The 72,089-nt window shown below is 47.2% G+C and overlaps 1 protein-coding gene across 1 annotated transcript; it reads left to right on the forward strand.

Annotated features, from left to right (window-relative positions):
• Nucleotides 1-17,633: 17,633 nt before the first annotated feature.
• On the forward strand, nt 17,634-51,159 carry LOC143766967 (uncharacterized). Its single transcript, XM_077254992.1, has 7 exons — nt 17,634-17,670; nt 35,338-35,487; nt 35,617-35,796; nt 35,880-36,003; nt 36,087-36,184; nt 36,383-36,473; nt 49,458-51,159. Exons 2-7 carry the CDS (start codon nt 35,410-35,412, stop codon nt 50,747-50,749), a joined length of 1,863 nt encoding a protein of 620 aa, XP_077111107.1. The 5' UTR covers nt 17,634-17,670; nt 35,338-35,409; the 3' UTR covers nt 50,750-51,159.
• The last annotated feature ends 20,930 nt before the right edge of the window (nt 51,160-72,089 follow it).

The following is a 72,089-nucleotide window of genomic DNA, read 5'->3' on the forward strand; positions in this document are numbered from 1 at the left end:
GGAAATTTGCCCTCCTGAAGTTTAGTGTCCTTGTCACCCCCCTACTACCCATCTTATTAAAGGTTACATGAAAACTTATTATTTTATGATCACTAGTCCCCAAGTGACCCCCAACCCTTATATTTGATATGCGGTCTGGCCTGTTGGTTAATATTAGGTCTAGCAGTGCCCCCCTCCTTGTTGGGTCCTGAACCAGTTGTGAAAGGTAATTGTCTCTCATAGTTGTCAGACACCGATCACCTTTGCTGGAACTGCAGGTTTCTGTTCCCCAATCTATTTCAGGGTAGTTGAAGTCCCCCATAATAATGACGTCTCCTTGAGTCGCAGCTTCATCTATTTGCTTTACGAGGATATTCTCCATTGCTTCCATTATTTTTGGAGATTTATAACAAACCCCTATCAGTAATTTATTATTTTTTCCCCCTCCTCTTATCTCCACCCACAGGGACTCCACATTTTCATTAAATTCACCTATATTATCACGCAGGATGGGTTTTAAGGAAGATTTTACATATAGACACACCCCTCCCCCTCGCTTATCTGTACGGTCATTTCTGAACAGGCTATAGCCCTGCAAGTTAACAGCCCAGTCATGGCTCTCATCCAGCCACGTCTCAGATATCCCCACCATGTCATAATTATGCTCCAACAACATTAGTTCTAATTCGTCCATTTTGTTGGCGAGGCTTCTGGCATTAGTATACATGCACTTGATGTTACTCTCTGTACCTCTATTCTTTCTTAAATTATTAACTGTTCTAACCCCACCCCCCATGCCACCGCCACCCCCAACTTCCTTATTTGTGCCCAGGTCTCTATCTGCACTATCTTCCCCTCCTATAAAATGAATACCCTCCCCCCCAATCCCTAGTTTAAACACTCCTCCAACCTTCTAACCATTTTCTCCCCCAGCACAGCTGCCCCTTCCCCATTGAGGTGCAGCCCGTCCCTAGCGTAGAGCCTGTAGCCCACTGAGAAGTCGGCCCAGTTCTGCAGGAACCCAAACCCCTCCTTCCTACACCAATTCTTGAGCCACTTATTAACCTCCCTAATCTCCCGTTGCCTCTCTGGCGTGGCACGTGGTACAGGCAGTATTTCGGAAAATACCACGTTGGAGGTCCTTGCTTTCAGCTTGCAGCCTAATTCCCTGAAATCATCTTTAAGGACCTTCCACCTACCTCTAACTTTGTCATTTGTGCCAATGTGCACCATGACTGCTGGGTCCTCACCAGCCCCTCCCAGTAATCTGTCCACCAAAATGTCCAAATACATTTTTTGAATTTTATTATTTGTCCCTAAGGGGGTGATGAAGGGGGGTTTCCCAAAATAATGAAGGTCCCACGACGAGTCCAGCTCTGCTACATCTTAATGACTGACATCCAGATGTAGCAGAGCTTCTAGATGACCGCCGGAGATAACTCTCCAGAGATCAACTACATTCTAGCACTCACGGTCAGCTGACTGTGAGAACCAGCCTAGTGTGACCGGAGATAACCCTCGGTCACGTGCATGGCAGTTCTCGCGGTAAGCTAAGTTATCGTGAGACGCGGACTTCCGGCGGTGGGACAGGTAAGCCGGCATGTGAATTAGTAGACATGTGTGGTAAACTGCGTTAACGCAGTTACTACAAATGTGACTAATCAGATGCGATTTTACTGCATCTAATGATAGTCTATGGTCAATTTATGGCGTGGCGACGGAGCTGCATTGTAAACAGACATGCGAGTTCTGAAAAGACACGCCGCATGTCCGTTTACGTGGGTCTGCCGCCTACGTGTTTTAACGCATAGTGGAGATGGTATTTCCCCTTAAACTATGCTGTAACATCTGGATGCTGCGTGTTTGACGCTGCGGCTCTACGCAGCGTCAAACAGGCAGCGTTTCCTGACCGTGGTAACACACCCAAAGAGACTCCATCTTCCTCTGGCATGGAGGATTGCACCCCAGAAAAGTTCCCAAACAGTGGATGAAAAACCCTGCAACAAAAAAAGGCGAGGTCCCAGTAGCTGTAAAGGAACGGTCACTAAGAACAAACTCGGCAAGGCGCAGAAATTCCACCCAATCTTCCTATTTAGAAGAAACAAAACGTGTTAAACACTGCTATACCTCCTGGTTCATCCTTTCTGTTTCTACATTAATCTCTGGATGATAGCTTGAGGAAAAAGACAGCTTGATACTCAATCTGGAGTAAAAACTAAGCCAAGCGCTACGAAATTGGACCCCTTTATCAGAAATAACGTTTTTAGGAACACATTGCTCAGGTTATATGCCCCTCTCCAGTCAAGTTTGGAAAACCATTTAGCTTCAGATAGTTGGTTAAACAGGTCAGGTATCAGGGGTAAAGGACAGGGAAGGTGAGCTGTGATTTTATCAATCTCTCGCATGTATGCAACTCTCCATTCTTTTGTTTAAGAAAAAACCCACGGTCACTGGGAAGGTGCATGGCCGTATATGACTCTTAGGGCTCCTTTCCACTTGCGAGGAAAACGGTCGAGTGCAATCCGATAAAAAATCGGATTGCACTCGGACCAATGTGATTTAATAGGTGTCTTTTCATTTGCGATTTTTTTCTCAGCCGAAACTGGACTGAGAAAAAACTGGCTCGGCTGAGAAAAAAATCGCAGCATGCTGCGTATTGCTGCGATTCTCGGACGAGACTCGCCAAAGAAGTCAATGGGTGCGAGAAAAAAAATCGCACAGCACTTCCATCATGCAAGTTCTGTCCGATTTTTACGCACCGGTGTCCTTTGAAAAGCCGGCAAATCAGTGCAGTGTACAGTAAAATCACACTGACAGGTTAGAATAGAGTAGATACATACACATAGAATAGGTATATATACATATATATATGTCAGTGAGACACCTATATATGTATATTTATATTTAGTGCAGCGCTAGATAGCATAAAAGCCGCTAATTCAATTGCCGGCTTCTCATTTCTCCTTCCCAAACCCGACAGGATATGAGACATGATTACATACAGTAAACCATCTCATATCCCCCTTTTTTTGCATATTCCACACTACTAATGTTAGTAGTGTGTATGTGCAAAATTTTGGCGCTGTAGCTGCTGAAATAAAGGGTTAAATAGCGGAAAAAATTGGCGTGGGCTCCCGCGCAATTTTCTCCGCCAGAGTGGTAAAGCCAGTGACTGAGGGCAGATATTAATAATTGACGCCTCTCCATTATTAATCTGGCTTAATGTCACCTTACAATAGCAAGGTGGCATTAACCCTTCATTACCCCATATCCCACCGCTACACAGGAGTGGGAAGAGAGTGGCCAAGTGCCAGAATAGGCGCATCTTCCAGATGTGCCTTTTCTGGGGTGTCTGGGGGCAGATGTTTGTAGCCAGGGGGGGACAATAACCATGGACCCTCTCTAGGCTATTAAAGGGCCACTGTCACCCCTCCAGCCGTTATAAACTAAAAGAGCCACCTTGTGCAGCAGTAATGCTGCAGTCTAACAAGGTGGCTCTTTTAGTTTTTGATTCATTTATTACCTCAATAAAGCGTTTTAAAAATTGGCCACAAATACCAGATATTGTACCAGGAGGCGGTCCGAAGCGTCCTCTATGAATCTCCCAACTGCCGTCACTCTTCTCTTCAGGGGCGCTGGTCGGCGCCCCCTGCGCGCTGTTGCTTCTTAAATCCGGCGCCTGCGCTGTGCGTGCCTGCCTGCGGCAGGCGCAGTCTTCATTGTCAGTCACACTCAGACGCAGGGTGCCTGACTGCGCCTGTGCGGGCAGTGCGGCACCCTGTTGCTGAATCCCCGCCCCGCACTGTGTTATTCACTATGCACAGTGCGGGGCTGGCATTCCTGGGCATGCGCACTGCGCTTGTCAGGCGCTCCCCCCGGTCCCCCGCCTTCCAGCGTTGTTCTTTGTGGCTGTTCCAAACGTCGGCAATGAAACCTGTATATTCGGGCAATGCTGGAAGGCGGGGGACCGGGGGAGCGTCTGACAAGCGCAGTGCGCATGCCCAGGAATGCCAGCCCTGCACTGTGCATAATGAATAACACAGTGCGGGGCGGGGATTCAGCAACAGGGTGCCGCACTGCCCGCACGGGTGCAGTCAGGCACCCTGCGTCTGAGTGTGACTGACAATGAAGACTGCGCAGGCCCCAGGCAGGCACGCAAAGCGCAGGCGCCGGATTTAAGAAGCAACAGCACGCAGGGGGCGGCGACCAGCGCCCCTGAAGAGAAGAGTGACGGCAGTTGGGAGATTCATAGAGGACGCTTCGGACCGCCTCCTGGTACAATATCTGGTATTTGTGGCCAATTTTTAAAACGCTTTATTGAGGTAATAAATGAATCAAAAACTAAAAGAGCCACCTTGTTAGACTGCAGCATTACTGCTGCACAAGGTGGCTCTTTTAGTTTAGAATGGCTGGAGGGGGTGACAGTGGCCCTTTAATATCTGCCCTCAGTCACTGGCTTTACCACTCTGGCGGAGAAAATTGCGTGGGAGCCCACGCCAATTTTTTCCGCGATTTAACCCTTTAATTTAATAGCTAGAGCCCCCAAATTTGACACACAGACACTTGTTACATTAGTAAAGAGGAATATGTAATAAATGACGGGATATGAGATGGTTTACTGTATGTAACCATGTGTCATATCCTGTCGGGTTTGTGAAGGAGAGAGCAAAAGCTGACAATTGAATTAGCGGCTTTTCTGCTATCTAACGCTGCATTAAATATAAATATACATATATAGGTCTGTATAGGTCAGTCTGCAGTGTGATTTCTAGAAGTGTGTTCTAAAAGTGTGGATTACATTAGAATTAAAACCTGAAAGATGTATACAGACTGTGCCCTGCTACCTACCACCATCGCACTCTAACAAGCATCTCTATTCTTCCAACAGGTATGTTCATTCACCCAGCTCTCCTGCTGTCTGTCTGTGAAGTGCACATAGTACATCACCCAGCTTTGCACATAGACTTTCCTCTGCTCCTAGCATTGTGATGGTATGTTCATCCACCCAGCTCTCCTGCTATGAAGTGCACATAGTACATCACCCAGCTTTGCACACAGACTTTCCTCTGCTCCTAGCATTGTGATGGTATGTTCATTCACCCAGCTCTCCTGCTATGGAGTGCACATAGTACATCACCCAGCTTTGCACATAGACTTTCCTCTGCTCCTAGCATTGTGATGGTATGTTCATCCACCCAGCTCTCCTGCTGTCTGTCTGTGAAGTGCACATAGTACATCACCCAGCTTTGCACATAGACTTCCCTGCTCTTTGCTTTCATATGGTATGCCTTTCAGCTAACCCCAGCTTGCCCTGTGTTATTTATGACATTGTTTACTTAGGCCTGATTGTATGCATCTGGTCCACTCTCAATTCTCTGACCAAGATGAACAGAGACCACTCCTCTCTGCTCCACACCTGAACGCACTTAGTTTTCCATATATTGCATAGCACAAGTCTGCTAGACTTTAGTCTGCAGTGTGATTTCTAGAAGTGTGTTCTAAAAGTGTGGATTACATTAGAATTAAAACCTGAATTGAAAAAGAAGGGAACTGAAGGTAACTGGCCAGTCACTGTAAACAATGTTTCAGTTTGTTGTCACTTTTACCCCTATAATCTTTCCCTTTCTGCTACCTCCCCCAATCCCCACACCAAGTAAGGAACTGTTCATATCCTCTTCAATCCTCCCCATCCATCTCACCTCCTCCTCAGAACTGTTCCTTAACATACAATCCTCTGTCTCAAAGCACAGGCAGCCCCCTCACGCTCTCTCCTGCTCCCACCTGCTAACACTTTCTCTGCTCCTTCTCACTGCTGGTGATATCTCTCCAAATCCTGGTCCTCCTCACCACATTCCCACAGTCATTTCTACCTCCCATCCACGCTCCATCACAAACTTCCGTAACCTCTCTAACCTTATACCCATTCGCCCAGCCCCCGCTTCCCCAGTCCCACTAACAGGAGCTCTGTGGAACGCTCGCTCTGTCTGTAACAAGCTTTCCTACATCCATGATCTTTTTGTTACTACCAAACTTTCCTTCCTCGCCATCACCGAAACCTGGCTCACCCCTTCTGACACAGCCTCCCCTGCTGCACTCTCTTACGGTGGCTTCCACCTTTCTCACACACCCCGCCCCAGCAACAAGCATGGTGGAGGAGTTGGTTTTCTCCTGTCAGATAACTGCTCCTTCACCCCAATCACACTGCCACCCTCCGTTACCCTCCCTTCCTTTGAGGTGCACTCTGTGCGCATCTACTCCCCCTCCAACTTCCAACTGGCTATCATTTACCGCCCCCCAGGGTCAGCCACCACCTTCTTTGACCACTTCACCACCTGGCTACTTCATTTCCTCTCTGCGGACATCCCCACTATCATCATGGGCGATTTCAACATCCCCATTGACACTTCCCTCTCAGCTGCCACTAAACTTCTATCTCTCACTTCCTCCTTCGGCCTCACCCAATGGTCTTCTGCAGCCACTCACAAAGATGGTCACACACTGGACCTCATCTTCACCCGCCTCTGCTCCCTATCTAACCTCTCTATCTCACCTCTTCCTCTCTCTAACCACAACCTTCTCACATTCTCATCTCTCTCTACTCCATGTCTACAATCCCCACCCCACAAACTTTCACACCCTCGCAGAAATCTTAAACATCTTGACCTACATTCTTTCTCTGAATCCCTCCTCCCTCTCACAGACATAAGTTCCATACACAATGCGGATGACGCTGACGCTCTATATAACACCACAATAGCTGTAGCTTTGGAATCTGCTGCCCCACTTACACATACCAAAGCTCGCAAAATTAACAGACAGCCCTGGCACACCAGCCTGACCAAAGAACTGAGGCGAGCTTCCAGGGCAGCTGAGCGCAGATGGAAAAGATCCCACTCCAACGAGCACTTCATCGCATTCAAACAGTCCCTCACTACTTTCAAGACCACACTCGCCACAGCTAAACAAACCTACTTCTCATCTCTCATATCCTCCCTGTCTCACAACCCTAAACAGTTATTCAACACCTTCAATTCTCTCCTCCGTCCCCCAGCACCTCCTCCCTCCCCACTTATCTCCGCTGAAGACTTTGCCTCATTTTTCAAGCAGAAGATTGATAGCATCAGAGACAGTTTTGGTCAACAAGCCCCAGAGCCCTTCCTCCTGACTTCCCAGCCCTCCACCTTCAAAACCAACTTCTCCACCATTACAGAAGATCAACTCTCCACTCTACTCTCAAGATCGCATCTCACCACCTGTGCACTTGACCCGATCCCATCCCACCTCATCCCAAACCTCATCACAGTCTTCATCCCAACCCTAACCCATCTCTTCAACCTATCACTAACAGCTGATGTTTCCCCTCAAGCTTTAAACATGCCTCCATCACACCTATCCTCAAAAAGCCCTCTCTTGACCCATCCTCTGTATCTAGCTATCGCCCTATATCACTTCTCCCTTATGCCTCCAAACTACTGGAACAACACGTCTACCTTGAACTGTCCTCCCATCTCTCTTCTTGCTCCCTCTTTGACCGCTTACAATCTGGCTTCCGGTCACACCATTGCACTGAAACTGCCCTAACTAAGGTCACCAATGACCTCTTAACCGCCAAGAGCAAGCGACACTACTCTGTTCTCCTCCTCCTCGACCTGTCGGCTGCCTTTGACACAGTGGACCATTCCCTATTATTACAGACCCTCTCATCCCTTGGCATCACAGACTTGGCCCTATCCTGGATCTCATCATACCTAACAGACCGGACATTCGGTGTCTCCCACTCACACACCACCTCCTCACCTCGCCCCCTATCTGTCGGAGTCCCACAAGGTTCAGTCCTTGGGCCCCTGCTCTTCTCCATTTACACCTTTGGCCTGGGACAGCTCATAGAATCTCATGGCTTTCAGTATCACCTCTATGCTGATGACACACAGATCTACATCTCTGGACCAGATATCACCTCCCTACTAACCAGAATCCCTCAATGTCTGTCCACTATCTCATCCTTCTTCTCCGCTAGACTTCTGAAACTTAACATGGACAAAACAGAATTCATCATCCTTCCCCCATCTCACGCGACCCCCCCAACGAACCTAACCATTACAGTAAATGGCTGCCCACTCTCCCCAGTCCCACAAGCTCGCTGCCTCGGGGTAATCCTTGACGCTGATCTCTCCTTCAAACCACATATCCAAGCCCTTTCCACTTCCTGCCGACTTCAACTCAAAAATATTTCACGAATCCGTTCATTCCTCAACCAAGAATCTGCAAAAACCCTAGTCCATGCCCTCATCATCTCTCGCCTTGACTACTGCAACCTCCTGCTCTGTGGCCTCCCCTCTAACACTCTCGCACCCCTCCAATCTATTCTAAACTCTGCTGCCCGACTAATCCACCTGTCACCCCGCTATTCCCCTGCCTCTCCCCTCTGTCAATCCCTTCACTGGCTCCCCATTGCCCAGAGACTACAGTACAAAACCCTAACCATGACATACAAAGCCATCCACAACCTGTCTCCTCCATACATCTGTGACCTCGTCTCCCCGGTACTGCGGCAAATTTTAGGCCACGCCTCTGACCACACCCATTCATAACTAGTCACACCCATATCCACGTCCCAACCACACCCATTTAGCACTGCTGATCACACTGTTTCATATACAATAATTATAAACAAAAAATATGGCCACACAGTGCCCCATACTGTATAATGGCCACACATGATGCCCCATACTGTATAATGGCCACACATGATGCTCCATACTGTATAATGGCCACACATGATGCTCCATACTGTATAATGGCCATTGGCCACAAATGATGCTCTATACTGTATAATGGCCACACGTGATCCTCCATACTGTATAATGACCGCACATGATGCTCCATACTGTATAATGACCCCACATGATGCTCCATACTGTATAATGACCGCACATGATGCTCCATACTGTATGACCGCACATGATGCTCCATACTATATAATGACCGCACATGATGCTTCATACTGTATAATGACCACACATGATGCTCCATACTGTACAATGACCACACATGATGCTCCATACTGTATAATGACCGCACATGATGCTCCATACTGTATATTGGCCACACATGATCCTCCATACTGTATAATGACCGCACATGATGCTCCATACTGTATATTGGCCGCACATGATGCTCCATACTGTATAATGACCACACATGGTGCTCCATACTGTATAATGACCGCACATGATGCTCCATACGGTATAATGACCGCACATGATGCTCCATACTGTATATTGGCCGCACATGATACTTTGTACCATATAATGGCCACACATAGCTACTCCTACACACGCGGCTGCGCTCCTTACACTTTGCACACACGGCTCTGCGACATACACCTCATACACATTTAGCTCCGCTCCATACACCTAGCACACACACGGCTCCGCTCCGTACACCTCGTACACACACAGCTCCACTCCGTACACCTCGCACACACACGGCTCCACTCCGTACACCTTGCACACACGGCTCCGCTCCGTACACCTCGCACACACACGGCTCCACTCCGTACACCTCGCACACACGGCTCCGCTCCGTACACCTTGCGCACACACGGCTCCACTCCGTACACCTCGTACACACACGGCTCCACTCCATACACCTCGTACACACACGGCTCCGCTCCGTACACCTCGCACACACACGGCTCCACTCCGTACACCTCGCACACACGGCTCCGCTCCGTACACCTTGCGCACACACGGCTCCACTCCATACACCTCGTCCACACACGGCTCCACTCCATACACCTCGTACACACACACGGCTCCGCTCCATACACCTCGCACACACACGGCTCCACTCCGTACACCTCGCACACACGGCTGGCTCCGCTCCGTACACCTTGCACACACACGGCTCCACTCCATACACCTCGCACACACACGGCTCCACTCCGTACACCTTGCACACACATGGCTCCACTCCGTACACCTCGCACACACGGCTCCGCTCCGTACACCTTGCGCACACACGGCTCCTCTCCGTACACCTCGTACACACACGGCTCCGCTCCGTACACCCGGCTCTGCTCCGTACACCTCGCACACACGGCTCCGCTCCGTACACCTTGCGCACACGGCTCCACTCCGTACACCACGTACACACATGGCTCCGCTCCGTACACTCCGTACACCTCGCACACACGGCTCCACTCCGTACACCTCGTACACACACGGCTCCGCTCCGTACACCTCGCACACACACGGCTCCACTCCGTACACCTCGCACACACGGCTCCGCTCCATACACCTCGCACACACACGGCTCCGCTCCGTACACCTTGCACACACACGGCTCCTCTCCGTACACCTCGTACACACACGGCTCCGCTCCGTACACCTCATACACACGGGTCCGCTGCATACACCTCATAGACACACGGCTCCGCTCCATACACCTCGCACACACACCTTAATTGTGCCATGATTTGCTGTCTCATTATAGCACATGATGATACAGTGTCAGACTGTCACAGGGGCTTTGGCTTAGCCCTTTTATGCGTGGGGAAAAAAAGCAGCCACAATATCGTCGTGTCGTCACCCTCTCCCAGGGAGCTGCAGCTGCTCCTCCTCAAATGCACCGACTGGAGACAGACGTGTCAGTGAGTCATGGATCTGTGACATCGACTACTCACTCACTGATCTGCATCTGTCGCTCTGCAATAAGATAACACAGCAGTGAGCACTGAGCAGCCGAGGCAAACAGGGAGACTGTGAGTGTGTCCGTCCCTCCCTGCTCAGCCCCACTTATTCCACGCACGATTACACTAGCCAGGCATTATAATTAGCAGCTCCAGTCCACTCACACTGGTCTGCTGCTTACATTGCCGCCGGCACCCAGGCTGTGTTCAGCTGTTACCTACCTCAAACTAGAAGTGTCCCCTCTCTCTCCCTCTCTGAATAGTGACGCTGGAGACTCAGGAACATGGGGAAGGGGAGTGGCCTAACAAAAGGGGGTGTGACGGAGTTTCTCCTGCTGTGTCCGGGATGAGAGCGTCCTGCGCTGGACAGCGGGGCAAAGAATCAAATCCGGGACAATCCCGCACAATGAGGTACGGTTGGGAGCTATGCTGGCAGTGTGATTTTACTGTACACCGCACTGAATTAGCGGCTTTTCTGCTATCTAGCGCTGCATTAAATATAAATATACATATATAGGTGTCTCACTGACATATATATATGTATATATGCACATTCTATGTGTATATATCTATTCTATTCTAACCTCTCAGTGTGATTTTACTGTACACAGCACTGAATTACCGGCTTTTCAAAGGACACTGGTGCGTAAAAATCGGAGAGTAATACGGATGATGCGATTACAAAAAACGGATGATGCGATTAAAAATCACATTGCACTCGCATGACAATCGCATACGTTATATCCGTTTTTTCGGTCCAGATTACGGGCCGTTTTTTTTCTCGCAAGTGGAAAGGGGCCCTTAGGGCTCATTTCCACATGCAAGGCACACGTCCGTGTCTCGCATGTGGAAACCAAGCTGTGGCGCCGGCACTCCAGAGTGGAGCGTGCGGCCTCATAGGAACACATGGAGCTGCACAGCTCCGCTCCAAAGTGCCGGCGCCAGAGCTTGGTTTCCACATGCGAGACACGGACGTGTGCCTCGCATGTGGAAATGAGCCCTTAGGCCGGGATCACACATGCGAGAAATACGTCCGAGTCCCGCATGGTAATCCCTGGCCCCGCCGCCTGCACTCCAGAGTGGAGCATGCGGCTCCACGTATTGCTATGCGGCCGCACGCTCCACTACTTAGTGCAGGCGGCGGGGCCAGGGATTACCATGCGAGACGCGGACGTATTTCTCGCATGTGTGATCCCGGCCTTAGTCGGACTCTTCTGAATATAGTCTGTGAAGACCGCCCTCCCTGGAAGGGGTAAATAAGCGAGATTTCGGCCTTTTAGCTCCCGGTGTGGAGGCGATAGCACAATCATATGCCGCCATATACTAGACGTCCGGTAACCGGTGATAATCCCCTCATGTGTGGGGTCTATTTGTCTCCAGAGAAATCACACGTTACATTCCACACAGAACATTGTGGAGAAAAGGCGGCGCGAGGTGATTGTGCCAGTAGTGAGGGCGAATAATGGCAGAAATGTCACTGACTGAGGAGTAGTGATGTGTCATTCGTGAACGAGCCGACACAAAGAGCCGGCTCCCTGCTGTGAACAAAAGGAGTTAGCTCTGCAGCGTGAGTGAGCCGAGTCTTTTTTTTTTTTTCTTTCCTTCCTTGCCTGGCGCCTGCAGCCTATCAGATTCAGCCAGTGAAGTGTGACTGTGACTCATGTGGGAGGAGCAGACAGCTAGTCATTGGCAGTCCGGCTCTTTTTGGTGATCTGGCTCTCATGGCTCCGCTCACCAAAAAGAGCCGGCTCTTTCGGGTCGTGAACCGGCTCTTTGTGGATCCTATTAGATCCCTATTGAATATATGTTCAGGTGTCCGAAACTCCGCCCACCTACCGCAAAAACTCCGCCCACTTCTTAGAGAGCCAATTAAATTGAAGAGTTTTGCTCAGGTGGGCGGAGTTACGCCTCCCGAAGTCCGGGATTTTACACCCAGTGAGAGCCATTCAGGAATTTTGGTGTGCCGGCTCCCATCGTTCACAGCAGGGAGCCGGCTCTTTGTGTCGGCTCGTTCGCGAACGACACATCACTACAGACAGCAGAGAGGTAGATGTGGAGTTTGTGGACTGTAAACAAATGCATGGGAGTCCAGTGATCACACACTGATCACGTATAGTATGGCCAGGCCATCAGTGTCAGTCATGGACAATCTCTTGAAACTGTTTCTATGTGTAATACTACCTCAATTATATTTACTGGAACTAGCACCACCACCAGCAGGAGAAGTTGATACCATGGTATAGCAGCATTTATACATTTCTGTTCCACGTTGTATTAAAATAAACTGAGTTTACTATTCCGTATGCTTTGCACAGTGTGTGTGTGTACAGTGTGTGTATACAGTGTATACATTGTGTATGCGTGTGTACAGTGTGTGTATACAGTGTGTGTGTACAGTGTGTATACAGTGTGTGTATATACAGTGTGAATACGGTGTGTGCATACGGTGTGTGTATACAGTGTGTGTGTATACAGTGTGTGTGTGTACAGCGTGTATACAGTGTGCGTGTGTACAGTGTGTATACAGTGTGTGTATATACAGTGTGAATATGGTGTGTGTATACAGTGTGTGTGTGTACAGTGTGTGTGTACAGTGTGTATACAGTGTGTGTATATACAGTGTGAATATGGTGTGTGCATACGGTGTGTGTATACAGTGTGTGTGTATACAGTGTGTGTGTGTACAGTGTGTGTGTACAGTGTGTATACAGTGTGTGTATATACAATGTGTATACGGTGTGTGTATACAGTGTGTGTGTATACAGTGTGTGTGTGTGTATACAGTGTGTGTATACAGTGTGTATAGAGTGTGTGTGTACAGTGTGTATACAGTGTGTGTGTGTATACAGTGTGTATACAGTGTGTGTATATACAAAGTGTATACGGTGTGTGTATACAGTGTGTGTGTATACAATGTGTATATGGTGTATGTATACAGTGTGTGTGTGTACAGTATGTGTGTACAGTGTGTATACAGTGTGTGTATATACAATGTGTATACGGTGTGTGTATACAGTGTGTGTATACAGTGTGTGTGTATACATTGTGTGTGTAGTGTGTGTTTGTACAGTGTATACAGTGTGTATGTATACAGTGTATGTGTGTACAGTGTGTGTATACATTGTGTGTGTACAGTGTGTATATGGTGTGTGTGTACAGTGTGTATACAGTGTGTGTGTGTATACAGTGTGTATACGGTGTGTGTGTGTATACAGTGTGTGTGTGTGTATACAGTGTGTATACGGTGTGTGTGTGTGTGTGTATACAGCGTGTGTGTATATAGTGTGTATACCGTGTGCGTGTATATACAGTGTGTGTGTATACAGTGTGTTTGTACAGTGTGTATAAAGTGTGTGTGTATACAGTGTGTATACGGTGTGTGTGTATACAGTGTGTGTGTGTATACCGTGTGTGTGTATATATACAGTGTGTGTACAGTGTGTATACAGTGTGCGTGTGTACAGTGTGTGTGTACAGTGTGTATACAGTGTGTGTAAGGCTACTTTCACACTGGTGTTGTTTGGTGCACGTCGCTATGCGTCGTTTTGGAGAAAAAACGCATCCTGCAAAGTTGCCCGCAGGATGCGTTTTTTCTCCATAGACTTTCATTAGCGACGCATTGAGACGTATGGCCACATGTTGTGCGACGGATGCGTCGTGTTTTGGCGGACCGTTGGCACAAAAAAAGTTCCATGTAATTTTTTTTTTGCTTCGTGTCCACCATTTTTGACCGCGCATGCGCAGCTGAAACTCCGCCCCCTCCTCCCCGGACTCACAATGGGCAGTGGATGCGTTGTAAAACTGCCTCCGCTGCCCCGTTGTTCATTTCTTCCACAACGTGCGTCGGTACATCGGGCTGACACATAGCGACGGCCCCGCACCGACGCTAGTGTGAAAGCAGCCTTAGCACAGTGCTTGCAGCCTTTATTGTTATGAATTACAATCTTATACAGCGCCAACATAGAGCACAGCACTTACTAATTCAGAAAGGACGTGTACAAAAAACGGCCCATAGTACACAGTAACACAGGTAGGCCGGGTTCACATTGCGTTAGTGGCGTCCGTTGGACGGACGTTAGAGAGCGGCATAACACGGTGTAACGTAGTCCAATACGGCCGCCATTGACTCCAATGTCGGACACATCACTAGTGCACGCCCACAATGGATGTTAGCTAGGGAAGTGCCGTCATTGAGTGACGGACCCTGGGACGCGGGCTGCAGCGTCATTGAGTGACGGACCCTGGGACGCGGGCTGCAGCGTCATTGAGTGACGGACCCTGGGACGCGGGCTGCAGCGTCATTGAGTGACCGACCCTGGGACGCGGGCTGCAGCGTCATTGAGTGACGGACCCTGGGACGCGGGCTGCAGCGTCATTGAGTGACGGACCCTGGGACGCGGGCTGCAGCGTCATTGAGTGACGGACCCTGGGACGCGGGCTGCAGCGTCATTGAGTGACCGACCCTGGGACGCGGGCTGCAGCGTCATTGAGTGACGGACCCTGGGACGCGGGCTGCAGTGTCATTGAGTGACGGACCCTGGGACGCGGGCTGCAGCGTCATTGAGTGACGGACCCTGGGACGCGGGCTGCAGCGTCATTGAGTGACGGACCCTGGGACGCGGGCTGCAGCGTCATTGAGTGACCGACCCTGGGACGCGGGCTGCAGCGTCATTGAGTGACCGACCCTGGGACGCGGGCTGCAGCGTCATTGAGTGACGGACCCTGGGACGCGGGCTGCAGCGTCATTGAGTGACCGACCCTGGGACGCGGGCTGCAGCGTCATTGAGTGACGGACCCTGGGACGCGGGCTGCAGCGTCATTGAGTGACGGACCCTGGGACGCGGGCTGCAGCGTCATTGAGTGACCGACCCTGGGACGCGGGCTGCAGCGTCATTGAGTGACCGACCCTGGGACGCGGGCTGCAGCGTCATTGAGTGACGGACCCTGGGACGCGGGCTGCAGCGTCATTGAGTGACGGACCCTGGGACGCGGGCTGCAGCGTCATTGAGTGACGGACCCTGGGACGCGGGCTGCAGCGTCATTGAGTGACGGACCCTGGGACGCGGGCTGCAGCGTCATTGAGTGACGGACCCTGGGACGCGGGCTGCAGCGTCATTGAGTGACGGACCCTGGGACGCGGGCTGCAGCGTCATTGAGTGACGGACCCTGGGACGCGGGCTGCAGCGTCATTGAGTGACGGACCCTGGGACGCGGGCTGCAGCGTCATTGAGTGACGGACCCTGGGACGCGGCTGCAGCGTCATTGAGTGACGGACCCTGGGACGCGGGCTGCAGCGTCATTGAGTGACGGACCCTGGGACGCGGGCTGCAGCGTCATTGAGTGACGGACCCTGGGACGCGGGCTGCAGCGTCATTGAGTGACCGACCCTGGGACGCGGCTGCAGCGTCATTGAGTGACGGACCCTGGGACGCGGGCTGCAGCGTCATTGAGTGACGGACCCTGGGACGCGGGCTGCAGCGTCATTGAGTGACGGACCCTGGGACGCGGGCTGCAGCGTCATTGAGTGACGGACCCTGGGACGCGGGCTGCAGCGTCATTGAGTGACCGACCCTGGGACGCGGGCTGCAGCGTCATTGAGTGACCGACCCTGGGACGCGGGCTGCAGCGTCATTGAGTGACGGACCCTGGGACGCGGGCTGCAGCGTCATTGAGTGACGGACCCTGGGACGCGGGCTGCAGCGTCATTGAGTGACCGACCCTGGGACGCGGGCTGCAGCGTCATTGAGTGACCGACCCTGGGACGCGGGCTGCAGCGTCATTGAGTGACGGACCCTGGGACGCGGGCTGCAGCGTCATTGAGTGACGGACCCTGGGACGCGGGCTGCAGCGTCATTGAGTGACGGACCCTGGGACGCGGGCTGCAGCGTCATTGAGTGACGGACCCTGGGACGCGGGCTGCAGCGTCATTGAGTGACGGACCCTGGGACGCGGGCTGCAGCGTCATTGAGTGACGGACCCTGGGACGCGGGCTGCAGCGTCATTGAGTGACGGACCCTGGGACGCGGGCTGCAGCGTCATTGAGTGACGGACCCTGGGACGCGGGCTGCAGCGTCATTGAGTGACGGACCCTGGGACGCGGCTGCAGCGTCATTGAGTGACGGACCCTGGGACGCGGGCTGCAGCGTCATTGAGTGACGGACCCTGGGACGCGGGCTGCAGCGTCATTGAGTGACGGACCCTGGGACGCGGGCTGCAGCGTCATTGAGTGACCGACCCTGGGACGCGGCTGCAGCGTCATTGAGTGACGGACCCTGGGACGCGGGCTGCAGCGTCATTGAGTGACGGACCCTGGGACGCGGGCTGCAGCGTCATTGAGTGACGGACCCTGGGACGCGGGCTGCAGCGTCATTGAGTGACGGACCCTGGGACGCGGGCTGCAGCGTCATTGAGTGACCGACCCTGGGACGCGGGCTGCAGCGTCATTGAGTGACCGACCCTGGGACGCGGGCTGCAGCGTCATTGAGTGACGGACCCTGGGACGCGGGCTGCAGCGTCATTGAGTGACCGACCCTGGGACGCGGCTGCAGCATTTACAGGTCCGTCACTGTTAGCGCAGATAGAGCTAGATACACACAGCAGAGCTCTATCTGCGCTAGCGATGTAAACGGCGGCACTTGCGTTACAGCAGCCATTACCGTATGTGCTGAACGGGCTGCTGCTAACACAGTGTGAACCCGGCCTTAGGATTACAACCGAGAAGTGCAGGGGCCTGTTCACAAGAGCCGACAATCTGAGGAAACAGCACAACGCTAAACACAGTGTGTCCTGCTTCACTAGAGCCTTATACAGGGGAGTAATGAGGCCTCAGTGTACAGGAAAGAGCGGGAACCAGGACTGAGGAGAACGGATTACTGTATATAAAAGAGCCGGACCGCCCATCACTACCACGTGACCCCTGACTCCTCCCCTGTGACCTCATCACAGGTCCTGTGCGCACAGAGCAGCCATATCTGTGGAGTGCGGCTCTGCAGGTGGAGGTATGTGGAGATTCCCCAGTACTGAGCGCAGCCGGGGACATTAACCCCTTCTGCACGGAGGAGACTCTTTATAAGAACCATAACGTTGTTGTTCTGTTTCCTGTAATAGATACATACGAGCCAACTATGGAGGACAGGAAGTGAGGAGCGGAGTGTTCTCCTAGTACAGGGCCCCTTTCTTGGCCCCACACAGTGTAATGCCCCCATTATGCCCTGTAAGCAGGTTCTGCCCCACACCCAGCTGCCTCGGGCACTTTACCAGGAGCTGGTACCTCAGATTCTTCCCCGCACCCCTTTCCTTTGTTGGCGCCAAATCTGTTCTGTTCATAGTACCGCCATACCCCCCACACACAGTATAATGTTCCTACAGTACCGCCATACCCCCACACAGTATAATGTTCTCATAGTACCGCCATACCCCCACACACAGAATAATGTTCCTACAGTACCGCCATACCCCCACACACAGAATAATGTTCCTACAGTACCGCCATACCCCCACACACAGTATAATGTTCTCATAGTACCGCCATACCCCCACACACAGAATAATGTTCCTACAGTACCGCCATACCCCCACACACAGTATAATGTTCTCATAGTACCGCCATACCCCCACACACAGAATAATGTTCCTACAGTACCGCCATACCCCCACACACAGTATAATGTTCTCATAGTACCGCCATACCCCCACACACAGAATAATGTTCCTACAGTACCGCCATACCCCCACACACAGTATAATGTTCTCATAGTACCGCCATACCCCCACACACAGAATAATGTTCCTACAGTACCGCCATACCCCCACACACAGTATAATGTTCTCATAGTACCGCCATACCCCCACAGACAGAATAATGTTCCTACAGTACCGCCATACCCCCACACACAGTATAATGTTCTCATAGTACCGCCATACCCCCACACACAGTATAATGTTCTCATAGTACCGCCATACCCCCACACACAGTATAATGTTCTCATAGTACCGCCATACCCCCACACACAGTACAATGTTCTCATAGTACCGCCATACCCCCACACACAGTATAATGTTCTCATAGTACCGCCATACCCCCACACAGTATAATGTTCTCATAGTACCGCCATACCCCCACACAGTATAATGTTCTCATAGTACCGCCATACCCCCCACACACAGTATAATGTTCTCATAGTACCGCCATACCCCCACACAGTATAATGTTCTCATAGTACCGCCATACCCCCACACAGTATAATTTTCTCATAGTACCGCCATACCCCCACACACAGTATAATGTTCTCAGTACCGCCATACCCCCACACAGTATAATGTTCTCATAGTACCGCCATACCCCCACACAGTATAATTTTCTCATAGTACCGCCATACCCCCGCACACAGTATAATTTTCTCATAGTACCGCCATACCCCCCACACACAGTATAATGTTCTCATAGTACTGCCATACCCCCACACAGTATAATGTTCTCATAGTACCGCCATACCCCCACACAGTATAATTTTCTCATAGTACCGCCATACCCCCCACACACAGTATAATGTTCTCATAGTACCGCCATACCTCCACACAGTATAATGTTCTCATAGTACCGCCATACCCCCACAAACAGTGTAATGTTCTCATAGTACCGCCATACCCCCACACAGTATAATGTTCTCATAGTACCGCCATACCCCCACACAGTATAATTTTCTCATAGTACCGCCATACCCCCCACACACAGTGTAATGTTCTCATAGTACCGCCATACCCCCACACAGTATAATGTTCTCATAGTACCGCCATACCCCCACACAGTATAATTTTCTCATAGTACCGCCATACCCCCACACACAGTATAATGTTCTCATAGTACCGCCATACCCCCACACAGTATAATGTTCTCATAGTACCGCCATACCCCCACACAGTATAATTTTCTCATAGTACCGCCATACCCCCACACACAGTATAATTTTCTCATAGTACCGCCATACCCCCCACACACAGTATAATGTTCTCATAGTACCGCCATACCCCCACACAGTATAATGTTCTCATAGTACCGCCATACCCCCACACAGTATAATTTTCTCATAGTACCGCCATACCCCCCACACACAGTATAATGTTCTCATAGTACCGCCATACCTCCACACAGTATAATGTTCTCATAGTACCGCCATACCCCCACAAACAGTGTAATGTTCTCATAGTACCGCCATACCCCCACACAGTATAATGTTCTCATAGTACCGCCATACCCCCACACAGTATAATTTTCTCATAGTACCGCCATACCCCCCACACACAGTATAATGTTCTCATAGTACCGCCATACCCCCACACAGTATAATGTTCTCATAGTACCGCCATACCCCCACACAGTATAATTTTCTCATAGTACCGCCATACCCCCACACACATTATAATGTTCTCATAGTACCGCCATACCTCCACACAGTATAATGTTCTCATAGTACCGCCATACCCCCACACACACAGTATAATGTTCTCATAGTACCGCCATCATGCCATTGGGGTCATTGTCCTGTTGAAAAATAAATGATGGTCCAACTAAACACAAACCGGATGGAATAGCATGCCGCTGCAAGATGCTGTGGTGGCCATGCTGGTTCAGTATGCCTTCAATTTTGAATGAATCCTCAACAGTGTCACCAGCAAAGCCCCCCACACCATCACACCTCCTCCTCCATGCTTCACAGTGGGAACCAGGCATGTAGAGTCCATCCGTTCACCTTTTCTGCGTCGCACAAAGACACAGTGGTTGGAACCAAAGATCTCAAATTTGGACTCATCAGACCAAAGCACAGATTTCCACTGGTATTAGTACATTCCTTGTGTCCTTTAGCCCAAACAAGTCTCTTCTGCTTGTTGCCTGTCCTTAGCAGTGGTTTCCTAGCAGCTATTTACCATGAAGGCCTGCTCCACAAAGTCTCCTCTTCACAGTTGTTGTAGAGATGTGTCTGCTGCTAGAACTCTGTGTGGCATTGACCTGGTCTCTAATCTGAGCTGCTGTTAACCTGCGATTTCTGAGGCTGGTGACTCGGATAAACTTATCCTCAGAAGCAGAGGTGACTCTTGGTCTTCCTTTCCTGGGGCGGTCCTCATGTCAGCCAGTTTCTTTGTAGCGCTTTAAACAACTGTCCCCACTATATAGCTGGCACTTCCAAAACGTATGCTCACAAACCTTCGATCTGCCAAACTGGGCAGCCGAAAAACACGAAGAGATCCAAAATATAATTAAAACAAGGCTTTATTTAGTGGAAAAACATATCCAGTGCCATAGTGCACAAGCACCTAAACAAGAGGTGGAGAACCACCACATATATCATGCTAAAAAGCACATCCTGCAGTATGGAGCAGAGTAGCGCTGTATATATTTAAGGTACATAACACGAACTAATGCCTAAGCATATAAAGTGAAAATTATTGCAATATAAATACCAATTTTCATACAGCAGTCACCTTATCTACCTGTGGCTGGTTCGGCGTCCCACCTCACCCCAACGCGCGTTTCGCAAATAGCTTCTTCTGGGGGCGTGTCTGGGGCAGGGGAGTGCAGGGTTTTTATCGTGCATAGGTTCCAATAAGCTCCGATATACAGAACATGTGATCGAGTACGTCGCTAAGTAACAGCAGGCATTTATCGGCGCGTGCGTCTCTTCTTACCAAGTCCCAGGAAAACGTCACTTCCGGACTTGCGCTCAGTGGAACGCTTGCTGGGCCGCAAGCTATCCAGTATAGAGCGCATTCTGAAGTGAATGGGACGGTGAGAGGTGCATGCGCACAGCCCGGCGCCATCAGCTCTATAAACATAGAGCGTGATGTTCAAGAAAACATAAAAGGGAAGGGAAATGCCGCATTAAGGGGCCGTTATTTGCAGAAGCATTAATGGGAGTGTGTGATTTCTTAACCCCAATCATACCATAATTACGCAAAAAAGTGCTACGTGCCAGTGTTGGTACAAGTGCAATAATATTAGTGCTGTAATTACTCCTTCAGTTAAAACAACCATATACAAAAATAGTACTGAAAAGTGATTTATTGCCAATGTATTTAAAGGGAACCTGTCACCCCGTTTTTTCCGTATGAGATAAAAATACTGTTAAATAGGGCCTGAGCTGTGCATTACAACAGTGTATTTTGTGGACCCCGATTCCCCACCTATGCTGCCAAAATACGTTACCAAAGTAGTCGTTGTCGCCTGTCAATCAGGCTGGTCTGGTCAAAAGGGCGTGGTGTCTTTCCCTAGATCTTGCTTAGTTTTCCGTTGGTGGCGTAGTGGTTTGCGCATGCCCAAGGTCCCGAATCCACTGCACAGGGGAGTGAAAACAGCGCGATGTGTTCTATTTCCCTGTTGATCGGTGGGGGCGGCCATCTTCCTTTGGCCGCGCGTGCGCAGATGGAGCGCTCTGCTGCCCGCGGCTTCAGGAAAATGGCCGCGGGATGCCACGCGTGCGCAGATGGAGATCGCGGCGGCCATTTTTCTGAAGCCGAGATGCGAATTCTGCTTCAGGAAAATGGCCGCCGCGATCTCCATCTGCGCACGCGCGGCATCCCGCGGCCATTTTCCTGAAGCCGCGGGCAGCAGAGCGCTCCATCTGCGCACGCGCGGCCAAAGGAAGATGTCCGCCCCCACCGATCAACAGGGAAATAACGCACATCGTGCTGTTTTCACTCCCCTGTGCAGTGGATTCGGGACCTTGGGCATGCGCAAACCACTACGCCACCAACGGAAAACTAAGCAAGATCTGGGGGAAGACACCACGCACTTTTGACCAGACCAGCCTGATTGACAGGCGTAAACGGCTACTTTGGTAACGTATTTTGGCAGCATAGGTGGGGAATCGGGGTCCACAAAATACACTGTTGTAATGCACAGCTCAGGCCCTATTTAACAGTATTTTTATCTCATACGGAAAAAACGGGGTGACAGGTGCCCTTTAAAGTGACAAGTGCATATTAAAAATTATTACTAAAGTGCTTAATATATATAGTAAAAAATCCGCTTTCATGGTCTGTTGCTGCTCCATACTATAAATACCTAGATCACCCACATATCTATCAAAAAAGGCCCCTCCCCCTTATCCCACCCATTAGACCTAGAGACCTTAAAAGTCCATGATAAGGAATAATGCCATCAAAATACACATAAGGCAACCTCCATGTATGGTACATGAGACAGTCCTCATAAGAATAATAGAATATACTAAACAAATACAAAATATCTTAATCAAAATTCTGCAATTCTTGGAAGGAGCCTTGATATTGGTATATTCGGCCATATTCTCCTTCGACATCCGTCTGGAACTAAGGGATGTCCTTTCTGTACAACGCAACAGAACAGTAATGGCAGTACTACGATATCACATGTTCCTATAGATCAATAAAATGTTAAAATCATAAAATCACAACATTTAATATTTAAAACCAACTGAAAAGAACACTTAGCCCTATCCCATAGAAGGATGTCTCTCATATAGCAACCAGGAGATTATATCATATACCGAACCCAAAAGATTATAAGAAGGAGGCGAATCCGAGATTCTCATTAAGGCCTTGCGGGGTCATTGTCCCCAGCCTATAGATCCACTTACTCTCCAGTTGGGCCAAACTCCTGCCCAAATCACCGCCCCGTATATTAACATTAATCTGGTCAATGCCCTTAATTTTTAAACCACCTGCCTGTCCATTGTGGTATCTTCTGAAGTGCCTAGGCAAAGTCTTCAGTGTCGTTTCATCTTTTACCGTTTTGGCTTTATTGATGTCCCTAATGTGCTCCCTTGTTCTCACCTTAGCTCCCTAGTGGTCAATCCGATATATACCTTCCCACAAGGGCACTGGGCATGGTAGATAACTCCCCGGGAACTGCAATTCAAATGCTTTCTGATCTCGTATGTCCTTGATCCATCGAAATTACTGAAGTTGGTGGCTCTTATAAGGCTAAGGCATCCCTTACACAACCCACAGGGGAAGAAGCCTTTACGTTCCCCCCCTACAGGTCTAGAAGGTCCTGAACCCGGGGCTTCGTAGTGGCTCCGGACCAAAGCATCCTTGAGATTTGGTGAGCGCCTAGCCACAAAGGACGGAGCAGGGGGCAGGACCCTTTTAAGGGTCGGATCCACCATTAACACCTCCCAATGTTTCCGAATAATATCTGTTAGACCCGACCACTGGCTGTTATAAGTAGAGATGAATCTCACCTGATTTTCCTCTTCATTTCTAGTCCCATTCATCTGCTTATATAGTAAATCATTCCTAGTAGATCTCTTGGCTCTCCTGTATCCTCTTTTTATACATCGAGAGCTATATCCTCTCGCCATAAATCTCCGGGTTAGATCCATTGCCTGATGTTCAAATAGTTTGTCTTCCGAACATATTCTCCTAAGGCGCAGGAATTGTTCTATAGGAATTCCCCTGATGGTTGATTGAAGATGGAACGAGTCTGCTTGTAATAGAGCATTCGTAGCCGTAGGTTTCTTAAACACGTCGGTGCTAATACGCCCCTCTGGTGTCATCATAATCTTCAGGTCCAAAAAATCCAGGCTTCTACCAGTATGAAAAGTAAGCTTAACATTAATATAACGTCATATAGTACCGCCATACCCCCACACACAGTATAATGTTCTCATAGTACCACCATACCCCCACACACAGTATAATTTTCCCTTCACCATGACAGCACCGCACATGAGAGATGGCATCCGCCCCCAGGAACAGGAAACCTGTAGCAGAGATAAAAGAATGGGGCGGCCACTCTCTCCTCAGTTTGGTTTCCTGTTCCTGCGGGTGGACGCCTGTGGCAGAGCTCCTACCTCCGGAGGCATACCCCTCTGATGATCCGGTCCGGAGGTCGAGGTCCGCGGGGGGGCCAGCCATGCTCGACGGTACTGCGTGCGGTGCTGTCCGGGTGAAGGGCTGATGTACCGCGCCTTCTTTCCCCTCGCTGGACTCCCCGGCGACCGCTCTGGGCAGGAGGCAGGTCCGGGGTAGGGGGCGTGTCCTTCACTGACGCCGGCCGCCGAAGTGAAGGATGACGACTTCCGGTCGCGCCGGAAGTGACGTCACACGCCGAAGGAGCCGGTGTGCTGGACACTTCCGGGCGGAAGCTGTTCCAGAGGCGCGCGCACCGCTCCTTCTATATATTGGGGCAAACCGATTAGACGCTGGTCCTCTACAGCACGCAGTTGCCTGCTAGCATGACCGAACCAGCGATGGATCTGGAGATGCCTGTACCCGGAATGTCTGAGGAGACACAAGCTACCGCGGTATCTGGGGTCCTGGAGGGGTGAGTGCCTTTGTAAGGCAAAATCACACACTGATAGACTATACTGTGTCTTTAGGGAAGGAAAGCCACCTCCAAACAAAAGAATAGGGCTTGTCCACTATGTAGGGCGACACTCCCTAAACTATATACCAAAAGAATCTGCCGGGCCTGCATAGATAAAACAGTCGCAAAAGAATCACCTTCCTTATTACAGAACATCAGGTCAATAATACGGGAAGAGGTTAAATCCACAGTCAAAGAACAGCTGAAACATCAGGCGGCTAAAGAAAACCCCCCTCCCCCAGCAAGTGAGCAGGGGTCGGACATTAATTCAGGGGATGAGCCGGGAGTGTTAACCCCCTCTGATGCCTCAGACTTAGACTCCTCGGATGAGGAGTATGGCCACCCGTATTTCCAGTCAGAGGACATTGGAAAACTGCTAAAACTCGTTAGAGCAACTATGGGGTTGGAAACCCCAAAGGAGCCGCGTTCAGTACAGGATAGCATGTTCAGTAACTTGGAGGGGAAGAAGCGAAAGGTCTTTCCCTTCCATGATAGTATACTTAATTTAATTAAGAAAGATTGGAAAAAGCCAAATAAAAAGATCACCATTCCTCAAGCCTTAAAACGCAAGTACCCCTTTGATGAAGCGGTATGTGAAGAATGGGAAAAGGCTCCTAAATTAGACGCCGCCATAGCCAGCACCTCTAAAGGGGTAGCATTGCCTTTTGAGGATATGGGAGCCCTAAAAGACCCTCTTGACAAAACGACGGATGCCTTTCTAAAGTCGGCTTGGGAGGCATCAACATGGTCATTTAAGCCCGGGGTTGCGGCCACTTGCACGGCTCGTGCTATGGTCAAGTGGCTGGAGGAGTTAAGTGACCAAATCAAAAATAAGTGCCCGCGAGATAAACTACTGGAGGCATTGCCCTCCCTACAAGGTGCCGCAAAATTTCTGGCGGATGCATCAATTGATTCGGTCAGGGGGGCTGCACGTGCTTGTGCTTTATCCAACTCCGGGCGTAGAACATTATGGCTAAAGAATTGGGCAGCTGATTTCCAGTCGAAGGTCAAACTCTGCAGAGTACCCTGTGAAGGGCAGTATCTTTTCGGTAAAGCTCTGGACGAGATTCTTGAAAAAGCATCTGACAAAAAGAAGCGGTTTCCACCTCCTTCCTTTCCTAGGCGCCGATGGGAGACTTCCCATTCGTCCTTTCGGGGATCTGGATACAGGGGGGCCCGCGGCCGTTCAGATGACAGGTCTGGCCGTGGCAGACCTTGGAGAGATCAGAAACAGAAAGGATTCCTTTTCTACAAGCCTCCCCCTAAATCTGATCCAAAACACCAATGACGCCAGGATTCCGGTGGGGGGAAGACTCCGGTGGTTCGTCCACCACTGGGCGGCACTGCCGGCTTCTCAGTGGATAACCAACCTATTATCGGAAGGTTTGAAACTCAAATTCTCCAGCCTCCCACCAAATCGTTTGAAAATGACCCAGGTGGCGGGAAAAAATCAGGCCACACTGGAAAGAGAAGTTCATCTCCTCATACAAAAAGAAGTATTAGTGAGAGTTCCTCATCCGGAAATAGGGAAAGGGTTCTACAGCACCCTATTCCTAACACCAAAACCAGACGGCTCGTTAAGAGTAATATTCAACTTGAGGGCCTTAAATCAGTACATTCAAATAGAGAAATTCAAATTGAAAACTCTAAGGACGGCGATAAAAGTGCTCAACCCAAGCTGTTATATGGCAGTAATCGATCTTACAGACGCTTACTACCATGTGCCAATCGCAAGCTAACATCAGCAATATCTCAGACTGCTAGTAAACCTCGAAAAAACTCCCACCCACCTACAGTATCAATGTTTTCCATTTGGGGTAGCCATAGCACCCCGCGTGTTTACCAAAATTATTTCCGAAGTGGCGTCCTACATCAGAAAACAAGACATATTACTGGTGCCTTATTTGGACGATTTCTTGGTAGAAGCAAACAGCAAAGAAGATTGCGAAAAAGCAGTCACAACAGTTATAAACGTGTTAACAAGATTGGGGTGGATGATAAATCTGAAGAAATCAAGACTTGTCCCAACACAGTCTCAAGAGTTCCTCGGGATCCTACTAGATTCCATCAAACAGGAGTGTATCTTCCCACAGAGGAAGATTCAGTCTATCCAACAGAAGGTGCAACTTCTTCAGCAGCAACAATCTATCTCTCTACGGAATGCAATGTCGCTCCTGGGAGTTCTAACGGCGACAATTCCAGCAACACGGTGGGCCCAAAGCCACACGAGAGAGTTGCAATGGCAGGTTCTAGCCGAGCAAGCAAGAAACCCTTACAATCTGAATCGGAAAATTCTCCTATCTCCAAGGGTCCAAGACTCACTAAAATGGTGGTTAAAACCAGAAAATCTGAGCAAAGCGGTACCATGGTCATTGCAAAATCCAGTAATCCTCACCACCGATGCGAGCCCATGGGGATGGGGAGCGCATGTGGGGGATCAAGTCCTACAAGGTCAATGGGAGCCCTCAATGACAGAAGCGTCTTCCAATCTGAAAGAACTGTCAGCGGTGAGACAAGCGTTTCTTCAAATAGGAGAAAGAATACAAGGAAGGCATGTGGTGGTGTTATCCGACAACAACACAACAATAGCCTATATAAATCGCCAAGGGGGCACAAGATCACCATCCCTGATGACAGAAGCCAAAGAACTTTTCTTGTGGGCCGAAAACAACCTTCTCTCTCTAACTGGGACATACCTAAGAGGATCAGAAAATCAAGTAGCCAACTTCCTAAGCCGTCACCCATTACATCAAGGGGAGTGGGCCCTGAGCCAGGAAGTCTTTGGGAAAATATGTGCCAACTGGGGCATTCCAGAAGTAGACTTGTTCGCCACAAAACAAAATCGAAAAGTGAACAAGTTCTATTCTCTAAACCCGAGAGAACAACCGGAAGGAGTAGACGCGTTTCTATACCAGTGGAACTTTCATCTGGCATACGCTTTTCCCCCAATACCGTTAATCCCGGCAGTCCTCAGGAAAATTCGGGAAGACAAAGCACGAGTAATACTCATAGCTCCCTTTTGGCCGAGAAGAGCATGGTTCATGTGGCTCAGACGCATGTCTATCTCGGACCCGTGGATCCTTCCAGACACATCGGATCTCCTACACCAGGGACCAGTTCAACACCCTCAAGTACACGGGCTACATCTCACCGCCTGGAAATTGAGAGGGGACTTCTACTAGCAAAAGGATTCTCGAACGCTTTAGTAACCAAGTTGCTCGCTAGCAGGAAAAAAGTCACCTCAGAAAAATATCAGAAAATTTGGCAGAAATTCCTGGAATTTTCAGGGCGACAGTTGTCCCAGACGGGCCAAGAAGTCCCGGTAAAGGAAATTTTAGAATTTCTCCAAAAAGGGCTGGAGAGAGGGCTATCTACTAGCACCCTGAAGGTGCATGTCTCCGCCCTGGGTGCGCTGTTTGATCTCAAACTTGCTGACCACCCTTGGGTCTATAGGTTCATCCGAGCCTCTTTTACATCAAGACCCTCAAAATTATCTCCCAAGGTGGCTCCCTGGGATCTAAATTTAGTTTTAAATGCTCTAACTGTTTTCCCCTTTGAGCCTCTTAATTCTATTTCAATAAAATCTTTGACACTAAAAACTGTCCTCCTGGTTGCTCTAACTTCAGCCCGCCGTACTTGCGAGCTGCAGGCTATTTCAGTGAACCCCCCTTACACTACCTTCCAGGATGACAGAGTAATTATCAAAACTGACCCGGCCTTCCTACCAAAGGTCAATTCTAAATTTCATAGGGACCAGGAAATTATCTTACCCTCATTTTGTCCTCAACCAAAATCCCAGGGAGAGCAAGCCTTCCATTGTCTTGATGTCAGACGCTGCCTGCTTCAATACATAGAAGCCACAAAATCTTGGCGTCAGTCATCAGCCCTTTTTGTCACCTTCCAGGGGACAAACAGGGGAAAAAAGGCCTCAAAGGCAACTATTGCACGGTGGTTGCGTACAGCTATCTCACTTTCGTACTCTTCTTCTGGCCAAATTCCCCCACAGGGTGTTACGGCCCACTCTACGCGTGCTATTGCCACATCCTGGGCGGAAAGGGCAAACGCTTCGGTGGAGCAGATTTGTAGGGCGGCAGTATGGTCCTCACCCTCTACCTTCTTCCGACATTATAGGCTAGACTTAGGTCTTTCAAACTTGGCTTTCGGGAGAAAGGTGTTATCTGCTGTTGTCCCACCCTAAGGAGTCTTCTATTTCTTCCTCTCATATGCGGTGCTGTCATGGTGAAGGGAAAAAATGATAATTACTTACGGGTAATTTGATTTTCCAGACCCATGACAGCACCGCATTAATTCCCGCCCTATCTTGGTGATGGTTGTGTGATTCACACAAAAAAAATAAAAAAAAATAAAAAAAAATATATATATATATATATATATATATATATATATATATATATATATATATATATATATATATATATATATATATATATATATATATATATATACTCTTGACATATAGATAAGAGCTAATGTACAGCTATACAATGTAAATATGATATATGAATGTGTACTAACAAAGCGGTCATCTTCCATACTCTGAAACAAACTGAGGAGAAAGTGGCCGCCCCATTCTTTTATCTCTGCTACAGGTTTCCTGTTCCTGGGGGCGGATGCCATCTCTCATGTGCGGTGCTGTCATGGTTCTGGAAAATCAAATTACCCGTAAGTAATTATCATTTTTTTCTCATAGTACCGCCATATCCCCACACACAGTATAATTTTCTCATAGTACCGCCATCATGCCATTGGGGTCATTGTCCTGTCGAAAAATAAATGGTGGTCGAACTAAACGCAAACCGGATGAAATAGCATGCCGCTGCAGGATGCTGTGGTAGCCATGCAGGTTCAGTATGCCTTCAATTTTGAATAAATCCCCAACAGTGTCACCAGCAAAACACCCCGACACCATCACACCTCCTCCTCCATGCTTCACGGTGGGAACCAGGCATGTAGAGTCCATCCGTTCACCTTTTCTGCTTCGCACAAAGACACAGTGGTTGGAACCAAAGATCTCAAATTTGGACTCATCAGACCAAAGCACAGATCTCCACTGGTCTAATGTTCATTCCTTGTGTTCTTTAGCCCAAACAAGTCTCTTCTGCTTGTTGCCTGTCCTTAGCAGTGGTTTCCTAGCAGCTATTTTACCATGAAGGCCTGCTGCACAAAGTCTCCTCTTAACAGTTGTAGAGATGTGTCTGCTGCTAGACCTCTGTGTGGCATTGACCTGGTCTCTAATCTGAGCTGCTGCTAACCCGCGATTTCTGAGGCTGGTGACTCGGATAAACTTATCCTCAGAAGCAGAGGTGACTCTTGGTCTTCCTTTCCTGGGGCGGTCCTCATGTGAGCCAGTTTCTTTGTAGCGCTTGATGGTTCTTGCCACTGCACTTGGGGACACTTTCTAAGTTTGCCCAATTTTTCGGACTGACTGACCTTCATTTCTTAAAGTAATGAGGCCACTCGTTTTTCTTAACTTAGCTGCTCTTTTCTTGCCATAATACAAATTCTAACAGTCTATTCAGTAGGACTATCAGCTGTGTATCCACCAGACTTCTGCACAACACAACTGATGGTCCCAACCCCATTTATAAGGCAAGAAATCCCACTTATTACACCTGACAGGGCACACCTGTGAAGTGAAAACCATTCCCGGTGACTACCTCTTGAAGCTCATCAAGAGAATGCCAAGAGTGTGCAAAGCAGTCATCAAAGCAAAAGGTGGCTACTGTGAAGAACCTAGAATATAAGACATAATTTCAGTTGTTACACACTTTTTTGTTAAGTATATAATTCCACATAGTCATGAAAATGCAGAAAAATCTTTGAATGAGAAGGTGTCCAAACTTTTGGTCTGTACTGTGTGTGTGTGTGTATGTATGTATGTATGTATGTATGTGTGTATATATATATATATATATATATATATATATATATATATATATATATACACTGTAGTTAGTTATAACATTATAATGAATATCCTCCATCCCATAGTCCAGTGCCCATATACCCATCATACATATCCTCCATCCCATAGTCCAGTGCCCATATACTCATCACACATCCTCCATCCCATAGTCTCGTGGACATATACCCATCACATATCCTCCATCCCATAGTCCCGTGCCTATATACCCATCACACATCCTCCATCCCATAGTCCCGTGCCCATATACCCATCACACATCCTCCATCCCATAGTCCTGTGCCCATATACCCATCACACATCCTGCATCCCATAGTCCCGTGCCCATATACACATCACACATCCTCCATCCCATAGTCCAGTGCCCATATACCCATCATACATCCTCCATCCCATAGTCCAGTGCCCATATACCCATCACACATCCTCCATCCCATAGTCCAGTACCCATATACCCATCATACATCCTCCATCCCATAGTCCAGTGCCCATATACCCATCATACATATCCTCCATCCCATAGTCCCGTGCCCATATACCCATCACACATCCCCCATCCCATAGTCCTGTGCCCATATACCCATCACACATCCTGCATCCCATAGTCCCGTGCCCATATACCCATCATACATCCTCCATCCCATAGTCCCGTGTCCATATACCCATCACACATCCTCCATCCCATAGTCCAGTGCCCATATACCCATCACACATCCTCCATCCCATAGTCCAGTGCCCATATACCCATCACACATCCTCCATCCCATAGTCCAGTGCCCATATACCCATCACACATCCTCCATCCCATAGTCCCGTGCCCATATACCCATCACACATCCTCCATCCTATAGTCCCGTGCCCATATACCCATCACACATCCTCCATCCCATAGTCCCGAGCCCATATACCATCACACATCCTCCATCCCATAGTCCTGTGCCCATGTACCCATCACACATCCTCCATCCCATAGTCCCGTGCCCATATACTCAACACACATCCTCCATCCCATAGTCCAGTGCCCATATACCCATCACATATCCGCCATCCCATAGTCCCGTGCCCATATACCCATCACACATCCGCCATCCCATAGTCCTGTGCCCATATACCCATCACACATCTTCCATCCCATAGTCCTGTGCCCATATACCCATCACACATCCTCCATCCCATAGTCCAGTGCCCATATACCCATCACACATCCTCCATCCCATAGTCCCGTGCCCATATACCCATTATACACATCCTCCATCCCATAGTCCTGTGCCCATATACCCATCACACATCCTCCGTCCCATAGTCCCGTGCCCATATACCCATCACACATCCTCCGTCCCATAGTCCCGTGCCCATATACCCATCACACATCCTCCGTCCCATAGTCCCGTGCCCATATACCCATCACACATCCTCCATCCCATAGTCCAGTGCCCATATACCCATCACACATCCTCCATCCCATAGTCCCGTGCCCATATACCCATCACACATCCTCCATCCCATAGTCCCGAGCTGGGTGGCGCTGAGCAGGGAGTTCCTGGAGATGTGCTGTTATGTAACCTGGCAGTGCGGCTCTGTGTGCAGCCGCTGATGATGCGATTTTCTACGCCGGTAACAATAGAGCGCGGCAGTAATAGAGGAGGGGGATTCATTTCTGTCATGTGCTCTCTGCTCCTTTCTGGGGGGCAGACAATGGCTGGAGCTTATGTTCCCAGGGATGATAGATGTCTCCCACCCGGTCAGTGTCTGCTGAGGTGTTGTGGAGTGGGAAAACTGCTGCTCATAGCAACCAATCACAGCTCAGCTTCTTTTAAACAGCTCTGGTGAAATTAAAGATGCTTAGTGATTGGTTGCTCTGTGGAATGGGCGTGGCTTGACACACACACACACACACACACACACGCACACACACACACACACACACACACACACACACTCAGCTTTATATATATATAGATAGATTTTTTTTCCTTTATGTGACGCCCCAGGGTCTTGGTCGTCACAGTGGAATTGCTTTCCTCACGGGGAGAGTGATGTCACGCTTGGAAGCGATGAAAGATCTCTTCTATCAGGTAATCACATACACAGAACATGTTCATACTCCAGGCCAGAAGGGGGAACTCTGAACCTGGCTTTCCGGGGAGCTGCTTTTGATATATATTCTGGCTGGAGGGGAAGTTAGTGAGCAGTCTGGAGCAGACAGTGGAGGAGGGAGCAGCCTGTCAGAGGACGGAGAAGAGTGCAATCAGACCTTGAGTGTCAGAAAGACTGAAGGTGCGTGTAACCAGAGTTGCTGCAGCTCCTGGAGAAAGAGCTAAGAAGGAAAGGGCAGTTTGTTGAAAGTGAGCAGGAGAGAGACACCTGGGGAGGACAGCTGTGACTGAGCTACCTCCCTGACAGAGCGCAGATTCCGGTAGCCAGAAGACCGAGGTTGGGTCGGACTCTAGGAGGCACAGCAGAAACTGGCCGGACATCTAAACTGCAAGTTACCTGTCCACCTTATTACCCAGGAGGCACAGTGGCACATAGAGCCTGGGTCGTGATAGAGACCCTATAAAAAAGCTTGTGCCACCTGTCATACGGGTTTTGTGTCCCACCTTCATGTAGGACAGAGAGGAACTGTGAGGAACTTATCAGAAGCCATAGGCAGTAAGGGACTACAACATCACCATGCTTTGAGGAAGGCTTTCATCTCCACCTGGTAAAGGGGACTCTGGATTCGCATCCAAGCCTGCCGGACCCTGCCTGTACCTGTGATCTGGTGCCCTGGACTGTGGTTGTCTGAAGCTACAATAAACCAGGTAAAGAGACTGCAAACCTGTGTCCTCTGTTCTTTACTGCACCATTCACCATCTCCATCTACACATGAGAGCCCTGTGGACCTACTTCATCTGTGGGAAGTTATACCATCTAGCTGCCATACCATCACCTCAGAGGACCCCCTTATGCAGAGTCGGTCCCTATTGACCGAATACCACAGGTGGCGTCATGAACAAACTTTATTCACCAAACCCCTTTAAAGACCGTCCCTGTAACATGGGCGCCCAGAGCCAAGGACCGGGTCGCCACCACCGTGACATCCGCTTTAAGCTGACCAGACCCGGTACCGATAACCCCACGGCCCTGGCGGGTGACTCATTTACATTGGAGGGCCCAATTCCAGCTGTTGCTGTCGGACCTGTGATTTCTGTCTCCTCCACTGTGTACAGGATAATAGAGTATAATAAAGTAGTTATGGACGAGACGTAACTAACATTGTGCAGTGACTCTGCTTTCCATATAGTGACAGATATTTCTTGTTGCTGAAACTATGATGTTTTTCACTTTAACCCTTTGTTAAACCCCTCTGATCAGTGCGATCACACAACATACAGGCCTCTGATGGCTCCGGTGATGCCCTGTACTACTGTAGTGCCGTCTATCATCACTGCTGTCAGTGTAATACTAACGGCCCCATACACATGAGATAAGAGTTGGCTGAACGGTCATTTGGCAGACGGCCATCTCTCCCGACTCCCCAATACACACAAATATTCCAGCTTTCCTGGGGTCTGTATGAGAGAGTCGCCTCCAGACTCCTCTAGCGGAGGATTATCTACAGGAGGAACAAACTGATTATCCTCTGAAATTCAGGATGTCAGATCCTTCTCTGCCCTGACATCATCTGTCGGGAGGCCCCAAATACATTATATAGTCGCCCAAACCCCCGAAATCAGTGATTTCATGGAACTTTAGTCTAATGTGTATGGGGGCGGTAAAAGGTAACTTATTGGACGCTGCCTCTGGCCTAATGGACCTTCATACATTGCAGCCCAGACACCATTATTAGGCATGTAAGTACCGTAATAACTAGACCCCCCATACTATCCAGTACTTGGGGGCGGGGGGCATTCAGCCAAACTCTGTCAGACCTGAGATCTAACATGATAGAAGATTACAGTGCGGGGAAGACGGGAAACCTTCATATAGACGGCCGGCGGTGATGGAGTCAGTGACCGACTCTGGCCACATATGTTTCTAGAGCCGTAGTAGAAGATGAAGATGTCGTCCTCATCATGAAGTAGTTATTTCTCATGTCGCGTGTAATGAATATCTCCTGCAGTATTGCTAATGCCGATTCCAGGGTCGGTAAATGAGACGAGAATTAGCGTTATGGAAGATGAGTCTATGAGAAACGTATTCAGCTGCCGACTCCGAGGAGGAAACTGCTTGTTGTCTGTGGCCTAAATATATAGGTTTTATTAGTAGATGTAAAGAAGGAAACTAAATACTGTAAAATAATAAATCTCCTCATATGTTTCCCTCATTATCTCCAGTAATTGTATTATTACACAGGATTCTTATGATGTTACATCGGCTCATCTTCTCATTCAGGTCTCTACAATATCGGATCCTCTCAGTGAAGATCTTCTACAAAAGAGAATTTTCCTGATTTACCCATCAAAGATGGATATGGACAGAGACAAGATGGCGGAGAGGATATTACACCTCACCCTAGAGATCCTCTTCCGGCTTACTGGAGAGGTGAGAGATTCTGATGGCGTCACATTACATCATTCTTATCTATGGGAATAACAGATGGACAGAACTGGAGAGGTGAGGACTCTGGAAATGTCTGTAGTGAGATTTATTAATGTGTCTCTCCATTACCAGGATTACACAGTGGTGAAGAAGACCTCTAGTGATCGCTGTCAGGTCCCTGTGTCTGAGGGACGGGGAAGACCCCTGAGCCCAATCACGGGGCCTCCACCTCACCCCCTGACCCATGAGGACATCAATGAGCAGAAGATCCTAGAACTCACCTACAAGATGATTGAGCTGCTGACTGGAGAGGTGACACTGCTGGGAATGCTGGGACATTATACAGTAACACTATGAAGGGATCGGGGGGATGACGGTATCATTGTATGTGTCAGGTTCCTATAAGGTGTCAGGATGTCGCCGTCTATTTCTCCATGGAGGAGTGGGAGTATTTAGAAGGACACAGAGATCTGTACAAGAACGTCATAATGGAGGTTCCCCAGCCCCTCACATCTCCAGGTAATAGACAGGACTAAATACACACGGCCTATAATTATCTGTATGTAAAGAATGAATTCACTCCTTGTATGTGTTTCCTCCAGATCTATCCAGTAAGAGGACAACACCAGAGAGATGTCCCCGTCCTCTTCTTCCACAGGACTGTAACCAAGAAGATCCCAATGCTCCTCAGGACCATCAGGTAGATGGAGAGAAGATGTCAGGAGATCTCCCCTATGATGTGTAGACGCCGGTGAAGGTCTTGTGCTCAGTCTTGTTTTATCCACCAGTATTATATGTTTTATACTTGTGTAATGAGAACGGTGGAGATGGCAGGATTAGAGCTGATCATAGATGGGACTTCTCCATCTGTCGGTGACTTTTATAATATTTGTTTCAGGGTGAAGATCTGACCCATATTAATACTACAGAGACATATGTGAGGGGGGATGAGCGGTGTAAAGAGGAGATTCCCACATATGGCTACCCAGGTGAGTAGTAACCACTAAATGCAGAGAAGTCACAGATTCTTCTCATCACCGGCTGTGGCTGCTTTATCGGTGGTGTAGTCCGGCCGTATTACCATGATCACCATTTTACCTCTAGACCACAACATTCTCCTCCACCCAAAACTGTTCAAATGACTTTAGTCAATGAAAGCCCTTTTCTATAGAACTTACAACCTGGTAGATCCACCTACCTCCTGGGTTTAGGAGACGCTGTTACCTGCCCAGATCTGTAAACTATAAAGCCAAATGACAGCGTACGTAGAATGTGCTGACAAGATAGAAAATCACTAGAAGAAAAATATTCTGATGGGCCTGTAAGAGAAAGCGGAGGGTAATGATGCTGTTGGCTTCCTAGAACCCTGAGATCTTATCGGAGGAATCTCCCTTCTCTCCCTTCTGTGCTGCTGAATGTGATCATATGGTCCCTACAAGACCAGGTCCAGTCTTTCTGGCCAAACTTCACTTTTATGATGGACAACATTAAATGTGCAGTGAGGCCAAGTGTGAATTTCTGGACAATAACAGAGTTTCCCTTTATCCGGACTTTTCAATTTGTATTAAAGCCGACTAACTTCCAGGAGGATTGTGATAATCTACATAAACCCATCACACCGGTGCCATGATATATCTCTGAGCTGTGCGCGGCTGATGGCTGTAATATACATTTATTCCCGCCTGCAGGAGATGTGTTGGCTCCAGCCCTGGTTTCATGGATTCACTCCACCTCATAAATTACATTGTTTTATCCTAAGAAATTCAGATTACTGCAAAATTTCTCCTGAAATGGGGAGCAATATTATTTTCTGTAATCTTCTGGTCAGGATTCATAGTAGCTCCAATGGTCCACCATAAATGAGTGCAACTCTGGTTTACTGTTGTGTAATCTGTATTTGTAGTTTTCAGTGAATGAGATTCTCGTGCTCCGGGGCAGGGCTGTGGGCGGGGCTTTATGTGGTGCTCTGGGGTGGGGCTGTGGGCGGGGCTTTATGTGGTGTTGGTGTGGCCTCACAGTAGCCACAATATTATAGGCATTATCAACAATAATATCAACACTATTATATGCATTATGTAAAAATGGGGGCAGGTCAGTGAGGGATCAGCGACCTGTCATAAGCCAATACAGATGAATATGTAATCAGAACACCACATAAAGCCCCGCCCACAGCCCCGCCCAGAGCACCACATAAAGCTCCGCCCCAGAGCACCACATAAAGCCCCGCCCACAGCCCCGCCACAGAGTATGAGAATCTCATTAACTGAAAACTACAAATACAGATTAAACAACAACCACAAGACGGATTTCATCACCAGGTATCAGTGTAATCAGTATAACGGCACCGACCTGACACTGTCTGTAGTCACTGAGCACAATCCTGCTGACAGGTTCCCTATAAGACATCTCCGCTCTGCACTATTATACACAGTTCTCTTTAAATGTGTAATATTTCTTCTTGAAACTCATCTGACAGAAAATCTTGGAGCTTCCGATAGTTTAGATTGTGAAGTCACCGAGCCCCGTGCTCTAATTACCCCAGAGAGGGTTCACCACTAGCTCCTCATTTATTACTGATGGAGACTGTTCAGTTTGAGCATTTCAGTAGATGTTATTGTCTATAGTCAGTTTTTGATTACAGTAGTGTCCACAATACTCTGATTTATCCTCTTCCTGCAGCCAGTTTTGTGTTCTTAATCAGGCCCCATTTTTACAATCTGACGTGGTCACTTTATGTGGGGATAACTTTGGAATTATTCACAAAGGATAATAGAAAACAAATGGATCTTACTAATTATTTTCCAGCTTCTCACAATACCCTACATACGATTGTACACTACTCTCTGGGCACACGGCAGTGTTCAGAAGGGACGGAGCGCCATTTAGCTGTTTGACTGCAGATCTAGCGGGAATAGTTTGTACATACACTATATATGCTTACCGGGTGCACAGGCCTTCATTGCAATCCATCCACTATGCATGAGTTCCAATACAATAGAAAAAATAAGGCCGCACTCCTTTTCTTCAAGTGAAGTTCTGTATTTGAATTCAGACCCACATGGCAGGCGACGTTTCTCAAGCAGTGAATCGTTCACAAGTCTGTGCTTAAATACATATGCTAATTACACACTTTTTTTCAACAGTGTCACAAACAGTGCTCATTTTTTTAAAAAGACAGTTACGTAATATTTTATGCATGGATCCAATGTGCAATATACCGTGCTTCTTGCTAGGAAATATCCTCTCATAAAGTGCATTGTGCAGTGTAAACAGAGCGATTCTCTATTAAATATTAATAAAGTGCTGTTGTGCTTTAAAATATTTTAAGAAAACTCACCATAAAGTTGGGATCACGACAAAATAATGGAATAGTTTGCAGACACAATGTATTGGGAGCAATGTTCGTGGTCAACCGGCAGCTCAAAGATCTCCACCATGAACATGCTTGGCACTATCTTCTCTGCTTTCCATGTCCCAAGGATTGCCTTGCTCATCGCCCTTCAACACCATTACATGGATCTGGACTTACACTGGGACCCCTAGGCTTGGACCATGGTGTTACCTGCTATTCTGTGATATTAGAGGGCAAGAAAAATAGTCAGGTAGCTGGGTCAGAACCAGAAGGACATAATCAGAAGACACAAGAGTAGTCAGTAAACGGGCCACGGTCACAACAGGAAACAAATACACAAGCCGCAAGCTGAGCACAGAGGACTGAACCAGAGGAGAACAACGCTGTTTCTGGCAGATTCCGGCCATGTGCTTTGAGCTTTAGTAGGGTGTGGTACTTTCCAATTGGCTGAAGTAGGGAGCAGATTACTCCAGCTGGACAGCAGGAACAGATCCCAGATGAGATTGGACACCCCATATGCAGAAGCCCTAATATGACTAAATGATAAAAATCCAGAATAGTCGAAATCCCCATAAAGTGATTCCATTTCATAAATTAATTCACTGAGGCTTATAATTAGTGATGCTAATACTCGCTACTTGAGATTTCTCGAGCATGCTCGGGCGTCCTCCGAATATTTTTTTAGTACTCGGAGTTTGATTTTCCTGCCGCAGCTGGATGATTTACATATGTTAGCCAGCATAAGGACATGTGGGGGTTGCCTGGTTGCTAGGGAATCCCCACATGTACTTATGCTGGCTAACAGATGTAAATCATCCTGCTGCATCAAGAAAACCTGAAACTCCGAGTACTAAAAAATACTCAGAGGACCCCCGAGCATGCTCAAGAAATCTCAAGTAATGAGTATATTCGCTCAACACTAGTTATAATCTATACATACTGAGCATACACTGAGCATGCCTAAGGTAAGACCTCTCATTGGAGGTCAGGGGTCACATGCTCAAGTACTGCTGCAGCTCGCATTGGTCCTCTAGGTAGGTTTTGAACTTGCTCTGGTATTGCACCGACTTCCATTGGTTCCCTAGGAAGGTCCTGAAGCTGCTGCAGCCATAAAAGGTTTGCATGGCCACATGGCCATGCGCTAGTATCACCTCATGTCATAAGCTTGTTATTTGTGGTCGCGCCTGTATGTATGTATTCAGGGACCCGGCTGAAATAAGCCCCTAGAATACCGGCACCTCCGGTGAGGAGTGTTTGTGTGCTTTTCTTGCGCGTGACCACTGACTGCCATCAGCTCAGCAGTTAGCTGTGTTCCCCTGTGACGCTAACAGGGCACAGTATCTTGTTTCTAGTGAATCTGTGGAGTTAACAAAGCTCGCTCATACCATGATATAGCGCCACCATTTGCCAGAAGCAGGTTCCTCTCCTGCACGGTGGACCCCGGGTTGCGAACGCACCTATATATATATATATATATATATATATATATATATATATATATATATATATATATATATATATATATATACTCGGTGTGTTCCGCAAACCCTAACAGTGACAAAAGGGACATTTTAAATCACGGTGTGTCCACTAACTAGCATCACGGGTGTCTGCAATCTTGGAATCAGTGAGTGGCCTGTATATAGGGCTACAGCTCCTCACTGTGCTGTATGGAGACATGTTGTATATCTCACTCAACATGGACCAGAGGAAGCGAAGGAAAGAGCTGTATCAGGAGATTAGAAGGAAAATTATAGACAAACATGTTAACCCCTTCCCGACCTTTGACGCCACGTAGGCGTCATGAAAGTCGGTGCCAATCCGACCCATGACGCCTATGTGGCGTCATGGAATGATCGCATCCCTGCAGATCGGGTGAAAGGGTTAACTCCTATTTTACCCGATCTGCAGGGAGAGGGGGAGTTGTACTTCAGCCCAGGGGGGGTGGCTTTGCCCCCACGTGGCTACGATCGCTCTGATTGGCTGTTGAAAGTGCAACAGCCAATCAGAGCAATTTGCAATATTTCACCTATGAAAATGGTGAAATATTGCAATCCAGCCATGGCCGATGCTGCAATGGCCATGGCTGGAAATCATGCTGGAAATCCGCTGTGCCCATGGTGCGGAAAATTCCGTGCAGAAACGCTGCGTTGTATTTTCCGCAGCATGTCAATTCTTTGTGCGGATTCCGCAGCATTTTACACCTGTTCCTCAATAGGAATCCGCAGGTGAAATCCGCACAAAAAAACACTGGAAATCTGCTGTAAATCCGCAGGTAAAACTCAGTGCCTTTTACCTGCAGATTTTTCCAAAATCGTGCGGAAAAATCTCACACGAATCCGCAACGTGAGCACATAGCCTTAGGGTTAGGGTTGGAATTAGAGTTAGGGTTGGAATTAGGGCTAGGGTTTGAAATAGGGTTAAGATTAGGCTTGTGGTTAGGGTTACGGATAGGGTTAGGGGTGTGTTGGGGTTACAGTTGTGGTTAGGGTTGGGGTTAGGGTTAGGGTTGGGATTAGGGTTAGGGTTGGGATTAGGGTTAGGATTAGGATTGGAATTAGGGTTACGGGTGTGTTGGGGTTAGGGTTGTGGTTAGGGGTGTGTTGGGGTTAGGGTTGTGATTAGGGTTATGGCTACAGTTGGGATTAGGGTTAGGGGTGTGTTGGGGTTAGTGTTGAAGTTAGAATTGAGGGGTTTCCACTGTTTAGGCACATCAGGGGTCTCCAAACGCAACATGGCGCCACCATTGATTCCAGCCAATCTTGCGTTCAAAAAGTCAAATGGTGCTCCCGCCCTTCCAAGCCCCGACGTGCGCCCAAACAGTGGTTTACCCCCACATTTGGGGTACCAGCGTACTCAGGACAAACTGGGCAACAACTGTTGGGGTCCAATTTCTCCTGTTACCCTTGAAAAAATAAAAAATTACTTGCTAAAACATAATTTTTGAGGAAAGAACAATTATTTATTATTTTCACGGCTCTGCGTTATAAACTTCTGTGAAGCACTTGGGGGTTCAAAGTGCTCACCACACATCTAGATAAGTTCCCTTGGGGGTCTAGTTTCCAAAATGGAGTCACTTGTGGGGAGTTCCTACTGTTTAGGCACATCAGGGGCTCTGCAAACGCAACCTGATGCCCGCAGAGCATTCCATCAAAGTCTGCATTTCAAAACGTCACTACTTCCCTTCCGAACCCCGACGTGTGCCAAAACAGTGGTTTACCCCCACATATGGGGTATCAGCGTACTCAGGAGAAACTGGACAACAACTTTTGGGGTCCAATTTCTCCTGTTACTCTTGCAAAAATAAAAAATTCTGGGCTAAAAAAATATTTTTGAGGAAAGGAAACACATTTATTATTTTCACGGCTCTGCGTTATAAACTTCTGTGAAGCACTTGGGGGTTCAAAGTGCTCACCACACATCTAGATAAGTTCCCTTGGGGGTCTAGTTTCCAAAATGGAGTCACTTGTGGGGAGTTCCTACTGTTTAGGCACATCAGGGGCTCTGCAAACGCAACCTGATGCCCGCAGAGCATTCCATCAAAGTCTGCATTTCAAAACGTCACTACTTCCCTTCCGAACCCCGACGTGTGCCAAAACAGTGGTTTACCCCCACATATGGGGTATCAGCGTACTCAGGAGAAACTGGACAACAACTTTTGGGGTCCAATTTCTCCTGTTACTCTTGCAAAAATAAAAAATTCTGGGCTAAAAAAATATTTTTGAGGAAAGGAAACACATTTATTATTTTCACGGCTCTGCGTTATAAACTTCTGTGAAGCACTTGGGGGTTCAAAGTGCTCACCACACATCTAGATAAGTTCCCTTGGGGGTCTAGTTTCCAAAATGGAGTCACTTGTGGGGAGTTCCTACTGTTTAGGCACACAGGGGCTCTCCAAACGCGACATGGTGTCCGCTAATGATTGGAGCTAATTTTCCATTCAAAAAGCCAAATGGCGTGCCTTCCCTTCCGAGCCCTGCCGTGCGCCCAAACAGTGGTTTACCCCCACATATGGGGTATCATCGTACTCAGGACAAACTAGACAACAACATTTGGGGTCCAATTTCTCCTATTACCCTTGGGAAAATAAAAAATTCTGGGCTAAAAATCATTTTTGAGGAAAGAAAAATTATTTTTTTATTTTCACGGCTCTGCGTTATAAACTTCTGTGAAGCACCTGGGGGTTATAAGTGCTCACTATGCATCTAGATAAGTTCCTTGGGGGGTCTAGTTTCCAAAATGGGGTCACTTGTAGGGGAGCTCCAATGTTTAGGCACACAGGGGCTCTCCAAACGCGACATGGTGTCCGCTAACGATTGGAGCTAATTTTCCATTCAAAAAGTCAAATGGCACGCCTCCCCTTCCGAGCCTTGCCGTGCACCCAAACAGTGGTTTACCCCCACATATGAGGTATCAGCGTACTCAGGACAAATTGGACAACAACGTTCCTGGTCCAGTTTCTCCTTTTACCCTTGGGAAAATAAAAAAATTGTTGCTAAAAGATCATTTTTGTGACTAAAAAGTTAAATGTTCATTTTTTACTTCCATGTTGCTTCTGCTGCTGTGAAACACCTGAAGGGTTAATAAACTTCTTGAATGTGGTTTTGAGCACCTTGAGGGGTGCAGTTTTTAGAATGGTGTCACTTTTGGGTATTTTCAGCCATATAGAACCCTCAAAATGACTTCAAATGTGAGGTGGTCCCTAAAAAAAATGGTTTTGTAAATTTTGTTGTAAAAATGAGAAATCACTGGTCAAATTTTAACCCTTATAACTTCCTAGCAAAAAAAAAAAATGTTTCCAAAATTGTGCTGATGTAAAGTAGACATGTGGGAAACGTTATTTATTAACTATTTTGTGTCACATAACTCTCTGGTTTAACAGAATAAAAATTCAAAATGTGAAAATTGCGAAATTTTCAAATTTTTTGCCAAATTTCCGTTTTTTTCACAAATAAACTCAGAAATTATCGACCTAAATTTACCACTAACATGAAGCCCAATATGTCACGAAAAAACAATCTCAGAACCGCTATGATCCGTTGAAGCATTCCTGAGTTATTACCTCATAAAGGGACACTGGTCAGAATTTCAAAAAACGGCAAGGTCATTAAGGCCAAAATAGGCTGGGTCATGAAGGGGTTAAAGGTAAAAGTTATATGACCATCTCCAAGAAACTTGATGTTCCTGTGACTAAAGTTGCACATATTATTCAGAAATGTAAGATCCATGGGACTGTAGCCAACCTCCCTGGACGTGGCCGCAGGAGGAAAACTGATGGCAAATCAAAGAGACGGATAATACGAATGGTAACAAAAGAGCCCAGAAAATCTTCTAAACAGATTAAAGGTTAAATTCAAGCTCAAGGAACATCAATGTCAGATCGCACCATCCGTTGTTGTATGTGGACTTCATGGGAGACGACTGCGGAGGACACCATTGTTGAAAAAAGTCATAAAAAGCCAGACTTGAATTTGCCAAACTACATGTTGACAAGCCACAACGCTTCTGGGAGAATGTCCTATGGACAGATGAGGCAAAAATTGAACTTTTTGGCAAGGCACATCAGCTCTATGTTCACAGAAGGAAAAATGAAGCATATCAAGAAAATAACACTGTCCCTACTGTGAAACATGGAGGAGGCTCTGTTATGTTCTGGGGCTGCTTTGCTGCATCTGGCACAGGGTGTCTAGAATCTGTGCAGGGTACAATGAAATCTCAAGACTATCGAGGGATTCTAGAGAGAAATGTGCTGTACAGTGTCAGAAAGCTTGGTCTCAGTCACAGGTCATGGGTCTTGCAACTGGATAATGACCCAAAGCACACAGCTAAAAACACCCTAGAATGGCTAAGACGGAAACATTGGACTATTCTGAAGTGGCCTTCTATGAGCCCTGACCTAAATCCTATTGAGCATCTTTGGAAAGAGCTGAAACATGCCATCAGGAAAAGGCAACCTTCATACACGAGACAACTGGAGCAGTTTGCTCTTGAGGAGTGGCCAAAATACCTGTCGAGAGGAGCAGGAGTCTCATTGACAGTTACAGGAATCATCTGATTGCAGTGATTGCCTCTAAAGGTTGTACAGCAAAATATTAACCCTTTTGCACCAGAGCCTGTTTTTGCCTTCATGACCGGGCCAATTTTTTCAATTCTGACCAGTGTCACCTTGAGGTCATAACTATAAAACGCTTCAACAAATCCTGGTAATTCTGAGACTGTTTTCTTTTGACATATTGTACTTTATGATAGTGGTAACATTTCTCTGATATAAATTGTGTTTATTTGTTAAAAAAAAATGGAAATTTGACAAAAAATTTGAAGATTTATCAATCTTCAAAATTTGTATTTTTATGCTCTTAAATCAGAGAGTCATATTGCACAAAATAGTTAATAAATAACATTTCCCACATGTCTACTTTACATCAGCACAATTTTGGAAACACATTTTTTTGTTAGGGAGTTATAAGGGTTAAAAGTTGACCAGCGATTTCTCATTTTTACAACAAAATTTACAAAACCATATTTTTAGGGACGTCACATTTGAAGACAGTTTGGGGGGTCAATATGACAGAAATACCCAAAAGTGACACCATTCTAAAAACTGCACCCCTCAAGGTGCTCAAAACCTCATTCAGGAAGTTTATTAACCCTTCAGGTGCTTCACAGGAATGAATGGAATGTGGAAGGAAAAAATAAAAATGAACTTTTCTTACACAAAAATTATCATTTAGACCTAATTTTTTTACTTTTGCAAGTTTTACAGGAGAAAATGGACTATTCATTTTGTTTTCCAATTTCTCCTGAGCATGCCGATACCCCATATGTGGGGGAATACTACTGTTTGGGCACATGACAGAGCTCGGAAGGGAAGGAGCGCCATATTGGAGAGCAGATTTTGCTGGAATAATTAGCGGTTGACATGTCACGTTTGGCTAGCCCCTGACGTGTCTAAACAGTGGAAACCCCCAACAAGTGACCCCATTTTGGAAACTAGACCCCCAAGGAACTTACGTAGTGTGTGGTGGGCACTTTAACCCCCAAGGGCTTCACAGAAGTTAATTACGTAGAGCCGTGAAAATAAAAAATCATAATTTTTGCACAAAAAATGATCTTTTCACTCTAATTTTTTTCCAAAGGATAACAGGAGAAATTGGACCCCAAAAGTTGTGCAATTTGTGCTGAGTATGCTGACATCCCATATGTGGGGGTAAACCACTGTTTGGGCGCATGGCAGAGCTCAGAAGGGAAGGAGCGCCATATTGGAGAGCAGATTTTGCTGGAATTGATTGTGGGTGACATGTCACATTGTCAGAGCCCCCGAGGTGCCAGAACAGCATAAGCCCCCAAAAGTGACTGCATTTTACAAAATACTTCCCTGAATGAATTCTTCTAGTGGTGCAGTGAGCATACTGACACCACAGCTGTTCCATAGAAAATTACACCATTGGGCAGTGAAGAAATAATAATTACATTTTTACCACTAAAATGTTGTTTTAACCCCACATTTTACATTGGAAAATAGGTAGATAGGTAAATGGTCACTACACCCATAGATGAATTCACAGAGGGGTGTAATTTCCAATTCCCAGAGGGGTGTCACTTCTAAAATGGGGTCACTTCAGGGGGGATTCTGCTGTTATGGCACTTTGGAGAGCCACAAAGTGCCAGAACAACAGAATCTCCCTGAAGTGACCCCATTTTGGAAATGACACCCCTCTGTTTATTCATCTGTGGATATAGTGACCATTTTCACTGCATGGATGATTTCCAGAAACACGTAGTGGAAGTTTTAGAGCAAAAATTGCAAAAATGTCATTGTTGTGCCCAATCTATTGTGCCCAGCTTGTGTCTCTGGAGACATCCCCCCACCTACCCCCGGAAATTGTTTTACATAAACCCTGACTCACTGGTATAACACTAGGTTATGACTAAGGGACATATTTGGCCCTAAAACATGTAAACCGGTGTATGGGACCCCTGCTATTTAGGCCACTTTTCTATTGTCGGTTGTCCATGCTTTTAATGAGGACTTTGCAGTAAAGCTTCTTGTAGTGCAACCTCTTGGTGCTGGATTTTTTACTGCTTGTTGGATTTTCCTGGGATGGCAGCCATGCACTGAGTGGACAGGTGAGCTGAAAAAATACTTTTTTATTTACTTAAGATTTTCAATGACCTTTTCCTGATAATCAAGGAAAGTATCTGCATTTCCGGCTTTTTTGTATGACACAAAATAATTATATGTGGCCACCTGAAACAAATAAATGACTAACTTTTTATACCAGGTATATGATTCTCTTGATACCTGGTATGGCTGTAGAACCTGGTCTCCAAGGTCCACACCCCCCATATATTTGTTGTAGTCAATGGCAGACACAGGTTTTGGAGTAGTGGATCCCTGTTGGCCTGCAGTGGCCCTTGTGGCATCTGTGTGGATCAAGCTCAGGATAAAAATATTATTTTTATCCTTATACTTAAGGGCACACAGTTCTCCATTGCGTAAAGCCCCTGACTGCCCCTTTCAGAACTTTTCATTGACCAATGATTGTGGAAACCCCTGACAGTTTTTGCTAATGGTCCCACAATCCCCCATGTTATGTTCAACCAGACTTTTAAATGGGGTATGCTGGTGTAGTAGTTGTCAGCATACAGTTTGTAGCCTTTTTGTAATAATGGAGTTATCAGCTCCCAAATGATTTTTCCAGATGTCCCCAGATAAGTAGGGCATCCTGGTGGGTTTAGTTGGCTATCTTTCCTTCATAAAGCTGGTGTGTATCCGGTTGAACTCTCACACATTTTATAGAGGTTTATTCCGAGCCTTGCCCTCTTAGAAGGAATAAATTGCTTGAGGTGCAGTCTTCCTTTGAATTTTACAAGGGACTCATCAATGAAAATGTTTTCTGTTGGGGTGTAGAGCTTTAAGAACTTTTCTGTCAAGTCTTCGATGATGGATCTGATTTTGAATTTTCTGTCATGTCCTGGGGCATTTCTGGGCAGGCATTGACTATTGTCGTTAAAATGCCAAAATCTCATGAGCATTTCATAACGGGTCCTAGGAAGAATGGCAGAAAACATTGGGGTGGCTTGAACAGGGCGGTTGGACCAATAGGACCGAATCCTCGTTTTTTTTAACAAGCCCCATAGCGAATGTAAGTCCTAAAAATTTTTTAATTTCTAGGACATTAGTTGGTGCCCATAAATTTGGCCTAGCATGATAGGATCATGGATTCTGACTGATGAATTGGGACGTATATAAATTTGTAGGACAATATGCTCTAGCAAGCTAATAGAAAACTCTGACGTGACCAAATTATTAGCGAGATAAATGAGAAAAGCCTAATTCTTTAGCCTATCCCTAACTTTAGAATAAACCCTAACCCTAACTTTAGCCTAACAGTAACCCTAGCTTTAGCCCCAACACTAAAGGTACCGTTACACTAAGCGACTTACCAACGATCACGACCAGCGATCGTGATCGTTGGTAAGTCGTGTGGTCGCTGGGGAGCTGTCACATAGACAGCTCTCTCCAGCGACCAACGATCAGGGGAACGACTTCGGCATCGTTGAAACTGTCTTCAACGATGCCGTGCAGCACCCGGGTAACCAGGGTAAGCAGGGCCGCGCTTAGTAACCCGATATTTACCCTGGTTACCATTGTAAAAGTAAAAAAAAACAGTACATACTCACCTTCTGATGTCTGTCACGTCCCCCGGCGTCCACGCGCTGCTGCAGAGAGCTTTCCCTGCACTGAATGTGTCAGCGGCGCCGGCAGTAACAACGGTGACGTCACCGCTGTGCTCTTCTTCACGGCCGGCGCTCACACAGTGCAGGGAAAGCTCTCTGCAGCAGCGCGTGGACGCCGGCGGGGGACGTGACAGACATCAGAATGTGAGTATGTACTGTTTTTTTTTTTTACTTTTACAATGGTAACCAGGGTAAATATCGGGTTACTAAGCGCGGCCCTGCGCTTAGTAACCCGATGTTTACCCTGGTTACAAGTGAACACATCGCTGGATCGGCGTCACACACGCCGATCCAGCGATGTCAGCGGGTGAACAGCGACGAAATAAAGATCTGGACTTCTAGCTCCGACCAGCGACATCACAGCGGGATCCAGATCGCTGCTGCGTGTCAAGCACAACGAGATCGCTATCCAGGACGCTGCAACGTCACGGATCGTTGTCGTTCTCGTTGTAAAGTCGCTCAGTGTGAAGGTACCTTAACCCTAACTATAGCACTAACACTAACCTGCCTTATCTGTTTTTTCTTCTTTTTAACAAGATCGCTGATTGACACAGCTGGTGCCAACAGCATCTGTAACACTGTTACCTGAGTGGTGACTTGTTTTTGTGAGATGAGAATAAGTATTATTTTCACCTACATAGCATTGATTGGTTTCTTTTTATTCGATACTTGGGAGGCAGAATGAACAAACAGTTGAACACCGCGCACTACTGGTTCATCCAACAAGGTTTTCTATTAGACTGTGAACAGTCATTGTCTTGGTAAATAATTAAAGTTTTTTACATAGCTTGCCATTTTTATGGACAGTTTAAGTAGAAATGTTCAAAAATATAAAACTCGAGGACATTTTATTTAAAAAAATTGTGTTGTATCTTAGCAGATGAGTGTACCAGGAGATCAGAGGGACAGCTGACATCTTCAATTTTAAAATCTGATGATCTTGAGATCCTACAAGATACAACTGAAGTGATTGCCGTTACTCCAGATATATCATCATCCATTCACAGCAAAGATCTATCATCTGATCCTATGAAACAGGTCCCATCTTCTGATTCATTACTGACTACTAAGGAAAATCAAAGTCTCAAAAGAGGCATTAAAGAACAAACTGCTCCTAAAACAATGAAGTCATTTTCATGTGCAGAATGTGGGAAGTGTTTTAACCAGAAATCAGATTTGGTTACTCACCATAGAACTCACACAGGGGAGAAGCCTTTTTCATGTTCAGAATGTGGGAAATGTTTTAACCAGGAATCAGATTTGGTTACTCACCATAGAACTCACACAGGGGAGAAGCCTTTTTCATGTTCAGAATTTGGGAAATATTTTGCTCACAATTCACATCTTATTAAACATGAGATAACTCACACAGCAGAGAAGCCATATTCATGTTCAGAATGTGGGAAATGTTTTAAAAGGAAATTGCATCTTGTTGAACACAAGCAAACTCACACAGGGGAGAAGCCTTTTTCATGTTCAGAATGTGGGAAATGTTTTAACCGGAAAAGGAATCTTGTTATTCACCAGAGGACTCACACAGGGGAGAAGCCTTTTACATGTTCAGAATGTGGGAAATGTTTTAGCCATAAAGGGAATCTTGTTATTCACCAGAGGACTCACACAGGGGAAAAGCCTTACACAAGGGAGAAGCCTTTTTCATGTTCAGAATGTGGGAAATGTTTTAGCTTTAAAGGGCTTCTTGTTAGTCACCAGAGGACTCACACAGGGGAGAAGCCTTTTTCATGTTCAGCATGTGGGAAATGTTTTTATCTGAAATCAGATGTGGTTAAGCACTTTAGAACTCATACAGGGGAGAAGCCTTTTTCCTGTTCAGAATGTGGGAAATGTTTTAACTATAGAGGGAATCTTGTTAGTCACCAGAGAACTCACACAGGGGAAAAGCCTTTTTCCTGTTCAGAATGTGGGAAATGTTTTGCACATAAATCACCGCTTGTTATTCACCATAGAACTCACACAGGGGAGAAGCCTTTTTCATGTTCAGAATGTGGAACATGTTTTAACTATAGAGGGAACCTTGTTAGTCACCAGAGAACTCACACAGGGGAGAAGCCTTTTTCATGTTCAGAATGTGGAAAATGTTTTAGCCGGAAATCAGATTTGGTTAGTCATCATGGAACTCACATGGGCAAGAAGCCCTTTTCCTGTTCATAATGTGGGAAATGTTTTAACCATAAAGGGGATCTTGTTACACACCAAATAACTCACACAGGAGAGAAGCCTTTTTTCATGTTCAAAATGTGGGAAATATTTTAGCTATAAAGAGCATCTTGTTAAGGTACCTTCACACTCAGCAACTTTGCAACGAGAACGACAACGATCCGTGACGTTGCAGCGTCCTGGATAGCGATCTCGTTCCCACTGTGATATCGCTGGTCGGAGCTAGAAGTCCATAACTTTATTTCGTCGCTGATCACCCGCTGTCATCGCTGGATCGGCGTGTGTGACGCCGATCCAGCGATGTGTTCACTTGTAAACAGGGTAAATATCGGGTTACTAAGTGCAGGGCCGCGCTTAGTAACCCAATATTTACCTTGGTTACCATTGTAAAAGTTAAAAAAAAAAAAAAAAAAGTACATACTCACCTTCTGATGTCTGTCACGTCCCCCGCCGGCGTCCACAGGGTTAAAACTGCTTTCGGCAGGAGCGCTGCTAATTATGCACGCGCTGCTGCCGAGAGCTTCCCTGCGCTGACTGTGTCAGCGCCGGCCGTAAAGCAGAGCACAGCGGTGACGTCACCGCTGTTACTGCCGGAGCTGACACATTCAGTGCAGGGAAGCTCTCAGCAGCAGCACGTGCATAATTAGCAGCGCTCCTGCCGAAAGCAGTTTTAACCCTGTGGATGCCGGGGGACGTGACAGACATCAGAATGTGAGTATGTACTGTTTTTTTTTTTTTCACTTTTACAATGGTAACCAGGGTAAATATCGGGTTACTAAGCGCGGCCCTGCACTTAGTAACCCGATGTTTACCCTGGTTACCCGGGTGCTGCAGGGGGACTTCGGCATCGTTGATGACAGTTTCAACGATGCCAAAGCCGTTCCCCTGATCGTTGGTCACTGGAGAGAGCTGTCTGTGTGACAGCTCCCCAGCAACCACACAACGACTTAACAACGATCACGGCCAGGTCGTATCACTGGTCGTGATCGTTGGTAAGTCGTTTAGTGTGACTGTACCCTTAGACTCCAAATAACTCACACAGGAGAGAAGCCTTTTTCATGTTCACAATGTGGGAAATGTTTTACCTATAAAGAGCATCTTGTTAGACACCTGAGAACTCACACAGGGGAGAAGACTTTTTCCTGTTCAGAATGTGGGAAATGTTTTAACCAAAAAGCGCTTCTTGTTAGACATCAGAGCCGTCACACAGAGAAGTCTTTTTCATTTTCTTAATGTGGGAAATATTTTACTTGGAAATCAACTGTTAATAAACATCACAGACGTCACATAGAGGAGAAGCCTTTTTTATGTTATAATCTTGGAACACTTGTAACCAAAATTAAATCTTCTTAAATGGATTGTCTCTTGTCATTTCTCATGTTTGCTGACAAAAGGATAAAAATAAACTTTATTCATTCCAAATGTAAAACTATACCCATGATTCACCCCCTGAAGGTTAGTCAGTAGGTGACTAATAGAAAAAACATGTACCTCACAGTTCAGTATATAGGGTGAGGTGACGTATACACACTCACTCTCCAAGCCTCTCATTTCTATGGGTTTCATCGTCCTCACCTAAGGCGACTCATCAGGAGACTATTTAATATTGACCTAAACTCAAGCGAGACTAGACAAAAAAAACCCTAAAATCATGTATCGTGTTATCCGAAACAGTCAGAAAACCAGCCACATATTGGCAGGTCCCAGACCTCAAACTACCGTATATACTCAAGTATACGCCGACCCGAGTATAAGCCGAGACCCCTAATTTTGCCACAAAAATCTGGGAAAACTTAATGACTCGAGTATAAGCCTAGGGTGGGAAATGCAGCAGCTACCGGTAAATTTCAAAAATAAAAATAGATACCAATAAAAGTAAAATTAATTGAGACATCAGTAGGTTAAGTGTTTTTGAATATCCATATTGAGTCAGGAGCCCCATATAATGCTCCATACAGTTTATGATGGGCCCCATAAGATGCTCCATATTAAAATATGCCCGATATAATGCTGCATTAAAGTTCATTATGGCCCCATAAGATGCTCCATATAAAAATGTGCCAAATGTAATGCTGCTGCAATAAATTAAAAAATGACATACTCACCTGTCATCGCTGCCCGCTGCTCTTCAGCGTCCCGTCTCTCCGCAGTGACTGCTCAGGCAGAGGGCAGCGCGCACACTAACACATCATCGCGCCCTCTGACCTGAACAGTCACAGCCAGAATACGCGGAAGACGGAGCGGCGCCCGGCAGTGGAAAGGTGAATATGAAATGTCACCCTCCCCCGTTATACTCACCTGCTCCCAATGCGGTCCCTGCATGTCCGATGGTCTCCGGACGCCCGCAGCTCTTCCTGTGTTCAGCGGTCACTGGTACCGCTCATTACAGTAATGAATATGCGGCTCCACCCCTATGGGAGTGGAGTCCATATTCATTAATGAGCAGGTGAGTATGTGACAGCCGCTGCTCCCCTCCCCCCGCCGACAATGACTCGAGTATAAGCTGAGAGGGGAACTTTCAGCCTAAATAAATGGGTTGAAAATCTCGGCTTATACTCAATTATATATGGTAAATGTTGTTTTCTGTCCACCTACTTTTGTTCCACCGTGTGTGTTTGTTGTGTATATATATATTTAGTTGGCCCGTGCTAAACTTTCGCACATTGGGTGTCGGGGGTGCAGGCAATTTCAGGAAAATTAAGCTGGTCAAATGTAAATGTATTTAATGAGATGATGAACACAAAGAGGTATGTGTCTCACTGATTATATATCTATAACGCTGGGAGCGTCACTCTGTCCCACCACTTTATATACTGCGCAAGCGCCTGCGCAGATGCTCCCAGCATTACATTATAGCCACAGTGTCCGTCTTAAAGAAAAACTTGCGCCGGAAAGCGCCGACTGCGCTGGTACCGATGTCGGCGTCATGATCTCACCTAATGAAGTCCACCGCCACAGTGTCCCCACGCGCCCTGATTCCGCTGAATGTCTTACTGCTCCCGGAATCTGCGCTTTCCGGTGCCATTTTCTTGAAGAGACACTACAGCAATCAGCGCCTGTGCAGTCCGCGCTTTCCGGTGCCATTTTGATGCAGTGTGTCTTCAAGAAAATGGTACCGTAAAGCGCGGACTGCGCAGGTGATGAGCGCAGTCCGCGCTTTCCGGTGCCATTTTCGTAAAGAGACACTACGGCACTCGGTGCCCAGAGACGATAGGTGAGTATGTTTGTTTTTTTTTGTTTGTTTATCGCAGCAGCATGCGGCGCATATAACACTATGGAGCATCTTATGGGGGCCATCAACCTTTATAGAGCAGCGTACAGGGCATATGGATGGAAGCAGCACATTACAGAAAAGAGGCACAGGATGGGAGCACATCACAGAACGGGGCGCAGGATGGGAGCACATGACAGAACAGGGGCGCAGGATGGGAGGAGCACATGACAGAAGGGGGGCGCAGGATGGGTGCAGCACATGACAGAATGGGGGCACAGAAAGAGAGGAGCACATGACAGAAGGGGGCGCAGGATGGGAGCAGCACATGACAGAACGTGGGCGCAGGATGAGAGGAGGACATGACAGAAGGGTGCAGGATGGGAGCAGCACATGACAACATGGGTGCAGGATGGGAGGAGCACATGACAGAACGGGGGCGCAGGATGGGAGCAGCACATGACAACGTGGGTGAAGGATGGGAGGAGCACATGACAGAATGGGGGTGCAGGATGGGAGCAAAACATGACAGGATGATGGCGCAGGATGGGAGCAGCACATGACAGGATGGGAGCACAGGATGGGAGCAGCACATGACAGAATGGGGGCGCAGGATGGGAGAAGCACATGACAGGATGATGGCGCAGGATAGCAGCAGCACATGACAGAATGACAACATAAAGATGCGCAAAACGACAAGAGCACAGCTTAGGGGCTGCACATGACAGGAAATGGGCGCAGGATAATAGCAGCATATGACAGGATAGAGGTGCAAGATGGTAGCAGCACATACCAGGATGTAGAACCTTTTACCACTACAAATGCTCGCCACCCGGGTGTTGAATGGGTTCAATAGCTAGTATATATACACGTTGTGTGTGACTCCAGCCTAAAGGAGATCTTCCAACATTAAACATAATGGTATTTTACTTACTGATCAGAAGGGGTCTGATTGTGAGGATCTTGCAAAAGAACTGGGGCAGCAGCATTTTTCCCCTCCACAGCAGCCATCTGCAGCGTAGGGAAGTGCAACACAGCCCTATGTATGTTAACGGAGCAGCTCCCTGTACAGCAGTGCCACTTTGACAGTAAAAATGATGGAGAACCGACCCCATAACTGAGCGTATTTACACCATTGTATAATAATTGGGAATATCCCTTTAAAAAAGTTATATCTGCAGATTATTTTACCTCTTTTTCCCTACGGTTGGATTTATTTTTTCAATTTTTGCAAAGTTGTTTCCACCAATCTCTCCAATCAGGAAACAATGTACAGTCTGAGATATGTCAACGCTGCAGTTTTTTACTTGGAACCAGAGGTGACTCCAGGTCACCAATAAGCTGCAACCTTAGAAGGAAGATAGACTTTTCAACGATTGTCCAATAATACAGAAAATCTGATGGTTCAGAACCTGTCCTGTCCCTTTTAGGCTGCATTCATTTATATCTTCAGTAGTGTTGAGCATTCCGATACCGCAAGTATCGGGTATCGGCCGATATTTGCTGTATCGGAATTCCGATACCGAGTTCCGATATTTTTGTGATATCGGAAGATCCCAGTGTATGATTCCCAGGGTCTGGAGGAGAGGAGACTCTCCTTCAGGCCCTGGGATCCATATTCATGTAAAAAATAAAGAATTAAAATAAAAAATATGGATATATTCACCCCTCCGGCGTCCCCTGGACCTTAGCGATGTAACCGGCAGCCTCCGTTCCTAAGAATGCAGTGAGTTTAGGACTTGCGATGACGTCGCGGCTTGTGATTGGTCCCGTGAGCGGTCACGCGACCAATCACAAGCCGCGACGTCATCGAAGGTCCTTCACTCCTCATTCTTAGGAACGGAGGCTGCCGGTTACATCGCTAAGGTCCAGGGGCCGCCGGAGGGGTGAGTACATCCATATTTTTTATTTTAATTCTTTATTTTTTACATGAATATGGATCCCAGGGCCTGAAGGAGAGTTTCCTCTCCTTCAGACCCTGGGAACCATCCAGGATAGCTTGCGATACTTGTGTCCCATTGACTTGCATTGAGGCTGCCGGTTACATCGCTAAGGTCCAGGGGCCGCCGGAGGGGTGAGTACATCCATATTTTTTATTTTAATTCTTTATTTTTTACATGAATATGGATCCCAGAGCCTGAAGGAGAGTTTCCTCTCCTTCAGACCCTGGGAACCATCCAGGATAGCTTGCGATACTTGTGTCCCATTGACTTGCATTGATATCGGTATCGGCGATATCCGATATTTTTTGGATATCGGCCGATCCCATCCGATACCGATACCTTTGAGTATCGGAAGGTATCGCTCAACACTAATCTTCAGTTTTAAAGCTGAAGTCTTAAACAGGTAAAGTTTTACTTTTATTCTAATTCCACAGTAGTAAATATTTCATATGTACCTGCCTGAAATCGGCTGGGCAAGGAGTTCGGCAAGCTGGAAAGCCCCCAAGGCAAACGTTAGGATTTGTTTCAGCTTTGTGGTATTGTGCTTTGGGGTAGTGTGGTGCCACCTGCAGGTCATTTTTCCTTACTGCAGTTTTATGAAAATTAATGTTTAAAATGTATTTTGTGATCACATCATGGATGTGTGGTTTGTTTAGCTATTTTCTTGCTGAACGGGGCAAGTTTACCTTTCAAATGGTGCATCATTTGTGTGTGTGGGTGCAGTATGAACGGAGATACAAAGGAATCACCGAAAAAGAGTGTTTTGAAATAATATAGAAGGATGTGTGATGCTAATGGGGACTTAAAATTTACTGGTGAGTAGGAGAGAAGGCGGTAAGGGGCATAGGACCCTTTATAATGAACTGAAAGGTGGGAGAAGACGCTGTCAGGGACTTGTCATGAATTGGGAGGTGGCGGAGGATGCTCAGTACCTGATAGCGTCTTCTACCCCCTAATTCATTATGATGCTATCAAGGACTTATAATGAGTGGTGGGGGGACACAGGACAGGAGTAAGGCTGTGTGCACACATTCAGGATTTATAATGAGTGGCGGGGCACAGGACAGGACTAAGGCTGTGTGCACACGTTCAGGATTTATAATGAGTGGGGGGCACAGGACATGTGCACACGTTCAGGACTTATAATGAGTGGGGGGATACAGGACAGGACATGTGCACACGTTCAGGACTTATAATGAGTGGGGGGATACAGGACAGGACATGTGCACACGTTCAGGACTTATAATGAGTGGGGGGGCACAGGACAGGACTAAGGCTGTGTGCACACGTTCAGGATTTATAATGAGTGGGGGGCACAGGACAGGACTAAGGCTGTGTGCACACGTTCAGGACTTATAATGAGTGGGGGCACGGGACAGGGACTAAGGCTGTGTGCACACGTTCAGGATATATAATGAGTGGGGGGAACAGGACAGGACTAAGGCTATGTGTACACGTTCAGGATTTATAATGAGTGGGGGGCACAGGACAGGACTAAGGCTGAGTGCAGACGTTCAGGATTTATAATGAGTGGGGGGAACAGGACAGGACTAAGGCTATGTGTACACTTTCAGGATTTATAATGAGTGGGGGGCACAGGACAGGACTAAGGCTGTGTGCACACGATCAGGATTTATAATGAGTGGGGGCACAGGACAGGACTAAGGCTGTGTGCACATGTTCAGGACTTTTAATGAGTGGGGGCACAGGACAGGACTAAGGCTGTGTGCAAACATTCAGGATTTATAATGAGTGGGGGGCACAGGACAGGACTAAGGCTGTGTGCACACGTTCAGGATTTATAATAAGTGGGGGGTACAGGACAGGACTAAGGCTGTGTGCACACGGTCAGGATTTATAATGAGAGGGGAGGCACAGGACAGGACTAAGGCTGTGTGCACACGTTCAGGACTTATAATGAGTGGGGGGGCACAGGACAGGACTAAGGCTGTGTGCACACGTTCAGGATTTATAATGAGTGGGGGGCACAGGACAGGACTAAGGCTGTGTGCACTGTTATGATCCTTAGTGGTTGAGGATCACAAAATAATCCAGCTAAGTAACAAAACATAGGACAAGCTTTAGGGAGGTGGTAAACTGGACTGACCGCAAATCTGAACCTATCCAACACACTAGAGGTAGCCGGTGAACGTGACTAAAATCCTAGACGTCTCGAGCCAGCCTGAGGAACTAACTACCCCTAGAGAGAAAGAAAGACCTCACTTGCCTCCAGAGAAATAATCCCCAAAGATATAGAAGCCCCCATCAAATAATAACGGTGAGGTAAGAGGAAGGCACATACACAGGGGTGAAAGCAGATTCAGCAAATGAGGCCCACTAATACTAGATAGCAGAAAATAGAAAAGGTATCTGTGCGGTCAGTAAAAAACCCTTACAAAATATCCACACTGAGATTTCAAGAACCCCCGCACCAACTAACGGTGTGGGGGGAGAAACTCAGTCCCCTAGAGCACCAGCAAGCGAGGAAATCACATTTTAGCAAGCTGGACAAGAAACATGATGAATGCTGATAATCAAAAAATAAACAAACAAAAACTTAGCTTGTCTTGGAGAGACTGGGAGCAAGGTAGTCACAAGGAATCTGAAGAGCACTGAATACATTGAGAGCAGGCCAGGAGCTGAGTATCCAGTTGAGCTAAATAGGAAACCAACCAAGGATAACGAACCAGCTGATGCTGCCAACCTGCAGAAAGACAACACTACACAGTACCGCTTGTGACCACTAGAGGGAGCCCAAAAATAGAGTTCACAACAGTACCCCCCCCCCCCCTTGAGGAGGGGTCACCGAACCCTCATCAAGACCCCCAGGGCGATCAGGATGAGCAGCGTGGAAGGCACGAACCAAATCGGCCGCATGAACATCAGAGGCGACAACCCAGGAATTATCCTCCTGACCATAGCCCTTCCACTTAACCAAATACTGAAGCCTCCGTCTAGAGATACGAGAATCCAAAATCTTCTCCACCACGTACTCCAATTCGCACTCGACCAGCACCGGAGCAGGAGGCTCAACAGAAGGAACCACAGGTACCACATACCTCTGCAACAAAGACCTATGGAACACATTATGAATGGCAAACGATGCTGGGAGATCCAAACGAAAAGACACCGGGATAAGGATTTCCAAGATCTTATAAGGAACGATGAAGCGAGGCTTGAATTTAGGAGAGGAGACCTTCATAGGAACATACCAAGAAGACAGCCACACCAAATCCCCAACACGAAGTCGGGGACCCACACCGCGGCGGCGGTTGGCAAAGCGCTGAGCCTTCTCCTGTGACAACCTCAAATTGTCCACCACATGGTTCCAAATCTGCTGCATCCTATCCACAGAATCCACCCAAGGACAGTCAGAAGACAACCTGACCCGAGGAAAAACGAGGATGGAAACCAGAATTGCAGAAAAAAGGCGAAACCAGAGTAGCAGAACTAGCCCGATTATTAAGGGCAAACTCGGCCAATGGCAAAAAAGTCACCCAATCATCCTGATCAGCAGAAACAAAACATCTCAAATAAGTTTCCAATGTCTGATTAGTTCGCTCGGTTTGGCCATTAGTCTGAGGATGGAAGGCCGAAGAAAAAGACAAATCAATGCCCATCTTAGCACAAAAAGTCCGCCAAAACCTGGATACAAACTGGGATCCTCTATCAGACACAATATTTTCAGGATTGCCGTGCAAGCGAACCACATTCTGAAAAAATAGAGGATCCAAATCGGAGGAAGAAGGCAACTTAGGCAAGGGCACCAAATGGACCATCTTGGAAAAACGATCACACACCACCCAGATGACAGACATTTTCTGAGATACTGGAAGATCCGAAATAAAATCCATGGAAATGTGCGTCCAAGGCCTTTTCGGAATAGGCAAAGGCAAAAGCAAACCGCTGGCACGAGAACAGCAAGGCTTAGCCCGAGCACAAATCCCACAAGACTGCACAAAGGAACGCACATCCCGCGACAAGGAAGGCCATTAGAAGGACCTAGCCACCAAATCTCTGGTACCAAAAATCCCAGGATGACCTGCCAACACCGAAGAATGAACCTTGGAAATAACTCTGCTGGTCCATCTATCCGGGACAAACAGTCTCTCTGGTGGACAACGGTCAGGTCTATCCGCCTGAAATTTCTGCAGCACTCGTCGCAAATCTGGGGAAATGGCAGACAAAATCACTCCCTCTCTGAGAATACCAGCCGGCTCAGAAACTCCCGGAGAGTCAGGCACAAAACTCCTAGAAAGTGCATCAGCTTTCACGTTCTTCGAACCAGGCAGGTATGAGACCACGAAGTTGAAACGGGAGAAAAACAACGACCAACGAGCCTGTCTAGGATTCAGGCGCTTGGCAGATTCAAGGTAAATCAGATTTTTGTGATCAGTCAAGACCACCACACGATGTTTAGCTCCTTCGAGCCAATGTCACCACTCCTCAAATGCCCACTTCATAGCCAACAACTCCCGATTACCAACATCATAATTCCGCTCGGCAGGCGAAAACTTTCTTGAAAAGAAAGCACATGGCTTCATCACAGAGCCATCAGAGCTTCTCTGCGACAAAACAGCCCCTGCTCCAATCTCAGAAGCATCAACCTCGACCTGGAAGGGGAGAGAGACATCTGGCTGACATAAGACTGGAGCTGAAGAAAACCAGTGCTTCAGCTCCCGAAAGGCCTCCACGGCCGCAGGAGACCAATTAGTCACATCAAAACCCTTCTTGGTCAAATCCGTCAAAGGTTTAACCACGCTAGAAAAATTAGCGATGAAACGACGGTAAAAATTAGCAAAACCCAAGAACTTCTGAAGACTCTTAACAGACGTGGGCTGAGTCCAGTCATGAATAGCCTGGACCTTGACTGGGTCCATCTCCACAGTAGAAGGAGAAAAAATAAAACCCAAAAAGGAGACCTTCTGTACTCCGAAGAGGCATTTTGAGCCCTTCACAAATAAAGCATTAGCACGCAGGACCTGAAACACCATCCTGACCTGCTTCACATGGGACTCCCAATCATCAGAAAAGACCAAAATGTCATCCAGATAAACAATCATAAATTTATCCAGATATTCTCGGAAGATGTCATGCATGATGGACTGAAACACAGAAGGAGCATTAGAGAGTCCAAAAGGCATCACCAAGTACTCAAAATGGCCTTCAGGCGTATTAAATGCTGTTTTCCATTCATCTCCCTGCTTAATGCGCACAAGGTTATACGCACCACGGAGATCTATCTTGGTGAACCAACTGGCACCCTTAATCCGAGCAAACAAATCAGACAATAGTGGTAAAGGATACTGAAATTTGACTGTGATTTTATTCAGAAGACGATAATCTATACAAGGTCTCAAAGAACCGTCCTTCTTGGCCACAAAAAAAATCCTGCACCAAGAGGGGAAGAGGATGGGCGAATATGTCCCTTCTCCAAAGACTCCTTTATATAACTCCGCATCGCGGCATGCTCTGGTATAGACAGATTAAAAAGTCGTCCCTTAGGGAATTTACTACCAGGAATTAAATTTATAGCACAGTCACAATCCCTATGAGGGGGCAGGGCACTGGACCTGGGCTCATCAAATACATCCTGGTAGTCAGACAAAAACTCAGGGACCTCAGAAGGAGTGGAAGAAGCAATAGACACCAACGGAGCATCGCCATGAATTCCCTGACAACCCCAACTTGACACAGACATAGCTTTCCAATCTAAAACTGGATTATGAGCCTGCAGCCATGGCAGACCCAAAACGACAACATCATGCAAATTATGCAGAACAAGGAAGCGAATCACCTCCTGATGTACGGGAGTCATGCACATGGTCATTTGCGTCCAATACTGAGGCTTATTCTCAGCCAATGGCGTAGCATCAATTCCCCTCAGAGCAATAGGAAATTCCAAAGGCTCCAGGACAAAACCACAGCGCCTGGCAAACGACAAATCCATCAGATTCAGGGCAGCACCCGAATCCACAAAAGCCATAACCGGGTAGGACGACAAAGAACAAATCAAAGTAAAAGACAAAATAAATTTAGGCTGCATAGTACCAATGGTGACAGGTTTAGCGATTTTTTTTAAGCGTTTAGAGCATGCTGAGATAACATGAGTAGAATCACCACAGTAAAAGCACAACCCATTTTGACGTCTATGACTTTGTCGCTCAATTCTGGTCAGAGTTCGGTCACATTGCATAGACTCAGGTCTCTGTTCAGAAAATACCGCCAAAGGATGAGCAGATTTGCGCTCCCGCAAACGCCGATCAACCTGAATGGCTAAAGCCATAGAATCACTCAGACTTGTAGGGGTGGGAAACCCCACCATAACATTCTTAACGGCCTCAGAAAGACCTTCTCTGAAATTTGCAGCCAGGGCACACTCATTCCATTGAGTAAGCACCGACCATTTCCGAAATTTTTGACAATACACCTCTGCTTCATCCTGACCTTGAGAGATAGCCAGCAACGCTTTTTCTGCCTGATTCTCAAGATTAGGCTCCTCATAAAGCAGTCCAAGAGCCAGAAAAAATGCATCTACATTAAGCAATGCAGGATCTCCTGGCGCCAGAGAGAAAGCTCAATCTTGAGGGTTGCCACGCAACAAGGAGATAACAATTTTAACTTGCTGAGCGGAATCACCAGAGGAACGAGGTCTCAGAGATAGAAATAACTTACAATTATTCTTAAAATTTAGAAACCTAGATCTATCTCCAGAAAACAACTCAGGAATGGGTATCTTTGGTTCTGACATAGGGCTATGAATAACAAAATCCTGAATACTTTGCACCCGTGCAGTAAGATGATCCACACTAGAAGTCAGAGTCTGAACATTCATGTCTGCAGCTGAGCTCAAAACCACCCAGAGTTCAAGGGGATGAAAGAAGCTAAACAGACTGCAGCAAAGGAAAAGCGGGAGGAAACAAAAAAAAAAAAAATGTACTCGGGTCTTCTTTTTATCCCACTTCTGCGATGCATTAAACACTATTTGGCCTGCTCTACTGTTATGATCCTTAGTGGTTGAGGATCACAAAATACTCCAGCTAAGTAACAAAATATAGGACAAGCTTTAGGGAGGTGGTAAACTGGACTGACCGCAAATCTGAACCTATCCAACACACTAGAGGTAGCCGGTGAACGTGACTAAAATCCTAGACGTCTCGAGCCAGCCTGAGGAACTAACTACCCCTAGAGAGAAAGAAAGACCTCACTTGCCTCCAGAGAAATAATCCCCAAAGATATAGAAGCCCCCATCAAATAATAACGGTGAGGTAAGAGGAAGGCACATACACAGGGGTGAAAGCAGATTCAGCAAATGAGGCCCACTAATACTAGATAGCAGAAAATAGAAAAGGGATCTGTGCGGTCAGTAAAAAACCCTTACAAAATATCCACACTGAGATTTCAAGAACCCCCGCACCAACTAATGATGTGGGGGGAGAAACTCAGTCCCCTAGAGCACCAGCAAGCGAGGAAATCACATTTTAGCAAGCTGGACAAGAAACATGATGAATGCTGATAATCAAAAAATAAACAAACAAAAACTTAGCTTGTCTTGGAGAGACTGGGAGCAAGGTAGTCACAAGGAATCTGAAGAGCACTGAATACATTGAGAGCAGGCCAGGAGCTGAGTATCCAGGTGAGCTAAATAGGAAACCAACCAAGGATAACGAACCAGCTGATGCTGCCAACCTGCAGAAAGACAACACTACACAGTACCGCTTGTGGCCACTAGAGGGAGCCCAAAAATAGAGTTCACAACAGTGCACGTGTTCAGGATTTATAATGAGTGGGGGGCACAGGACAGGACTAAGGCTGTGTGCACATGTTCAGGACTTATAATGAGTGGGGGGCACAGGACAGGACTAAGGCTGTGTGCACACCTTCAGGAGTTATAATGAGTGAGGGCACAGGACAGGACTAAGGCTGTGTGCACACGTTCAGGACTTATATTGAGTGGGGGGGCACAGGACAGGACTAAGGCTGTGTGCACACCTTCAGGACTTATAATGAGTGGGGGGACACAGGACAGGAGTAAGGCTGTGTGCACACGTTCAGGACTTATAATGAGTGGGGGGGACACAGGACAGGAGTAAGGCTGTGTGCACACATTCAGGATTTATAATGAGTGGGGTGCACAGGACAGGAGTAAGGCTGTGTGCACACGTTCAGGACTTATAATGAGTGGGGGGACACAGAACAGGACTAAGGCTGTGCGCACACATTCAGGATTTATAATGAGTGGGAGGGCACAGGACAGGACTAAGGCTGTGTGCACACGTTCAGGATTTATAATGAGTGGGGACACAGGACAGGACTAAGGCTGTGTGCACATGTTCAGGATTTATAATAAGTGGGGGGCACAGCACAGGACTAAGGCTGTGTACACACATTCAGGACTTATAATGAGTGGGGGGCACAGGACAGGACTAAGGCTGTGTGCACACGTTCAGGATTTATAATGAGTGGGGGGACACAGGACAGGAGTAAGGCTATGTACACACATTCAGGACTTATAATGAGTGGGGGGCACAGGGCAGGACTAAGGCTGTGTGCACACATTTAGGACTTATAATGAGTTGGGGGCACAGGACAGGACTAAGGCTGTGTGCACACGTTCAGGACTTATAATGTGTGGGGGCACAGGACAGGACTAAGGCTGTGAGCACACATTTAGGACTTATAATGAGTTGGGGGCATAGGACAGGACTAAGGCTGTGTGCACACGTTCAGGACTTATATAATGAGTGGGGGGCACAGGACAGGACTAAGGCTGTTTGCACACGTTCAGGACTTATAATGAGTGGGGGACACAGGGCAGGACTAAGGCTGTGTGCTCACGTTCAGGACTCATGAGTGGGGGGGTGTTGTGAACTATACTTCTTGGCTCCCTCTTGTGGTCACTAGTGGTTTGGCACTTGGATTGTCTTTTCCCAGGTTGGTTCTCACCTGCTTCGTTAGGTCTGGGGTGTTGCTATTTAAACTTCCTGGATTCTCAGTCCAGTGCCTGGCTTCGTTGTAATCAGTTCATTTCTGTTTGCTCCTGTCTTCAGGGACTGGTTCTTTGCAAGATAAGCTAAGTCCTGCTTTCTTATTTTTGTTTATTTGCTTTGTTCATATTTTTGTCCAGCTTGTACAAAATGTGATTCCTGATATCGCTGGAAGCTCTAGGGGGCTGATATTCTCCCCCTTCACCGTTAGTCGGTTTGGGGGTTCTTGGATATTCAGCGTGGATATTTTGCAGGGGTTTTTTGCTGACCATATAAGTCATCTTACTATCTTCTGCTATTAGTCAGTGGGCCTCTCTTTGCTAAAATCTAGTTCATTCTTACGTTTGTCTTTTCTTCTTACCTCACCGTTATTATTTGTTGGGGGCTTGTACTATAACTTTGGGGTCTTTTCTCTGGAGGCAAGAGAGGTCTTATTTTCCCTGACAGGGTTAGTTAGTTCTCCGGCTGGCGCGAGACGTCTAGGATCAACGTAGGCACGTTCCCCGGCTACTGTTAGTTGTTTGTGCTAGGATCAGGTATATGGTCAGCCTAGTTACCACTTCCCTATGAGCTGGTATTTATGTTTGCAGACTTTGCTATTATCTCTGAGATCCTCTGCCATTGGGATCATAACAGTAAGCCAGGCCTATTAATAGTTAATGCATTGCAGAAGTGGGATTAAAAGAAAAGAAGTTCTGAGTTTTTTTTTTTTTTTTTTCCTTTCTTCCTCCCCTTTATCTCTGAGTGGCTTGAAGCTTGCTGCAGACATGAATGTTCAGACCTTGATTACTAGTGTGGATCAGCTTGCTGCACGAGTGCAGGGCATTCAGGATTTTGTTGTTAGCAGTCCTATGTCAGAGCCTAAGATTCCTATTCCTGAGCTGTTCTCTGGAGATCGATTTAAATTTAGGAATTTTAGGAATAATTGTAAATTGTTTCTATCTTTGAAACCTCGTTTGTCTGGAGATTCAGCTCAGCAAGTTAAAATTGTTATCTCCTTCTTGCGTGGCAACCCTCAGGATTGGGCTTTCTCGTTGGCGCCAGGAGATCCGGCATTGGCGGATGTTGATGCGTTTTTTCTGGCGCTCGGATTGCTTTATGAGGAGCCTAATCTTGAAATTCAGGCAGAAAAAGCTCTACTGGCTATCTCTCAGGGCCAGGATGAAGCTGAGGTGTACTGCCAAAAATTCAGAAATGGTCGGAAATGGTCCGTGCTTACTCAATGGAATGAATGTGCTCTGGCCGCAAATTTCAGAAATGGCCTTTCTGAAGCCATTAAGAATGTGATGGTGGGTTTCTCAATTCCTACAAGTCTGAATGATTCTATGGCGCTGGCTATTCAGATTGATCGGCGTTTGCGGGAGCGCAAATCCGCTAATCCTCTGGCGGTGTTGTCTGAACGGACACCTGTCTCAATGCAATGTGATAGAATCCTGACTAGAACCGAACGACAAAATCATAGACGTCAGAATGGGTTGTGTTTTTACTGTGGTGATTCTACACATGTTATATCAGCATGCTCTAAACGCCTAACCAAGGTTGTCAGTCCTGTCACCATTGGTAATTTGCAGCCTAAATTTATTTTGTCTGTGACTTTAATTTGCTCATTGTCTTCCTACCCTGTTATGACGTTTGTGGATTCAGGTGCTGCCCTGAGTCTTATGGACTTGTCGTTTGCCAAGCGCTGTGGTTTTGTCCTGGAGCCTTTAAACGTTCCTATTCCTCTCAGAGGAATTGATGCTACGCCACTGGCGGAAAATAAACCGCAGTATTAGACACAAGTGACCATGTGCATGACTCCTGAACATCGGGAGGTGATTCGTTTTCTTGTTCTGCATAAAATGAATGATTTAGTCGTTTTGGGTCTGCCAGGGTTACAGACCCATAATCCAGTTTTGGATTGGAAGGCTATGTCTGTGTCGAGTTGGGGTTGTCAGGGAATTCATTGCGAGTCTCCGCCGCTGTCTATTGCTTCTTCTACTCCTTCAGAAGTTCCTGAGTATTTGTGTGACTATCAGGATGTATTCAGTGAGTCCAGGTCCAGTGCCCTTCCTCCTCATAGGGACTGTGACTGCGCTATAGATTTGATTCCTGGCAGTAAATTTCCTAAGGGACGATTATTTAATTTGTCTGTACCCGAGCATGCCGCAATGCGTTCTTATGTCAAGGAGTCTTTGGAGAAGGGGCATATTCGTCCATCCTCTTCCCCCCTTGGTGCGGGATTCTTTTTTGTGGCCAAGAAAGACGGGTCTTTGAGACCTTGTATAGACTATCGGCTTCTGAATAAAATCACTGTTAAGTTTCAGTATCCTTTGCCACTATTGTCAGACTTATTTGCTTGGATTAAGGGTGCCAAGTGGTTCACCAAGATAGATCTTCGTGGTGCGTACAACCTTGTGCGCATTAGGCAGGGAGATGAATGGAAAACTGCATTTAATACGCCTGAAGGTCATTTTGAGTACTTGGTGATGCCCTTTGGGCTCTCTAATGCTCCTTCAGTGTTTCAGTCCTTTATGCATGATATCTTCCGGAAGTATCTGGATAAATTTATGATTGTTTATCTGGATGATATTCTGTTTTTTTCTGATGATTGGGATTCTCATGTAAAGCAGGTCAGGATGGTGTTTCAGGTTTTGCGTGATAATGCTTTGTTTGTGAAGGGCTCAAAGTGTCTCTTTGGAGTGCAGAAGGTTTCCTTTTTGGGTTTTATTTTCTCCCCTTCTGCTGTGGAGATGGACCCAGTCAAGGTCCGAGCTATTCATGATTGGACTCAACCCACATCTGTTAAGAGTCTTCAGAAGTTCTTGGGGTTTGCTAATTTCTACCGTCGCTTTATCGCTAACTTTTCTAGCGTTGTTAAACCTTTGACGGATATGACCAAGAAAGGTTCTGATGTGGCTAATTGGGCTCCTGCAGCCGTGGAGGCCTTCCAGGAGCTGAAGCGCCGGTTTACTTCGGCGCCTGTTTTGTGCCAGCCTGATGTCGCACTTCCCTTTCAGGTTGAAGTGGATGCTTCTGAGATCGGTGCTGGGGCTGTTTTGTCGCAGAGAGGCTCTGGTTGCTCTGTGATGAGACCATGTGCTTTTTTCTCTAGGAAGTTTTCGCCTGCTGAGCGGAACTATGATGTTGGTAATCAGGAGTTGTTGGCCATGAAGTGGGCGTCATTGGCTCGAGGGTGCTAAGCATCGTGTGGTGGTCTTGACTGATCACAAAAATCTGATGTATCTCGAGTCTGCTAAGCGCCTGAATCCTAGACAGGCTCGTTGGTCATTGTTTTTCTCTCGTTTTGACTTTGTGGTCTCGTACCTGCCTGGTTCGAAGAATGTTAAGGCTGATGCTCTTTCTAGGAGCTTTGTTCCTGACTCTCCTGGAGTCTCGGAGCCAGCTGGTATTCTTAAAGAGGGAGTAATCGTGTCGGCCATATCTCCTGATTTGCGACGTGTGTTGCAGAGATTTCAGGCTGGTAGTCCTGACTCTTGTCCACCCGACAGACTGTTTGTTCCTGATAAATGGACCAGCAGAGTCATTTCCGAGGTTCATTCCTCGGTGTTGGCAGGGCATCCGGGAATTTTTGGTACCCGAGATTTGGTGGCTAGGTCCTTTTGGTGGCCTTCCTTGTCACGGGATGTGCGGTCATTTGTGCAGTCCTGTGGGACTTGTGCTCGGGCTAAGCCTTGTTGTTCTCGTGCTAGCGGGTTGCTTTTGCCCTTGCCCGTCCCGAAGAGGCCTTGGACACACATTTCCATGGATTTCATTTCTGATCTTCCGGTGTCTCAAGGAATGTCTGTCATCTGGGTGGTGTGTGATCGTTTTTCCAAGATGGTCCATTTGGTACCCCTGCCTAAGTTGCCTTCCTCTTCCGATCTGGTTCCTTTGTTTTTTCAGAATGTGGTTCGTTTACACGGCATTCCGGAGAATATCGTGTCCGACAGAGGATCCCAGTTTGTGTCCAGATTCTGGCGATCTTTTTGTGCTAAAATGGGCATTGATTTGTCGTTTTCATCTGCCTTCCATCCTCAGACTAATGGTCAAACGGAGCGAACTAATCAGACACTGGAGGCTTATTTGAGATGTTTTGTTTCTGCAGACCAGGATGATTGGGTGACCTTCTTGCCATTGGCTGAGTTTGCCCTTAATAATCGGGCTAGTTCCGCTACTTTGGTTTTGCCATTCTTCTGCAACTCTGGTTTTCATCCTCGGTTCTCCTCGGGTCATGTTGAGTCTTCTGACTGTCCTGGGGTGGATTCCGTGGTGGATAGGTTGCAGCGGATTTGGAATCATGTGGTGGACAACTTGAAGTTGTCACAGGAGAAGGCTCAGCGTTTTGCCAACCGCCGCCGCGGTGTGGGCCCCCGACTTCGTGTTGGGGATTTGGTTTGGTTGTCTTCTCGGTATGTCCCTCTGAAGGTTTCCTCTCCTAAGTTTAAGCCTCGCTTTATTGGTCCCTATAAAATTTTGGAAGTTCTTAACCCAGTTTCTTTTCGTTTGGATCTTCCGGTGTCGTTTGCCATTCACAACGTGTTCCATAGGTCTTTGTTGCGGTGGTACGTTGTGCCTGTGGTTCCTGCTGTTGAGCCTCCTGCTCCGGTGTTGGTTGAGGGCGAGTTGGAGTACGTGGTGGAGAAGATCTTGGATTCTCGTCTCTCTAGATGGAGGCTTCAGTATTTGGTCAAATGGAAGGGCTATGGTCAGGAGGATAATTCCTGGGTGGTCGCCTCTGATGTGCATGCGGCCGATTTGGTTCGTGCCTTCCACGCTGTTCATCCTGATCGCCCTGGTGGTCTTGGTGAGGGTTCGGTGACCCCTCCTTAAAGGGGGGGTACTGTTGTGAACTATACTTCTTGGCTCCCTCTTGTGGTCATTAGTGGTTTGGCACTTGGATTGTCTTTTCCCAGGTTGGTTCTCACCTGCTTCATTAGGTCTGGGGTGTTGCTATTTAAACTTCCTGGATTCTCAGTCCAGTGCCTGGCTTCATTGTAATCAGTTCATTTCTGTTTGCTCCTGTCTTCAGGTCCTGGTTCTTTGCAAGATAAGCTAAGTCCTGCTTTCTTATTTTTGTTTATTTGCTTTGTTCATATTTTTGTCCAGCTTGTACAAAATGTGATTCCTGATATCGCTGGAAGCTCTAGGGGGCTGATATTCTCCCCCTTCACCGTTAGTCGGTTTGGGGGTTCTTGGATATTCAGCGTGGATATTTTGCAGGGGTTTTTTGCTGACCATATAAGTCATCTTACTATCTTCTGCTATTAGTCAGTGGGCCTCTCTTTGCTAAAATCTAGTTCATTCTTACGTTTGTCTTTTCTTCTTACCTCACCGTTATTATTTGTTGGGGGCTTGTACTATAACTTTGGGGTCTTTTCTCTGGAGGCAAGAGAGGTCTTATTTTCCCTGACAGGGTTAGTTAGTTCTCCGGCTGGCGCGAGACGTCTAGGATCAATGTAGGCACGTTCCCCGGCTACTGTTAGTTGTTTGTGCTAGGATCAGGTATATGGTCAGCCTAGTTACCACTTCCCTATGAGCTGGTATTTATGTTTGCAGACTTTGCTATTATCTCTGAGATCCTCTGCCATTGGGATCATAACAGGGGGGCACAGGACAGGACTAAGGCTGTGTGCACATGGAGTACTCCATCAGGGCTGTGGGGTACTCAGTACCGGGTCCTGCGGTTCACAGCGGGATGTCACAGTGTCTGACCCGGTCCGTGGCCATGGGACAACCGTATAAAAGGGAAAGGTCTTTAAAGGGATAGAGTTTATGTTCGTGATGCCACCTTTGGTATTCGGTCAGGGTGACCAACGCTGCTTTAAGGGGTCCGCTGGGGTGATGTTATGGCAGCTAGATGGTATACCTTCCCACAGGTGAAGTGTATCCCTAGGGCTTCACGGTGTATAGATGGTGTATGGTGAGAGGCGCAGAGAAGAACGAGGACACAAGGTTGCAGTCTCTACCTTTACTGAAGACTTCAGCATCCACAGTCCAGAGCACCAGACCACAGGGCAGGCAGAGTCCGGCCGGTTTGGAGGCAAGTCTAGAGTCCCCTTGTCCAGGTGGAGAATAAAAGCCTTTCCTCTAGCGCCGTTGTAGTGTAGTCCCTTACTGCTAAGCTTCTCATAAGGTCCTCACAGATGTTATCTTTCTCTGTCCCCCGGATTGGATAGGACATACCCGTATGACTGGTGACTTGAGGCGGTTTATAGGGACTCTAGCACGCCCCAGCCTCTAAGGCTGTCACCGTGCCTCCTGGGTGTTAGGTTGGACAGGTAATGTAGAGTTCAGCTGTCCTGCCGGTCTCTGATGTAAGCCATAGAGGTCCTTACAACCTCGGTGTTCCGGCTACCAGTCTCTGTGCCTCAGAAGGAGGCAGCCTGCTTGGGGCTGGTCCCCTTCTGATATCCACTCCTGTGCTTCCTCTCTTGCACGCTCGCTGCAAACAATTCGGCCTTCAAATGTCTCTTTCTGGGAGCTGCAGCTCTGTGGGCATGCACAGCTCCATGAACCCTGCTCAGACTACTGTCTGGAACTAACTAACTTTCCCTACAGACTACCAGTTATATATATGGGAAGTCACCTAGTAAATAGGATCAAAAGCTCCCCTTGGTGGCCAGGAGTATGAATGTGTTGCATGTTTGTAATACTTGGATGCAGTTATCCTTCCTTGCCTCTAAACGTAGCATCACTCTCCCCGGGAGGAAAACAATACCATTGTGATGACCAGGACCCTGGGTCGCCACACTCACCCCCCCCATTAAATCCAGTACTCCTGAACTGGGAAAAGAAGAACAATACATGCTAGCAAAAGACATACAATTTTTAACATGCTATAAAACAAGTCAATATGTTACGGGTGCTTCCCTTTATGGGAGGTAAGGACACTTGAATGTTGCAAAAGATATTTACATTGTAGGCCTGCTTTTAAGAACAATTTAAAGGGAACCTGTCACCCCGTTTTTTCGGTATGAGATAAAAATACTGTTAAATAGGGCCTGAGCTGTGCATTACAATAGTGTAGTTTGTGGACCCCGATTCCCCACCTATGCTGCCGAAATACGTTACCAAAGTAGTCGTTTTCGCCTGTCAATCAGGCTGGTGAGGTCAAAAGGGCGTGGTGTGTTCCCCCAGATTTTGCGTAGTTTTCCGTTGGTGGCGTAGTGGTGTGCGCATGCCCAAGGTCCGGAATCCTCTGCCAGGGTATT

The sequence above is a fragment of the Ranitomeya variabilis genome, chromosome 4, assembly GCF_051348905.1.
Source record: "Ranitomeya variabilis isolate aRanVar5 chromosome 4, aRanVar5.hap1, whole genome shotgun sequence".
In the NCBI taxonomy this organism is placed as follows: Eukaryota; Metazoa; Chordata; class Amphibia; order Anura; family Dendrobatidae; genus Ranitomeya; species Ranitomeya variabilis.

Coding starts and splice junctions, on each gene's coding strand:
- LOC143766967 (XM_077254992.1), top strand. CDS start 35,410: ATGGATATGGACAGAGACAAGATGGCGGAGAGGATATTACACCTCACC. Junction 36,004..36,086: donor CCAGCCCCTCACATCTCCAG/GTAATAGACAGG, acceptor TGTTTCCTCCAG/ATCTATCCAGTAAGAGGACA. Junction 36,185..36,382: donor ATGCTCCTCAGGACCATCAG/GTAGATGGAGAG, acceptor TATTTGTTTCAG/GGTGAAGATCTGACCCATAT.